Source organism: Clupea harengus, chromosome 1 (assembly GCF_900700415.2).
Source record: "Clupea harengus chromosome 1, Ch_v2.0.2, whole genome shotgun sequence".
NCBI classification, from domain to species: Eukaryota; Metazoa; Chordata; class Actinopteri; order Clupeiformes; family Clupeidae; genus Clupea; species Clupea harengus.
Genome location: NC_045152.1, coordinates 20169037 through 20241125, shown reverse-complemented (window position 1 = coordinate 20241125; position 72089 = coordinate 20169037). Strand labels below are relative to the sequence as shown.

Below are 72089 nucleotides of genomic sequence, written 5' to 3'. Positions count from 1 at the left end.
AGATTCTCTTACTAGTCTATGAATCACTCCATAGTCATGCACCTGAATATATAACAGACATGCTCTCAAGGTACACACCCAGCAGATCCCTGAGGTCCTCCGGCACTGAACTCCTAACAGTTCTGAAAGCCAGGACAAAGAGACATGGAGAAGCAGCTTTTAGTTTCTATGCCCCCAGCCTTTGGAACACTGCCGGAATACCTAAGAATGGCTGAAACGGTTGAAACCTTTAAACATGCACTTAAGACATACCTCTTTGATCTCGCTTATCACTCACTGTAAAATGTATTTATTTAACATTTATGGAACATTTATTTATTTACTTATCTCTGTCTCTATTCAAGTGTTTGTACCCCCCCCCCCCCCCCCCCTCAGCAGCAGCTGTATCTTAGTTTGACGATAACTGTGCTGAGCAGTCCTTCACGGTGCCAGTGCGGTTAGTACATAATTTCCTGTTTATTTATCTCTGGCAAAATCTGGGTCTCTTATAAGTGCTTTGTAACCCCGCCCCCCCTGAACCCAGCAGCTGTCTCTTAGTTTGACGATAACCGTGCTGAGCAGTCCTTTACGGTGCCAGTATGGTTAGTACGTCATTGCCTGGATCTATCTCTGGAAAATCTGTGTGTTTGTAAAGCCCCGCCCCCCCCTTTTCTTTCCTACTGTGAGGCGCATTGTGTTACCTCCTTGTATGAAATGCGCCGTACAAAAAAGTTTGATTTGATTTGATTTGATTTGATGTAGTGATTTGCCTTATTTGAGACAGCTTACACTTACAAGTACAACGTGCATAACCCTAACACCCCCCATACATGCAGAAAATAGAGTACAAAAGTGTGAATGATAGAACATGCACTTATATCTGTTTATATTCAAAGGTTGCCATCTTCTGGCAAACTGAAGTGACAACTACAAGATAGACAGCACAGCCTTACATACATTACTTTAAATCAGAAAGTCAACAAAGGAACAGTGGAATGAATTCAAAGGTTTTATTAATATAATGGGGAATGTGTGTGTGTGTGTGTGTGTTTGGGGGGGGGCAATTGCGAAAAGACTTTTGGGGGGGGGTTCGGAAAATCAGAAAAATCATGTTTTAAAGAAAATAATTGTTCAAGGTTCAGATGAGCCTTTGAGGCAGCAAGCGAACATCCTAATAAACCAGGAGCGTTTACGAGTCTTCTGGCCAGGAGCAGACATGGCAGGAACCGTCTCATCACACAGAGTATGAGGGGCAGGAGTCTCTGCATGCTGACCTGCTAAAGATGGGGGGGCAATGAGCACTAACTTGAACAATAACAACAACAAAAACAATAATAATAATAATAATAATTATAAAACCTACTTAAGTCAGAAATGGTAATGGAGGGAGACACCTTCTTGCTGCCTGTTTTTAGCATCTGATAAATAAAATAAAAAACATCATTCAAAAGATGAAGTCTGTTACCTATATACTTTCATGTGTGAACACGGTATATTATCGCCATTGTCGTCAAAACAGGTCATTTGTGGGAAAAGTAGTCAGTGTGTATTTACTGTACCTTTATCTTGAGCCCCATATAAGGCACCTTCCTGGTTGTCTGCATATCTGCTGCTCCAGGCCCAGGTTCACGGGAGGTAGAAGCCCTAGAGGCTGATGGGGCAGCAGGCACTTCTGTATCACACTGCTGCAGCAGTTCATTTCTCAACGCCGTCAGCAAGATGTTATCAAAGGAGACATCCTGTGTCTCCACAGCTCTCTGCAGGACGGTCTCAGGTCCAAATTCCTTGAGAAGGAACTTTTCCATGGTTCTGTAGATCGCCTGAATCTTTAAGTTGCTTGGATAAGTCTGGAAGTTTGGAGTTCCTGAGGCACCACTGAACTCGGAGAGGACTTTCTCAATCAACTCTCGGGAGGAGTCCATCATATCAGCAGAGGCAGTTGGTTGATCCTTCATTTTGGCTAACATCCTTAGCATCAGAACAGTGACCAAACAGCCATAGTCGTTGCTGTCTGAACCGAGCACAGAGGCTACAGGGAAGGGACTTCCTGTACTTATCTGCTGCTTTGCAATGGAGCCAACTTTAGTCTGAACTCTGTCCATTTCTACCATTGATTCCACATCGAGGATATCCAGTACCTGGTGTACCATCATCCCGGTGAACAGATTTAGTATGTCTTCAAGTTTCTGGGATGCGGCGTCCTTTGTCCTGTGTGACTCACTGCTTGCAGTGTCAGATTGGATGCTTTGGCTCCTGGTAGAGGATGCTGTGTCTCTGACGTCATCCACTTCATCAGGGAGAACAGAGTCAGAATATCTGAATTCTGCAAGGAACCTCTGGATCAATCCAGAATACAGACCGTCATAGTGACCAGCACTTATATGAGAGGAGGAACGTCCCATAGCTGTGTCTTCCCATACTCCCTCAGTGTCAGCTTTATCTGTATCAGCTGTCGACAACTTCCTGGATGTATCAGAAGATCCGGAAGTAGTTGTTTTTTGATTAGAATGTCTATCCAGCTCTGAATCAACCATATCCATAACCATTGAGGCCATCACAATGGTGAACAGATTGGTCACATCCCTACATTTGCGTAAAGGGGAAATTACGACTTGCTCACTGGTTGCAACGTCAGATCGGGAAGAATCCACTGGTTCCTGATAATTAATGTTAGCAGGCAATCTTTGAATCAATCTAGTCATCAGACAGCTGCATACAGCTTTATCCAATCCCAGCAGAGAGGGCACAGGGCTTGGGATCCTGGGAAGGGGAACTCTGGCCGAGGCAGCATCTTCACTGGCATTCCATGCCACTAGAGGAAGAAAATATGGCTGAAGCAAATTCTTGATTGCCTCCTCAGCATAGGAGTAAACTAGCTGAGAGGCACTTACTGTCCGCTGTGGAACTCTCTTCGGCAAAATCTCAGAATCCAAATCGCTTTTGCTGGCAGCCACAGGAATGGAAGTTGGGCTGCTGTCCTGGAGAACACCCTGAACCTGACTAACGAGGTTCTTGGCGATGTTGTGAACATTCCCACTGGATAAGAGACTTTCCAGGATTGTAGTGATGCAAGTCAGATCATGGGATGTATCTCCATGTTGTGCCTCCATAGTGGCTTCAGATACACTGGAATCAGGGTATTCACCAGTGTCAGCAGAGAGTCCGGACACAGAGCTCAGATCATCCGTCAGGGTCAGGTTAGAGTCCTCAGACTCCTCTGACTGATCTTCAGCACAAGGGTACCATGTAACAGTTTCCCGTAAGGATGCCAGGGCGGCTTTCATCCTGCGCATCATTTCGTTCACAGAACCACCGGTGATTTCAGGTGATGCAGTAGAGACACTTGAGATCGCACTGCTTTCCATTGACTCAGAGGAAGTGGTCAGTGAGCTATGGTATGACACAGACAATGGAGACCTTTAGTAAAGGTGAAGGAGGTGGACAAACATTCATAGCATTGAATCACTATACAAACTCTACAAAATGAGTTAACATAATACTCTGTCCCAAGCACATTGGAGCAATGTATGTAACATCAGTGTTAATACTCCAATTGTGCGGAGGAAACTACTTGCTGTCCTTGCAATGTTATAATGTCTTTGATATTTCTCACAAAGAATACATTATTTATCCACACCAAAGGATATATATACCTTTCAGTTGAAGAAATGAAAGAAAGGGTTGTAGATGTTTCAGCATCCTTCACCACACTGATGTACGCGGGCAGAATCACTGTAATGGAGCTAAGACTCACAACCTTCAAGATGGCCATGCACAGTTCAGAAAACTGCGTCCTTGTCATCTGTGGTCAACAAAAACAGATAATAGGATGATGACATCTTGATTCAAAAGTTAAATTGAAAAGTTCAATCAGCCAGTCTGAATGGAACCGCAGTACGTACAGGAGTGTTCAGTAGGCTGCTGAAAACTATCCAGTCCCTGCCGAAAACAGAAAAGAAGACATCTAAGTATGTACTGTACATAAGACAATATATCCATTTCATTTCAAGTTCACTCTTTTTGTGTTGATATTTAAGAAACATAACTCACTCTTCAGGGAGATTTAGTATATACGTCTGTAAAGGAGAAAGGTGTATCTTCTCCACAGAGCCAGTGGAGCAGATCCTGGGGCAGATGGGGCAGATCCTGGGGCAGCCTGGGGCAGATCCTGAGCTTGAGTCATTTGTGTGTTTTAATGAACAATAAGGATCTGCTGTACATGAAAATAAAGAAATACACTTAAAATACACTTAAAATCAAACGGTTCATTATGTCGGATGACCATAAAAAAAACACTGACCTGTGTTTGCTTCATTCGTGAATATCTCACGAAGAGTCTTTTTCATTTTTCTGAAAGAAAATGATCTAATAGCTATTTAAAGTAGACCTTTTGCTATTGCAGAGACGATAAATGATCATGATCAATGAAATGAGTGAACTTCAGAATACTCCATAGCCTATGTCATCGTTTACATCACAAAACTTAGTTGCGTCATAAAGCAGTTTGAACAATGGGGAAAAATCCCTGTTGGTAGACGTTTTGGAATGGAAAACGACCCGTACACGGAAGTAGTGTTATGGTTATAGTGAAGGTATTTAGCATTAATCAATTACTGGTTCTACGTACAATCCCCTTGAATGAGCATTCAAGTTTTTGAACAACAAATGCCATGGCCTAGGTGTTAAGTGCCCACACTGAGTGCCGTTTTAATTGAAGTCACAAGGAATTAGTAGCCTACTTGGTTTGCTGTAGTGGATATGTAAGAGAGATGTAGGAACTAAGACACCGTCCTATTATGTAGCTACACTTATCGCCCTTCTATCAGCCATGTTTAACGAGTAACAGAGCTATGACTGAATACCCCAGTAGATGGCAGTAGGTGGCAGTGGGGAAACAGAGTTGCTCTTAAATACACACACTTCTTATCAGTACATCCCACAGTGGGTTGTGAGAAATGGGTTCATATATTGGTAATCTGCGGTAAACCATAGACATGTAAACGGCATGTTGACCGGATTTTTTAGTTTAAGCATTTAATACTTCCCTTTTCCAAAGAAAAATTGAATGAAAAATAATTGGGTTATCCCCCCCAAAAAATGAATATAAGGTTGAGCGAAACAAGACCAGAAAAACCTAGTTAAAATGTTTGGTGAGTTGAAATCTAGATATTGCTCTGTCTTTTGTAACCAACTGTTGTCTCGAAAAAATAAAGATATTGTAAGAAAGACAGAGTGCATTGTTTAACGGGACAGCTAGTTATGGTTAGCTTCTGCTCAACCTGTGAAATTGTTGGCATATTAGCTAGGAGGTGACTTGCTTTGTAAATTAACGTTAGTCCGTTCATGACGACTGTCACTTGCACACTTTGTTTATGTTGTGCTTTGTTAGATTAGCGTTAACTGAATTACTCTAGTTAAATGGGCAGTTCGATTATGTTAGTCTGTTAATGCTAGGATGTGCTTCTGTTGGTTATTGGGCTAGCTAATAAGGTATAATAATCAGCTATTAACACCAGAAGATGCTTAACATTTAGAAAGAGCACGCACTGCAAAAACAAGAAATAGGGTCGTTCATCATTTTTCAGGTGATTTCATTTAATTTACATTAAACTGGCAACACACAGTTACATTTCCTATTTTTAAACTCTAACCTCAATTAAATGCATGCAGAATTTAGCTTTATAATGTTATACATTATCTGGAAATGTGCAATAGAGGTGCTCGTGTCATTACAGGTGCTATATGTACGAATTTCAGTTATTCAGTAATTTCAGCATTGATGTGTCATCAGATGTACTCTGCAAGGCAGGCAGGATAATAGAAATAATTTGGGAGCTTTGTTTGAACTACATTGTCTCCATGACAACTCCATTGTCTCCATGCCTTAACACCTGTGTGTTTGTTCTTTACTTTTAAGGTAATATAACTTTTCCTTGTGGGTTTTGAATTACTGCAAATAAGTGTGTATAATCTAAAAAACCCTAATTATTGGGGTGTTACACTGCTGAAGGATGTTTGTATGTGTATCTCCCTTGTACGTCGTTTTGGACAAAAGCGTCTGCTAAATGTAAATATAAATGCAAAATGTGTGTTGGGTAATGTTGTAAAGTTTGATTGAACATGGTTTTAAGTAACTGGTGTTGTCACATGGTCGATGGGCAGCTTAAATAATTATGGATTTGTCAGTTAACATGTTGAATGGTATTTTAGTATGAACATGAAATAATTGTTGTAGCCTGTCTCTTAGGTTTATTAATAGTGGTTGAAAGCTATGATGATGATGTTGGGTCTTGCTGTGTTGTAAACCGACCTGTTGAGAACAACACGTTCTTTCTTTTAAAAAGCACTATTTATCTCCACTCCTCAGGTATGCGTGTTGTAAATATCTTTATTTAGGCTGACATTTACGTCAGGGCAGTGGAAGGAGGTGTTTTGTGTTTGTATTGGCAGTTACTGTAATAGTTATTTTTAAATGTAGAAATACTGCTAGTCACTTTGGATATTCTCCTGCTAGCACGGAGGAAAGCGTGGTCCATCGCAATTGTTGCATTTGTAAGATAGAAGATCTTCGCACATAAACTTACAAGAAGTACATTTACAACCGTCAAACCACAAAGACTTCTATCTTACAAATGCAACAATAGCGATGGACCACACTTTCCTCCGTGCTGTAAATGGAAGAGCGGTTGATTTTAGCGGTTGCTAACAACCCTTTGCCTTATGCCCAGAGTTTATATTCCTACCGGGATACAAACCAGAGGAATCATGCCTCGAGAGAGGTGGCAGAGGCAGTTGGGGGAGCTGGAATAAACTTATCAGGCGGTGTTAGCATGGCATTTACATTTAGTCATTTAGCATAACATAATGCATACAATAATGTGGCCATGAATCGTGTTTTGTCATGTCATATTAATTCAGTAACTTACTACAGTAGTTGGTAGAAACCAGTTATGTGAGGTGACATTAAGGAATAATTTATTAAATACTTGTCATTTCAGAATTGTTTTCACTTCAGGTAAATTTTTTCATTTCAATAGGGGAACTATGCAAGACAAGGTGGAGGTCGTTGCGGGATGCATTTAAAAAAGGAGAGAAACAGGAAGAAAGAGGCCCAAAGAAGTGGGGCAGTAGCGTCAGGCTATCAGCCATGGCGGTGATGGGGTTTTTAACCCCATTCATTGCAGACAGAGAGACAGCCAGCAATATGCCCCGACACACTCCACCCCCTCCCCCCTGCACTTCTCTCCCTGAAACCCCCGGCCCTGTGTCGGAGGAGAATAAGGTGACCCAGGACAGCAGCCAGCAGGCCTCTGTGAGTTTAGGCAGACGCGAAACAGAGCAGGAGGAAAGAGGAGACCCTGACGAGGAGGAAGAGAAGAGGGAGTGAAAGGTCTGGCATGGCCTTGACGTAATTCGAGAGAGGGCTGCTGTCCGTTGTCTCACTGCGTCCACATCCACCTCCACCACCAACGGAGGACGAGGATGACATGTTCTTTCGGAGCCTTTTCAAAAAAAAACTTTTCTTCACATACTGACCTACACTAATTATGTTTTTACACTCAACACTGCACACACTTCACTTGCTACACTACATAATTCTAAGTAAAAGTTCTGTTTATATTTGAAGGTAGGTTAGTTAAGTTAAGTTGAGATTAAAGTAAATAAAGTTATTAACAGTACCTTATGGCTAACCTGTCTTCACTTGTTCATGTAGAACAATAGTATGATGGTGTTATACAGTGGTATGTCCACACATATAATCACATGAATGTTTACCTATGGATGAAGTCTGTGCTAGATGTCACTTTAGCTATACACACCTCATGTCTGTCAATATATAACAGGAATGTGCAGTCTTTGGTACCTTTGCTCCTGTGAAAACCTGCTGAAATGAATTTTTTGTATCAGTATAAACAGGGCTGAAAGGGAAAAGGCTGTGTAAGTTATATGTTATTGTGAAAGAAACACAAACACATACATTAGGAACATGACCTAATTTAAATGACATCACTGGAATGTATGCTTTTCAAAGAAAATATGGGTAACTCTTAAAAGAGCTTTTGATTTGTGTGGTTCTGAAAAGAGCCTTTTGGTGCACACTACACCACATTCCGCTGCCATGGTACTGCACCGTGCTCGTTGAAGTAGGAGCAGTAGGTGTCCCTCATTTGGATGGCTCTACGGCTGGCGTTATTGGAGCCCAACCTTGGTGCATCAACCAGGGCTTGAGGAGGTGAAGGATCATCAGAGGTGGACTCCACTTCATGGATGTCTGGCATCCTCCTTCCCAGAACTTTCATCTGGAGGAAGTTGTGCAAAACACATGTGGCCGCACACACCTCCGCTACCTCAGGCCTGGTCCCGATGACACGCCGGTACATCCGCCACCGAGAAGCGAGCATGCCAAAAGAGCACTCAACGACCAACCTAGCCCAGCTGAGCCGGTAATTGAACACCCTCCTCTCAGGTGGGGTATGGTGTCCAGGGAATGGCCGTTGCAGGTGAGTCATGAGCGGAAAACCTGCATCCCCCACAAACATAGGGGAGTGGCCCCCGCTGCTCTGCTCCTGGGATGGCAGTGTCAGGTGGTATATCCAGAGTGCCGTCTGAGGCCCTCTCCAAATGCGGAGTTTCGGAGGGTCCCACTGGTCCTTCCGTAGCCCCCAACATCCACTACCCTGAAGAGGTAGTTGGCACCCTCATTTTCAGATGTATTTCTCTTTAATGATGGGAATCTCAGGCTCCGTTACCCCATTATCAAAAGCGATTATTATTCGTTATTAGTGCCCAATCACTATTATTGCTGGGAGTCAGCAGACAGCAGACATACATCAGTGTAACCTTTATGAGTTACTGGTTGAGAAGTCATTAAAAAGAGCTTGAGTTTTCATGGCCATTTCCCTGCACAATTTCGATTTTGAGTTTTAAATAAAGCCATGGCGACCTTTCATCAGATTTGCCCCACAGCCAGGAGAACCAATGAGTAGGTGGACTTATAATTGAAAAAGAGGGACCCGGAATTCCGTGGCCTTTGAAAGACCACGTGCTTCCCATCAAATCGCACCGAGACAGTGTGGAAAGTTCCACCGCTCCTGGAACTGTGCAGCAATGGCCCTCCAGTCCTCCGCTTTGGGAACTGGCATGGCATCTAGCAACCTCCCTGACAATGCCAGACACGGTTGAAAGCCCAACCCGGTAGCTGAACGCTATGGTCCTATAAGAGACCAGAGGCCAGGTACCTGAGAGAAAAGCATGTCATTAAAAAAACATTTGTGTCAATATGATTCAAGGTGCAACTTCTGCTATGTACAATGGTCTATCATCTTAAGCCTAAATGTAGATATTATAGAAATTATACATAATTTAGTTATACATACATAATTCTTCTTATTCACGTCGCGGCCATATTGAAAACAAAAACGAGGCTTGGTTGGGTAACCCAACCGGAAGTCATTCTCTACGATACGAAGAGTAATGATGGACGGAGAATGGACCACAAATCTTCTGCCCTTGCCCCCTATAACCGCAGGCATTAATAGATTATTTTCTGCAACTCACCGTCAGCATCGCTTGCCATTCCTTTGACTGGCGGCCGGATGTTGCCCTCAGAGTATTTCCACTAAATGGTGTAGTACCTTTGCATCTGTGTCGGGTTTTGCATCCACAGCTGATTTTTTCTGATTTGACAGCACCAGCACAGTCTTTGTGCAGCCAACCGCTGCACCACTGGCACTGCACCCACTCCATGCAGTCGACATCAGGATGGAAGACTCTAACCAAATAAATTATATGTTATTTGGACAGGGTACTTTTTTTTAGTTTAACAAGGATAAAAGAGGCATATAATATACATATCTGCACCATCTACACTCAGAGAGGGTAAAATCTATGTTACTTTGAGCTGTAATCACACACCAATGGGGGAATACACTATTAGCTATACAATAATGGGTTGTACAGACACAGGGCAATGAGCTGAGTTCCAGAAATGTGTTTACAATGTGAAAAAAGCAGTGTGTGTGTGTGTGTGTGTTCTCCTATGAACACAGTCCTCGTGTCACTTTCTTGCAAACATCCAGTTTTTAAATCATCTTTTAAACCCACCTCCGTCCTTTGTGCTTCTGATATTGACAGAAGACCATTCCCTCTGCTAGGCATTGCCTTTCATCAGAGGCCCCCTCTACATTTTTCGCTTGGACAAGTACATTTGCAGCAATCATGCAGATACAGTGTGTTAAATTGTGTTTTCATGTCACTTAAATCACTTAAACCTGTTATGTGTATAACATCTTGATAACTAACCTTAGTGCCTTGCTTAAGGGTCTTGCTCACCCTGAACAAGACTTGTCCATGTCTAAAATGAAATTATGTTATTTAGTAGAGAATACTATAGGAAATAGAACTACGCGCAGATACAGGGGCCAGTCATGTCATATATGGCACGCTAATTTCAAGTAGTTTTCTTCAGACTAGACATCACAAAGTAACCTTCTGAAACCTTGACTTTAACCTCATGCATACCCTTCAATTGCAAATCTCTGCAACAGCTGTACACACCACCACCTCCTTATTTGTGGTATGTCATTCTAAAAATGTGATTCAAGACAAGAAATTGATTTAGTTCCCAGATATTTTACATGTGTCTTCGCTTTTCTATGTAAACACAAAAAAATAAAAAACTGAAAATGAAGATACCTCGGAGAAGTGATAGGGGGTGGAGGGTGCACAAGCAGAGGGCATACTGTGAAAAATAACAACAAGAACAACAACAAACATTAAGAAGGTAGTTGCAAACAACAATTAACGGTTGCCAAGAAGTTTCTAATTAATTCTTTTAGCCCACACACTAGTGAAACTTCAGTCAAATCAGCTGCTATTGTACATAGATGTCTGTTTGCGTTTCAGTATGGAGGACCAAACCTGCCATATTTATAAATGAATGAATGAATAAATAAATGTCCACTTCCATGCATTTAGACAGAAATAAATTAATAAATGTATTAATTAACGCACAATTGTCAATCAATAGTTACTTATAATTTACATTTATGTATGTATTTATTTCTGTATTCATTTATTTATTTATTCATTCATTCATTCATTTATTTATTCATTCATTCATTCGTGCATTTATTTATTTATTTATTCATTCATTCATTCATTCATTCATTCATTCATTGTTCCCAATATGATAATGAGAGGAGGCCAGTAGGCGTGGAAACTGACGTTCAGACATTTTGCAATCAATCCAGAGCCTTAGATTCAATCTAGCTAACTAGTGCAAGCACTTCCGCATTTTTCCGTAAGATCTGCATATAATATTTCAAGCTAGCTAATAACCTATAAAGATTCTTTATTATTGTTATTTATTCAGTCTAGGGCGAGAGACTGTGGAGAGGTATCTATCTAGCTAGCTAGGTTGGTGACAATCTAGAGAACAGTACAGTAACGTAGCAGTGTGGAGCAAGATAGCTGCTAGTGACGTTATTGTTCAAGGGATGTGTGTGCGTGTTGCTGAAAGTATTTCACAGTCACTATAGCGATAACTTGCTTGTAAAATGATGATCCTGATGTAATGCTATGGCTTTGTATCAGATCGCCAGGTTATTGCTCTCAGGTTGTGCCTTATGCATACCTTGGGATACCTTGGGATAGGTTGCCCATTCACAAAAATGCTACAAAGATTTAAATAAAAAAAGTTCATAATGGCCTTTTGGGACGTTTTGTTCAACATTGATACAGTATGTCAAGCTCCTGGCAACTAGCTGGCGTTTGCTATCGCTAGCTAGGATAGCTCAATGCGCAATTGTACAGGCTGTAACATTAGCATTTTGACGGTAACATTAACATTTTGATTTTAACATTAACACATTTGTTGGAGAGACTAGTTATGTACTTCTGATGGTAATAATACTAGTTGTCATGAACCATAACTGTTTGGGGATGTTCTCTCAACTAGATAGTTAGTCATCATACCTAGCGATAGCGCAGTTCGCCAGATAGATAGCTAGCTAACTGCAAGCAGCTTAATTTATTTTGGAGCAGACATATGTGTATTTTGCGATATATTGAGTTGGGAGTGGTGTCTCCCACACTGTTTAATCCACAGCTGGCACCTTTCCTCCTGTGTTTTGGGCTTTGGAAATGCGAGAAAAAAACGATGTGTCCCTCTAATCTCGCAGGGTACCTTGTGTCAGATCTACAAGTCCCGTGGGCACACTGTTTCACCATGCTGCTCAGACCTCAAAGTTGTCGGACCTTCTTCTCTCAGTAGCGGTTGCTAAGGTATTGGATATACATTTTCATTTTCAACGAGATCGGCCAGCCTGGCCAAGTCTCTGGCAATTGACCTATGGCTAAGCCCCGCCCCTCGAACGCAGACGAGCCAATGGCAGTTTAGTAACAACTGCACTCGGACATCTTGAGTTTACAACTCCATAGAGTAGCATTAGGAACCGTGATTCTTCACTTGTTTTATGGGGTTTGTTGTAATGTAAGTTGAACAAAAATGGTCAAACGATGTGCATGGGGTAGATACAACACTTATACCAGGTATCATGAGAGGATAGGCAATGGGGTATATTTTATCCCATTTCCCAAACTAAAACAAGGCAGGGCCAAATGTCTCCGGTGGATTAAGTTGTGTGGCAGACCACACAGTCAACTCTTACGTTCATTAGCTATTCTGCCATACTCTTGTTAGGTGGGAAATGTCCTCTGCTAAAGCAATCAACTAAGCCTACATGATCATAGGCATACTCATTATTCACATTATTGTCATTGACAGTACCGGCTTACTTTCACCACTGATGTTATGCTAGGCTTAGGCAAGTTATCTCTGGCTAAAACGGTTAAAACTAGCGTTAACGTTAGCTATTCACTAGCGTAGCTATGTCAGTTATCGGACAGTTTGTTAAAAATCAGCCATTCTATTAAACAATCGATATGCACAAGTATACATGAGTTTAATAATGAATTAACATGACAACGTGAACATTTGTCGATAACACACGCATGCCGGTTACGATAGCTAGCTAGACAGTTAGGACACTGTCCTGTTAGGAGCAGGTTAATGCTAGTTATAATAAACGTAGGTCTACATCTCAGTGCCTCTCCAGATTAGTTAAATTAACTGAAGGTAAATTAATTTAATCTTTCCCTGCGGTGTATTTATCTGCAATCGTGATGACCGTGAGAGGAGGCTTCTCCTTCTTGCATAGTGATCTGTACATTTACGCCTCAAATTTAAGCTTGTTATCCACCATATCTAGTTTCAAATTGTATACATATCCCTCCATTGCATAATGAAGTCCCTTTTGAAGGCTTCTAGACGAAATCAGGTTCTTTTGTCTCCTAAAGTTGTCTAGAGCCTCTTGGGACATCGTTTTGACACTGATAGCTGCCATTGTAAACTCTAGTAAGCTCCGATAACTTGTCCAAGTTAAGCCCGAATTATAGATCTGCGTCGGTGTCCGTCCGTTTTACGGATGGGCGGGGAAACAGATTCGGACGGATTCGGACGTACTGTTTTTGATTTATACTTCTTCGACGGCTGTGGGTGTTGAAAACAATTCAACGCCAAAACAGTAGGTGGAGCAGCGGTTTTTTGGTCACAGACGAGCTACTACGCGACCTCTTTGAGTGACAGAATTCGTCGATTGTTTATCAACCTCCTCCCAGCCGTCACATCATCAAGACCAACAAGTGTAGTCACATGGGTCTTTGAGACACACTACAATACAATGAATAGTCTGTCTAACGCTATATATTCACTTGAAAAGGCAAACTTATCTCCATCATGGTAGGTATTATTTGTGTGAAAAATAGTAGCAATCTATAACAAAATGATATGCTTATCTTACATACACTATAGAAACTATTAAAAACGATTCAATGAAATGAATACTATCTCATTTTCTTTGGTATTTTTTGTCATATTCAGATTTGTAATGATGATTGCTGGGTAATATGTATGCTGTTGTCCAATGTCAAGTCTCTATTTGATCATGTGACGAGACGATATTGCGGTGTAGTACTCCCACAATACACCGCGGCATATTCCGCTACAATATGATAGTTTAGGCGCAACATCTGAACGTCAAGACCAACAAGCTGACTGGGCAAATAAATATCTGTGACAACGTGATTACAGGAGGCAAACTGGTATCAGGGAAGAAGTAAAAAATAAACTGTCATCTGGAGAGTTTAAAAGAATACAAAACGAGGGGGAATCTACTGTATGGAGATTATTTCTGCTTAGTAGTCAACGCGGATTCTTAAACCCTGATGGTTGGGGGAGAGAGATGAACGTCAAAACGACCAAACTGGGCCAGAGGCAAAAGCACCTGCAGCTGAAAACAATGGCTTTCAACATAAGCGTGATAAGGCATTGAACATTCCATATTTAAATATCTTAAATAAGTAGTCAAGTCAACGTGTCTGCCTCACGTGATGGAGAAGTTCGTTTTTGAGACTAAAATAAATCACATTTAGGATAATAGCCTTCTTGTGTGCAGGGATTTTTTTTATGTCCTAGCTGTGACAACGCGATTACAGGAGGCAAACTAGGTATCAGGGAATAAGTTCAAAAATAAACTGTCATCTGGAGAGTTTAAAACAATACAAAACGAGGGGGAATCTACTGTATGGAGATATTTCTGCTTAGTAGTCAAGGCATTGAACATTCCATATTTAAATATCTTAATAAGTAGTCAAGTAACGTGTTTGCTTCACATGCTTCTCCCCTGTACAAAAGCGTCGGCTAAATGACTAAATGTAAATGGATTAAACCTCGATTGTTGGGACTATGTAGATCGTTTTATAACGAACTTTGTGCACTTAAAGTTTTTAAAAAAAAGAAACTGTCATCTGGAGAGTTTAAAACGATACTCGAGGGGAAATTTACTGTAGGCCTGTGGAGATATTTCTGTCGGATGGCATTCATATTCTATGCGGATTCTAATGAGGCTGTTTGATATGTCCAATGTAAGAAGTGTGAAGCTTTAATGAAATATGATTGATGCCATCCTCTTTCTCCACAACATGGATTAAACATCGATGGTTGGACTATGTAGATACTTTTATAAGGAATGTGTCCGTGTACTTACATTTTCAAAAGATAATCTTCAATGGTAAGACTTGTTTTATTCGCGCCTCTTCTGGTGTAGCATATAACGTGAAGTTTTATTTAGGGCATATCAGATGCAATAGCGTGTGTAATGTATAGGCCATTTCATTCCGTTCTTGCAATGTGAATAATTTCATTTCAATATGCTATCATATCCCTTTTGTGCGCGCTTGTGCGTTTAACGGGGCTTGTTTGTGTGAGCCAGTGCATTTATCATTCATCTGTTGATGCTCGAGTTTAATAAAGGCAGGCTATTCTTAAGAAACGTATGTTAAATGTGTCAGTAGTATGAACAGTTGAGACATTGACTCATTGGGGTTCGGACTAAATATTTTACTTGCTGTCGGGCTGGGACAAGTCAGCGCCGATAAGGCATTGAACATTCCATATTTAACTTGGCATAGTCGCCCCATAATGCCGTGCGGCGGGCACATACTTTTCTCGATGTGATGCAGCGCATAGACATATATACATGTTTAACAATGTTCCTTACTGTTCTAATTGCATGTCGTTGTTCTGTGTTGGACGGAGTTATAACAGGTGTTGTGACGGTTAGCACAGTCTGTTTCGTGGATAACTTGTAGCAGGGCATAAAGCCCGTGCCATTTTGACATTGTATTGTGTTTTAGTGTTTAATTAAAAGCCATAACAAATATTCCACACTTCCGTGATTTGTTACAATATCTTAATAAGTAGTGAAGTCAACGTGGATTCTATGGATTAAATTCATTTATTGACACATCTTTTTCAGGACGGCCACAGCGCTTTAAAACGACGTGTTTATAAGTTACATTATTCAAAGATGGGTAGATAAAAGGCGAGATAATCGCCAGGTGTAATAAGCCTACTTTCTCATTATGTGTGTGTGTTAGGGTTTGTAATGCAATGGTGTTGGCTGCAAGTTAACTCCACTTCACGTTAAGGTTAGCTTTTGTATATGAGCATTCATTTCAACTGTTCCATCATCTGAAATATCACCGGGTCGAAAAACGAACTTTGATCTAAACAGAATATTCAGTATGGAATGGGAATATTTCAGAGCAGGGCTATCTTTTATCGCGTTTGACAAATATGCTCCGATTGCTGTGATGTCTCCTGTGAGAATGGGATAGTATTCTCTCCTATTGGAATTCGCGGTCATTTGAGCGTCCTTATAAGTGTTTCAGAAATATCTTCAGACCTCTTCTGTTATGTTTGTTCATAATCAACTAGAAGAAGCTTGTGAGACGGTCTACAGGCTATTCATAAAAACATACGTAAAATGTGTCATTAGTATGAACAGTTGAGACATTGACTATGTCTGGTTGGATTCCGACAATATATTTGAATGGCTGTCTGGCTCGGGCACTACTCTGTCGGACGCCAGGCCGGGCTCGGACAGAAATATTCGGGCTGATCCACACTCCTATAACAGAATAGGAACAGACAGGGAATGAAACAGGAAATGTGAGATTCCGGAAATGATGTCGTTAGGAAATGATTTCGTTAGCGGACCAATCACAGCCAAGGGGGTATCCGTCGCTATCCGTTCGTATCCGAAAAAGTTACAAAAATCGAGAGGTGCACGTCGGTGTCCGTCCAGCTCTCCGAAGGGCTCGGATGGGCTCGGATGGGCGTTCCACCACGGGGAAGGGTGTTGCCAAGGCGTGGCTATGTGTCCGGACGGACACCGACGCAGATCTATAATTCGGGCTTTAGCAACAGTAACTAAGGGGGGCGGGGCTTAGCCATAGGTCAATTGCCCTTTTTCCATGACAGCAAGGCAAGGCTAACCTAATAGAATACAACGCGTTGAAAACGATTAGCCAATGGTGTGTCAAATACCGCCTACCTATTTTTGATTGACACATCTCATTAACATATTGAGATGAAGAAATACAGGAATGAATGAATGAATAAATAAATGAATGAATGAATGAATAAATGAATGAATGAATGAATGAATGAATAAATAAATACATACATAAATGTAAATTATAAGTAACTATTGATTGACAATTGTGCATTAATTAATACATGTATTCATTTATTTCTGTCTAAATGCATGGAAGTGGACATTTATTTATTCATTCATTCATTTGTAAATATGGCAGGTTTGGTCCTCCATATTTCAGTGGCTTCCACTTTCAAAATCAAGAAGAACTACAAGTACCATGTATGTTAATAATAAGCATATCTTACCATCAACATGAAAATTCCACAAGAATTCCCAGATGTTTGTGTGGGGAATCCCTGGAAAAATGAAAAGCCAAAAGAAATTACTTAAGGAGGCAACACCATTGTCCGTTTTTTCCAAAGTTAAAAAAGAATTGAGCCCCTGTGAAGTTTGTTGTAACCACCTCGAGATCCGCACCAGTCTTCTCCGTCCATTGTCCCCCCTCAATGGAGCATGCCACCTGTCTAATAAATACAGTAGCATACGCACAGTAAGAACACCGACCATATATCATTGTTTTGTAGCCTGGGAACAAGGCTACCGTGGAAAACAGCCACAGAACAGGGCTTGTTAACAGAATATGAACAAAATTTCTTAAGATTTTTTTCTATGTGTTCTTAACCCATTAATGACAAACTAAAATTGGAAACCAAATTAAGAATTGTTGTTGCTCATATCTACCATGCCATATTTTAAAGTTGAATTTGTGTGTGACTCGAAATATCACAAAGATATTTCTCTGGTCTCTGATCATTAATGGGTTATGTAAGTGGTAGAACAGGACCACCTCTGGAACTCAGAGGAATGTGTGAGGGCTAGGAACATGTTTGGCCATAGAACAAAGCCAAAAACTATTGCCATTATCACAACCTAAATACTTTTCTGTAGGACTCGTCTCCAAATCCTTTGGGATTCAGAGAGTCGAGGTACAACACCTGCCGCTGAGCTACCAATAAGACCTGCAATGGGTTAACGAAACACATTTTCCTTACATTTTATCACATTCAAAATGTAAAAATCGTATTCTTAAAGTGGTAGAAAAATGAAAAATTATACTCAACACAGAGGAGGTAGTGGTCTGCTGTAGGTGCAGGTCCCAGTCGTCCTGGTGGCCATTAACGTATAAATACGGTGACAATGTATAAGACATTACGGTATGCTTTTTGGCAAACTTATTTTTTACGGTGAATTTCTGGCAACCACAGCTGCCAGTATTTCACCGTAAATTTTACGTTTTTTTTTTTTTTTTTTACAGTGTACCGCCGGAGTGCAGCTTTCACCGTTTGGTTGGTGCGTTCATCCTGTGTAATATTTTGAACATATTTCACACATGCTGTAATGATTTTGGTGGCTGGCCCAAACATGTAAAACTTGCCACTAATGGCTTTTGCCACATCAACTCCTGATTTTGACGGTAGAGCAGCCACCACCACAAACTTGCTGTAGAGGTCTGTCAAGGTCATTATATAGAAATTGTGGTTCTCGGTCTCAGTGAGGGGGCCCTTCAGGTCCAACCCCAACACTGTCCAGCAGTCTTTCACCTGTGATTTCAGTAGTCCATAGGTCAATGAAGAGGCACTTGTGCATGTCCTTGTGTAGCATAATCACTTTGGCATCACACACAACAATGTTCTATGGAGGACATATTATTGGTGCATATTACTCTCAAGTAAATGGTAGCAAAATGTTACCTTTATTGGGTGGAGGACGGCTGCCAGTCTTGATGAGATCATTGACCTGACAGGCATGACAGCACCTGACCTATATCAGAAACCAGTTTACATAAAAGCGAATTGATAGAGGACAGGGTTGTATCCCAATGTCTGCACCTGTGAGCTTACAACTCTCAGTGTGATTGTGTGTGTGTGTGACACCAACTTCTCAGATGGGTCAAAAGCAGCGAAAACTTTGCATGGAATATCATATCCCAGAATAATTCTTACCCAGGCCTGTTTTATGGTTTGCGGACCACACGGTTGCGGATGCCCCTGACCCCGTTGTGGTTGCTCCTGTCATGGCACTCAGTGAGCACAGCTGTCCTCTCCTGCTCTGTCATGACCACCACCATACGCATATATTTTTACGACGGACCAGTGTAAAAGAGTCTCCCATCTACCAGGATACAGTGGGATATGAACAGGGCCATGTAGGACATTGTAAGTGCTCCTCACAATGAAATCAACGCTACAAAAGCCTATGCTGACATAAATATAATACTGTCCCATATTTCAACAACCAATGAAAAGACCTTCACCAAAGTAGATAGATAGATAGATACTTTATTGATCCCAAAGAAAATTATGGCATCCAGTAGCTTGTAGTAATTGTTTAATAATCTTTTACATCACAATACAGAAAATTTCAGGGCACCTCCCTTGTTTCACATGTATGGGCTATAACACATGTCTGAAAACTGATTAGGTGGTCTAAACTGTTATGTATTTACATAATTACAAAGAATACGCTTGTGAGACAGTTGACATGAAAGCCATCGGCTACGTTTTACTGCACGTGAAATCCAAGTAACAACAGGCATGAGCAATCACATAGCTAGGCATTACTAATCCTAAATCCTAACAGAACTCCAATACTATAGTGTCATCATGTGGCTGCTCGAAATACTACAATTCCTCCCACCTAGATTTCTGAATGACTGAATGTCAACAACAGCTTTTTTTGTTTTGTTTTGTTTTTTGTTTTAAATACAAGTAACTGTAAACTGTACTTAAGTAACTGTAATAAACATTGTTCAATATTAAAGATTAGAAATTAGCTTGGTAGCTGTAAAGTCATTCTTCTATCAGTCTTTGCGGAGGCCTATGGACACGGGTAGGGGTAACGTTCCTCTTCACCAGACGTGTCCGCCTGGTTACCCCCTGGGGCACTGGTGTCAGTGGTCGATTGCAGGAAATAAAGACTGATGGCAGTCCATTGCAGAAATCTCAGGTGCCGCTGTCTGCCTCCTTTTTCAGCACTGGTGGACACCACAGACAAATCTTCCTCTAAGGTCAGTCCAGAAGCTTCTCAACTGATCAACATGGCGCCGCCAAACAGTACCTGATGCAACTTCGACAGTGTAAGACAGAGGGCCGCGTCGTTCTTTCACTGTGGCCGGGACCCATTTATGATCTCCTCTGTAACTTCTAGCTAATACAGTCTGTCCAACGGCAAAGTGACGAAGTTTCCTGTCACAGGCCCTTTTAGCCTGTTTCATTTGTCTGTCTTGGACAGTGCGTTTGTTGTTCGGCTGAAGAAGATCCAATCGCGAACGAAGCCGTCGTCCCAGGAACAGCATAGCTGGTGTCTGGTTGGTGGTGGCATGTGTGGCATTTCTGTAAGCAAACAAGAGGTTACACAGCTTTTGGTGTAGGTTGATATGGTCATCATTCATTGCTTTGAGGCCTTGTTTCAAAGTCTGAACAAACCTTTCTGCCTGGCCATTGGTAGCTGGATGCCAGGGAGCTGAAGTAAATGTGCCGGATCCCATTGTTCCTCAGAAATGTTTGGAAGTCCTCACTCGTGAATTGGGGCCCGTTATCACTGACTAATTGCTCTGGAACTCCCGTTCTGGCAAAGAGCTCTCGAAGCACTGTTATTGTTTGGTTTGTTGTGGTGGAGTTCATGGTGAAAACCTCTGGCCATTTGGAACATGCATCCACTACTACTAGGAAGTTTGTGCCCATGAAAGGTCCTGCAAAATCCACATGAATGCGTTGCCATGGGGATGCAGGCCATTCCCACAGGTGAAGTGGGCTACGTGCTGGTTCATTTTGCACCTGCTGGCAGCCAGAACATTTCATGGCTACGCTTTCCACATCCTGGTCAATTCTGGGCCACCACACAAAGCTCCTGGCTAGCGCCTTCATTTTTACCACCCCCAGATGGCCGGAGTGCAGTTCCTCCAAAACCTTAGTTCTGAGGTTACTTGGTATGATAACTCTTGTTCCCCACATAACACAGCCGGTATTCAAGGTAAGTTCATTCCTACGCTGGTAGAACGGAGCTAGGGTGGTTTTGTGGGCTGTAGTCCAGCCAGCCTGTGTGGCCAGGTAAACTTGAGACAATATCTTGTCACGTTTAGTCTCAGCCTGTACCATCTCAGCGGTGATGGGTGGGCTTTCGATCTGGCTGAGGGTGAACATGTCCAGTGCACAGCAGTCGTCCTGCTTGTTGTTGATATCATTCAGAGGCAAACGTGACAATCCGTCTGCGTTAGCGTGGTCTCCAGTCCTCCGGAACTCTATCTTGTACTGATGTCCTCCAAGAAACAATGCCCAGCGCTGCATACGAGCAGCAGCTGTCACTGGAACCCCCTTTTGAGGACTGAAAATCGACATGAGGGGCTGATGGTCGGTTATGAGAGTAAATTCTCTTCCAAACAAATACTGGTTAAAACGCTTTACTCCTCACACCAAGCTCAGTGCCTCTTTGTCAATCTGGGCATAATTTTTCTCTGCCTTAGTAAGGGGCCGAGATGCAAAAGCTATTGGGCGTTCACTGCCATCATCCATTACGTGAGACATCACTGCCCCGATGCCATACGGTGAAGCGTCACAGGCCAGCTTTACTGGTAGAGAAGGGTTGTAGTGGGTTAGGACTGTGGGTGATGTCACAAGGGTCTTTGCTTCCTTGAATGCACGCTCGCAGTGCCTGGTCCACTCCCATTTACGTCCTGTCTGGAGGAGCTGATTGAGGGAATGGAGCGCAGTTGCCAGGTTAGGCAAGAATCTGTGGTAATAGTTCACAAACCCCAGAAAGGATCTCAGCTGTGACACATCTTCGGGTCGAGGAGCCTTTAACACTGCCTGGACCTTCTCCTGACATTTGTGTAGCCCGTTTGCATCAATGGTGTGTCCGCAATATGTGATGCTGGATTTGAAAAAACTCACATTTGTCTCTCCTCGCTCGGAGTCCATACTCTTGTAGCCTCTTCAGGACTTGTCTCAGGTTCTCTAAGTGCTCCCTATCAGTGCCTCCTGTCACGATGATGTCATCGAGGTAGCATTGTGTGCCTGGTACCCTTGTAACACCTGGTCCATGGCACGTTGCCATATTGCTGGAGCAGAGGCCACTCCAAACACCAGCCTGTTGTAGCGATATAGGCCCTTGATGGTATTTATGGTCATAAATGTCTTTTGAGTCCTCTTCCATTTCCATCTGGAGGTATGCGTCTGCTAAATCCACTTTTGAAAAAACGCTTTCCCCAGACAGGTTTGCAAAAATATCCTCAATCCTCGGTAGTGGGTATTGCTCCACTTGAAGTACTGGGTTAACCGTGACTTTAAAGTCACCACAAAGTCTCACTGTGCCATTTTTCTTAACGATAGGAACCACAGGGTCGCCCACGGGCTCAGTTGACTCTGGAAAGTATCCCCTGGGCTTCCAGAGCGGTCCAGCTCCTTCTCCACAAGAGGCCGGATGGCGTAGGGAACAGGGCGTGCCTTGTGGAATGTTGCTTGAACACCATCTTTGACTGTAATTTTTCCCTTGATGTGTTGCAGCGTGCCGATTCCGTCCATGAACACTGGTGCTGCTTCATCTAGTATCCTGTCCAGCTCAGCCTCAGTGGGCTGTGGTACCTTGGACAAAACATGGAGACTTTTTATGGCGCTCCAATCAAGTCTCAGCTTCCTCAGCCACTCACGTCCCCAGAATGGTGCGCCTCCTTTCTCTAGAACATACAGGTCTAACACATCTACCTGTTTGTTATGTTCCACTTGTACAGACAGTACCCCAATAGGGACAACTTTTTCCCCTGTATAGGTCTTGAGGAGGATGGAAGTCGGTTTCAATGTTAATTTTCTGAAAAAGGAGTCATAATCTTTTTTTGATATGACTGAAACAGCTGAGCCAGTGTCAAGTTCCATTTCCAATCTCTTGTCCGTTAATTTTTGGAGTGAGCCAGATCATCTGCTTATCTCTTCCATGCATACTGTGCAGTTCTAAACTGGCTAATGCATCCTCGCTCTCACTATCTGATATTTCTGTAACATTGTGCACACGTCTGTTTCCTCTGCGATTATCTTTAGTGGGTTCTTCCACTGCGACACACTCTCTGGATGTGACCCGTTTTCCCACACCGTCTACAGAGCTCATTTCTGAATCTACACTGTGATGATGAGTGGTAGCCACCGCACCTGTAGCATTTTTCTTGATCTAACTGCCTCTGCATTGTCCCTTGCGTGGCCAGCTGATCCACACTTTCGGTTTTCATTCCATCTTGTAATTCTAGCGCGTCTTTGGCAGCCGTTTCCATCGACACCGCAATTTCCAATGCCCTTTTGAACGTGAGAGCCGCCTCTGTCAAAAGTCTTTTCTGGATTCCTTCATGTCTAGTACCACAGACTAATCTATCCCGTAATGTATCGTCCAGGGCAGCCCCAAAGTTACAATGTTCGGAAAGTCTTCTAAGCTCAGCAACAAATGCCATTATTGTCTCTTCTTTTGTCTGGTTTCGTTTATGGAATCTAAAGCGCTCTGCAATTTCAAGCGGTCTGGGCGATAAATGTGCCTGCATTACCTTCACAATCTCGTCATAGCTCTTACCGGAGGGTTTGTCGGGAGCTGTTAGGCTTCGAAGAAGGCTGTATGCTTTTCCTCCCATTGCGCTCAGCAGGACAGGCACATACTTATCTTCCTCCACTTCGTTTGCGGCAAAGAATTGTTCAAGGCGTTCGATGTACGTGTTCCAATCCTCCGTGGAGCTATCGAATGCATCAAGTCTGCCTATGTAGTATGCCATGCTAGCTTGATTCACTCACGCCAGGCGTCGAATTCTCTTGTCTTCTTAACTCCACGTGTGTAAAATCCAACGTTGTAGAGTCCTGTATCGTGTGGTCTTATCTTCTTAAATTCACTATTTTTGTTTTATCCTCGTCGCCACTGTTATGTATGTACATAATTACAAAGAATACGCTTGTGAGACAGTTGACATGAAAGCCATCGGCTACGTTTTACTGCACGTGAAATCCAAGTAACAACAGGCATGAGCAATCACATAGCTAGGCATTACTAATCCTAAATCCTAACAGAACTCCAATACTATAGTGCCATCATGTGGCTGCTCGAAATACTACATAAACTATTTATTTTCTACAAGCCTCTGCCCTCTAAATGGGATTTAACATGCATCAATATATCTTCACCCTTATGGGCAGTGTCTAGTCTTATAATATACTGTATTGAGACTACTATAAGGCATCTGATATTTCTCAATATATACAAAGTGATGATTCAAATAATAGGAATATGTAACCAAGGTTAACAAAATTACCTTTAAGATTCTGTAAATATGTATAAATAGTAACTAATAAATAGTCTAATAATAAACATTAAACATTAATTAGTTATGTATTTATTAGTACCTTAGGAATTTAGCATAGGTTTTTAATGAATGAATTGTAATGAATGAAATGAAATGTAATGTTGGAGCGCCCTCTACAGGACGTAGTGCGTGCTGAAGAGCTCGCGCAACTTTTACTTTGAATTTAAAAGAGAGAAGACGTTGAGATAAGAAGAAGACGGTTGAAACATTTACGGGAACAACCTTTTAAAAATTCAACGTATTTACTGACCTAATTAATGAAACCAAATTGAATTATTGAATGATATTTTAAAGTTAAATTGTTTACACGAGTATGATAGAAAAGGTACCGTTGTACAGTTTGAAGATACGCGATTTATATTTTCATGATTTTGTGCTAGTTGAGTGCTAACTTGTAGCCTAGCCAGCTAGCTACACCGAGCGACAGCGGACCTGCTGGACGAAGATGTTGGTTTGAAACTGTTGTAGCGAATTAACAAATAAGAAGCAAATAGATTATAAAATAGAGATAAATAAGATTATAATAGAGTAAATAGGAATTCATGGATTTAAGGTTTTGATATCGAGATATTTTGATGCATGTTTTTATTTTACATTTTCTAAATGTTGAGCCTTGTATATATATGTAAATAATTATTTACCACTAAAATCTGAAATTTATCAAACCCTGTTTGTTGTGATTGACTGCGCACCTGAAAAGCATCTAGAATCTTCTGATGGCCCAGATCTTAGCAGAGGTGTAAAAAGTACTGAAATGTTGTACTCAAGTAAAAGTACAATTACTTTGATGAAATTTTACTTAAGTACAAGTAAAATTACCCATCTAAAAAATCTACTCAAGTAAAAAGTAAAAAAGTAGTTCATTTAAATGTACTTTAAGTAAAAGTTACTTAGTTACTTTCAACAACTTGAATGGGGGGCCGCTTCCTATATAGTGGCAAAAAAGGACAAGCGGGTCAATAATCCTAATACAAAAAACTAGTTATTTTTTATTATAGGAGATCTTTAAAATATAGTGCAATGACATTAAACATGTCAAACATTAAACATGTCAACACAACATTTAAGAACTTTTGGGAGGACATGTCAAGACATACAGCTAAAATAAAAAGTTAAAATACCGCTGCCCCACTTAACTTTTGGTTACTTTATAGGCCGTAAGGTGAACACTGTTTTCGTTTCAACCCGCTCCACAGTCGCGCATCTACACAATCTTTAGCTCATAAAAAAGAAACGAGTCGTGCTTAGCTACCAAAAAAAAGTTCGTCGCTGACTTTCCAGTCAATTTTTGGTGCGTCTATGTTTTATGCCGAACTAGTTTCTTCAGAGCGCACAAGGATCTTGGTCGCGAGTGCTGGCACTTTTCGACACGTGATCGTTCTACACCAATGAGGTAGCTGCTTTTTGTCAACAGAATGGCAAGATGGCGGCTCCCGTGGTTAGATTCAACGTTACCGATCAAGAGGAAAACACCCGAACATCCTCAAAAGTGGGCTAAATGGATTCCTAAATAGTGCTGTATACATAGCCGCGTCCAAGAAGAACAATGAGGCAAATATACGATAATGTTATGCTTATGTTAAGTAATTTAAGAATCAAGTTTGACATACCTGGGAATACTTACTGCGATCTAACATGGACTGTGAACACCCAGCACACACTGAAGAAATCAAGGCAAAGACTGTACTTCCTACGTCAGCTGAGAAGTTCAGAGCATCAGCACCCATCAGCTGTGTGTCCTGACAGCATCATCACTTGGTATGGGAACTGTACAGCCTGTGACAGCAGTAACCGCATCATCAGAGCACCTCTCCTACAGACCTACAAGAGAAGACTACGTACCAGGGCCCAAAGTATTGTAAAAGACTCCTAACATCCCTGACCATGGACTTTTCTAAACACTGAGGGTCAGGCAAACATCTCTGCTGCTACAAGACCAGAACAGAGAGACTGAGAAGGAGCTTCTTTCCTCAAGCATTCCCGTATCCTGAACACACACAATGACTATATAAACAGCAATTACACTTTTTTTCACACTTGCAACATGGACTGTACACACACTGCACTTTATACTCCCTCTTGCTATTTATGAAAATATTTCTTGATCTTTCTTTCTTCACACTCGCACAGAAAAAGCCTTAACACCAAAACGAAATTTCACTACATGCTTTACGTAAGTATTTCTATGTATGTGACAAAAAAACCTCCTTCCTTGTATCAATAAAAGGCAGTAATTGTACTTATACCAATGACCATTTGTTCGTTCGTTCATTCATTCACAAATGAAAACAACACTGATGAACCCTAAAAACAATCTTTATGAAAAATATGAAATATGATATATGAAACTGTACAAAACTAAATAAGAAATAACAGATTAAGGACACTCAGTCCTCACTGTCAGTGTCAGGACGGTTATCTTCCAGTTCCTCAGTTTCTTTTGTGTTGGCACAATTACAGCAACGACATAAGTCTGTGCAACACAATCCTGCAGAAAAACAGGAACATCTGCCTGTCTCACAGGCACCTTTGCAGCCGCAGTCAGGGGCCGGGTTTCTGGTCATCCAGGTGATGTGCAAGGTCCCATCCTCTATTTGCCAACCATATCCAGCAGGTGATGGAGCACTTATATTTAGTTTGAGACAGGACCTCATTATTGCAGCCTAGTAGTTTCCCCCTTTTGCAATGCTGATGGAGGGCATCAGCAGTAGGGGGAATGCATAATTCTGGCAAGGCTGATGATGCTATACAGAAAGCCTTGTACCTAGCTTCATTTACATTATCGGCAGCTGGCTGATCATATAAGTGGCATACATACTGGCAAAGAAGTGCAAATGTTGACTGCTCCAAGTTAAAGTTAGTACCTAAACTTGTAAAAGCCTTTAGGTACTCATCTTTCTCACATGCAACAGAAAATGTCTTTCTTTTTCCTTTGCCTCCACTTGTGGAGTCACACCCAGAGAATGTGTGAATTCCGATCAAAGGCTGAAAACACACTGGTTCCGAGAGCTGATGACACCTTGGTAATGTCAATGATACGTGTCCTGTTGCCAAGTCCCCTGTGAAAACATATAAACTGCATGGCAAATCTGTCTGCACACTTACAGCAATGACTGCCACATCAGTGTCAGAGTTCTTGATAATGACAGCTTTATGCTCCTGTGCAGCATGTTGTGCATGTAAAAACACCCTTGTGTCACATTCTTCATGATCACACTGCAGGTCTTCAACAACACAAACAGACTGTACACCCTCCTTAACAGTCACACAGTGACATTGATTTGTATGTGCAAGCAGAGGTTTTTGCCCACTATTGTAAGGTCTGCATTTTTCCATACAACATACAGGAATTCGGTATTTGTTCCTTCTGAGAGAAACTTTTTCCATTGGGTTGGGGTCCTCTGATCCGGGCCAAAGATTTGCATGCGTTGTGACCCTGCATCAGCTCTATACATGACCGTTCTAGGTTTTTGATACTGATGGGGGAAATCACGAGTCAGCCTCTTCTTCAACATATCCTGTCTGCAACACAACAAAACAGTGACAATTAAGAGTCACAGTAGTATCATGAAAAGCAGAGAGTGGTGGAGGTGGTACAAGACATTACAGGCTAGAACCTATCTGCCATACAGCACATTTAACACCAAAGATGCCCAAGAAAGGCACACAACGTCACAAACCTCACCACACACACACACACACACACACACACACACACACACACACACACCTTCTCTTTGTTGCCAAGTGTAACGGAGTTGAAAAATCCGTTTAACAATATAATGTATATATAATGAGTTTCGCCATAATTCAGTTGTAAATAATGTTGGTGTTTTGGAGCCACCTCTGGAGCTGTGGTGTACTGCAGGTCGGCAGTTTATATGTGTGTACTGTTGCCGTTACTAGACAGAAAAAGTTTGCCTGTCAACGATGCTGTGTACCAATTGTGATATTTGCATGAACAGGAATAAAAGAATCAGTTGCAGTTGCAGTATTCGTCAGTCCTAAGTTTGACCACCGTCACACTGGTGCCGTGACCTTGCGATTCAAGATCAGCTTGATGCAGATCGCCTGACCGAGGGTGCAGCGTGGTTTGGAGGAATTCCGTGTTGGAACGTCATTTGTGCTGGAGCTTGATTATGGTCAGGTACTCGGGACTGTCAAAGCATCACTGACAAGATAGGATTTTGGTTATTTTCACACTGTTTATATACACTGTATATGAAATCTGTTATTGAGTTTTATTTTATTTGTCTTTTATTTTCTATTTATATGTCCATTTATTTTCTATTGTCTTGCCTAGAGGTAAAATGGCTAGCAAGTTTCCATGTGATGAGTCTGAGCTTAGTCACTTCTCTTTCGGGAGGGGTAGAGGTGTAATGGGGATGAATGTACAGCCCAGTAGGTCTGTTGGGAGGGATGTGGGTGCTTCGCCTGTGTTGACTGCTAGAGATAGGGACTTAAGATCGAGTCAGGATCTAGGTGAGTCACCTATGGGGCAGGGGCCGCAGGATGGGCCACACCACTCAACACCTAGTGGTGAAAATACGACATTACACCAGTTCAGTGATATGATTTACCAGCTGGGCTCTCAGATAGGTGAATCAATTGTAGCCTCACTCCTGTCTAGTGGTGCTATTGGTGGCGCTAACCACAGTAGTGCTAATTTACACAACGCAGAGTACCAGAACACTCATACTGGCAATATGAATACATTGAATGACAATTCACACGTTAGAGTCGTTGTGAAATCTGATAAGGAACCTGTCATATTCAGGGGGGATAAGACTGACAAATACACGGTGACTGAATGGGTTGAGTTGATGAAATCGTACCTCAACAAACAAAACTATGGTGTCCAGTCACAGATAGAGGTGGTAATGGGGAGGCTGATGGGGAAAGCCAGGGATGTAGTTAAGATAGGCTTCAGGAGTGATCCCTTGCTTGAGACTTCTTGTACCCCAGATGTGATATATAACATACTGAAACAGTATTTCAGTGACACATCTTCATGCCTGCCCTTACAAGACTTTTACTCAACCCTGCCAAGTCAGAGAGAAAATCCAATTGATTACTGGATACGCCTCAATAAAGCTGCAGACTTAGCTGAGGAAGGCTTACAACGTCAGGGCAGACAAGCAGAGAACATGGGGGGTGAAATTGCGAAGATGTTTGTGAAGCACTGCCCAGATCCAGAGCTTGCGTCTGTGTTTAAGTACAAACAGATTCATGAGTGGACATCGAAGGAAATACAGCAGAGGATAGATGAATATCATCGAGAGCGTGTGTCTGCTGTGAAGGTGTGCACAACTCAGACCCGTGCGGCGGCACTGCTTTGTCAGGAAATGCATACAGAGCCTTACAGTGTAGGCAACATGGAGACATCCAGTGGCAACTATCTGTCTTACCCAGCTCTCTCTCTGGGGGTTATGCCATCTCTCTCTCCTTCACCTGTCTTGTCCCAGGCCCAGCAGCAGCCCTTCTCTCCAGGTCACCAGGGCCAACAGCCTTATTCCTCTCCTCTGTCGCAGAACCGTCAGCAGACTCTCTCTTCTCTGCCGCAGTACCAGAGACAGCCTCCATCTTCCGTGCCACAGGGCCAGTTGCCTCCAAGTCAACAGCAAGGCAGTGATGCTACTCTTGGAGAGATGATGTCAATGCTCAGGGAGCTTCTGACTAAAGTGCAGGTTGGAGAGGGAAGGCCCACCTGGCGGCGTGGTGGTCGACAAGTCCGCACCCGGACCCACTTCAACCGTGAAACCAACTGTCAGGTCTGTAACGGAAGAGACCACACTACAGAGGTCCACTGCCGCTCTGACCGTCTTTGTTTTACCTGCTTCAAGCCTGGCCATTCAAGGCATTCATGTCCCAGCGGTGCATCAGGCCGCGATGTTGGGCAGGGAAACTGAATGACCTGTACTTTAAGGGAGGCTGTACAGGTCCTGAAGAAAACTCCCACATACATGATGCTGCAGCGCTATATGATAATGTTAAGGATTTGGATAAGTCAGAGACTGTTATTATTCAAAACACACAGAAACTTAGGAGCAGTGACAGTTTATTTTACACTCCTGTTAAAATCGGAAAAGTGACTCTTGGCGCTATGTTAGATAGTGGTTCAATGGCTTGCTCTTTAAGTGCAGAAGCGCAGCGGAGGCTTAATGAAGCTGGTGTTGTCTCTCTTAGCAGTCAGGAGGTGACTAGTGTGGTTTTTGTTGGATGTGGTGGCATTCGTGTGAGGCCTAAATCAGTGGTGAATCTAGAGATGGAAGTCTATGGATGTAGTGTGTCAGTGCCTACCTTTGTTGTGGAGAATCAACGGGATGAATTAATCATTGGCTCCAATGTCATCAGATATATAGTCAGTAAGCTCAAGGGAGATCCAAGCTACTGGGAGGCTCTGTCGACATCAGGCTCCGGTAACCACGAACTTCAACAGTTCCTCTCTCTACTAGCTGGGCTGGAGCGCTGGTCTGATGATGTGGTCCCAGACAAAGTAGGCACAGTCAGATGCAACAGAGCTGTTACCCTGACAGCTGGCAGTGAGCACCTTGTGTGGGGGACCCTTCCTAAAAATGTGAAGATATCTCCTGGTAGTACCGTCATGACTGAACCGACCTCTTCTCACTCTGCACCAAGGGGCGTTATGGTTGCCAGAGTAGTGACGCCTCTCTGGGGTGACAGATGGGTTCCACTCAAGATCCTTAACCTCTCAGACAGCCCAGTCACATTGCGAAGGAACGCCAAGCTTGCAGATGTCTACACCTGTCTTGCGCTGGAGGATATGGAGGTTCCAGAGCTCAGGAGCTCTCTTCAGGCTACATCTGTTGAGCCTGCTAGCACATCAGCTCCATCAGATGTCGAGACCGTGCAGGAGAGACTGGTACGTGTCGGCCTAGGAGACCTGGACCTCGGATCTTGTGATGTGTCAGCAGACTGGCGGGGAAAGTTGACCGATCTTGTGCTTAAATATGAAGATGTCTTCTCTCGCCATAATCTGGACTGTGGTGAAGCCAAGGAGTTTGTGCATCGGATTCGTCTCACAGACGAGAGGCCATTCCGTCTGCCCTACCGACGTGTTCCACCTGCCGAATACCAGAAGCTCCGCCAGGTCCTCACTGAGATGGAAGAGAAAGAAATCATTAGGAAGTCAGCCAGTGAGTTTGCTTCACCTCTCGTCCTTGTATGGAAGAAAAATGGTGATTTGCGAGTGTGCACAGACTTCCGCTGGCTCAACAAACGGACACTGAAGGATGCCCATCCTTTGCCACACCAAAGCTGATTGCTTAGCTGCCTGGGTGGGAATGCGTTCTTCAGTACGATGGATCTGACATCTGGCTTCTATAATATGCCACTCCATGAAGATGACCGCAAGTATTCTGCATTCACAACACCCATGGGCTTGTATGAGTACAACCGGCTTCCCCAGGGCCTGTGCAACAGTCCAGGCAGCTTCATGAGGATGATGACCTCCATATTCGGTGACCAGAATTTTCTCAGCCTCTTATGTTATCTTGATGATTTGTTGGTCTTTGCTCCGACTGAGGAGTTAGCTTTGGAACGGCTGGAGCTGGTTTTCAGTCGCCTTCGCCTGCACAACCTGAAATTAGCTCAGAAGAAGTGTTGGCTGCTCAGGAGGTCCGTGAAGTTCCTTGGGCACATCATTGATGGATCTGGTGTGTCCACAGATGCCACCAAGGTTGAGGCTGTCAGCAAAATGACCACAGCAGATCTAATGGAGCCTGATGGACTCACGCCGTCTCAGAAGCGTGTCAGATCATTTCTGGGGATGGTGAACTACTATCAGCATTTTGTGCCTAATTACTCCGCCATGGCAAGGCCTCTCTTTGAACTCCTGGCTGGCCAGAAGCAGAAGCGCAAGGGAAGACCGCGCATTACACGCACTCCCCAGTCACGGAGGTTGACGCCTGCTGACTGGACAGCCGACCACCAACAGGCATTTGAGGGTCTGAAGGCAGCTTTGGTGACCTCAGTTTGTTTGGCTCACCCAGACTTCACTCGTCCATTTGTCCTGTGCACTGATGCCTCCTTGGATGGATTGGGAGCGGTTCTCTCACAGGTTCAGGAGGGTGACACTGTGGCGCGGCCTGTAGCTTTCGCCAGTAAATCCCTTTCACGGGCTCAGAAGAAGTACCCCGCTCATCGCCTTGAATTCCTTGCGTTGAAGTGGTCTGTTTGTGACAAGTTTAGTCACTGGCTTAAGGGTCATGTCTTCACTGTGTGGACCGATAATAATCCCCTCACACACATCATGACGAAACCACGGCTGGATGCCTGTGAACAGCGGTGGGTAGCGAAGTTGGCTTCCTATGTATTCGACATCAAGTACATCCCCGGCCCCAAGAACACTGTGGCGGATGCGCTTAGCCGGCGGCCGTTTGCGAAGCCAGTGGTTGGAAAGAGGTTGCTTCAAGACGCTTACAGTGAACTCCTCGTAAAGGCGGTTCCCGTCTCTTCTGACTCTGTCCAGGAAGCTTTCCGACACTCGAACACCATTCGGGATGACCATAGCAGCAAGGGGGAGGAAGAGCTTTATGTGTCTCAATGTGTGAAGACCCAGTCCTTCTCCAAAGACGAAGTCTCTGCCATCCTGGAAACACACAGCCTGTGGGAGTCCGGTGCCAGGATGCGAGCTGTGAACGCTCTCCAGCATCTCCCGCAGCTAATTCCCCCTGATGACAATCCCTTATCCGTGTTCTCGGAGAATGAGTTACGTGAAGGGCAGTTGAGTGATCCCATTCTTTCCAGGGTGTTGTACTTTGTGGAACGTGGCCGACGTCCGTCCAGAAGAGAGAAACCCAAGGAGCCTGTGATGGTCATCAGATACCTCAAACATTGGGAGAAATTGACAACTTCCAATGGTATCCTTTACAGAGTGTCCAAAGATCAGGTCTCTAAGAAGAAAAGATACCAGTTTGTGGTTCCTGACTCTCTCAAATCTGAGGTCCTTAAAGGCGTTCACGACAGCACCGGCCATCAGGGACAATTTAGGAGCCTGAGCCTGGCCCGCCAGAGATTCTTCTGGCCTCACATTGACCGAGATGTCAAAGATTACGTCCGCAAATGTCCGAGGTGTGTCATAAGCAAGACCCCAGATCCTGAAGGAAGGGCACCTCTGGAGAGTATAAAGACTTCTGCACCTTTGGAGATTGTATGTATCGATTTCTGGACTGCAGAGGACTCTAACAACAAGTCTGTTGACGTGCTCGTAGTGACTGATCATTTCACCAGGCTTGCACAGGCCTTCCCCTGTCGAGATCAGTCTGCTAAACAGGTGGCAAAGCAACTTTGGGACAAGTATTTCTGTGTTTATGGATTTCCTGAGAGGATTCACTCAGACCAGGGTGCTTCGTTTGAGAGTCATCTAATAAGTGAATTGTTGAAGGTCGCGGGTGTGAGGAAGTCCAGGACGACACCATACCATCCAATGGGCAATGGCAGCGTAGAACGTTTCAACAGAACGCTGGGTAACATGATTCGAGCCCTCCCGCCTGATGCAAAGCACAATTGGCCTCGTCACCTCCAGACCCTGACATTCATGTATAACTGCACCGTGCATGAGACTACAGGCTACCCCCCTTTCTATCTCATGTATGGTAGAGTTCCACGTCTTCCAGTTGATGTCCTCTTCAAGAACATCTTGAAAGATCCAGAGATCAGTAGTTATGATAGCTATGTGGTATCTCTCACAAAAGACCTTCAAGAGGCCATGGCTATTGCTCAGGGACATGTTGATAAAGAGCAGGGTCGTCAAGCTGAACTCTATAACCGCCGTGTAAAAGGGAAATCAATCTCTGCAGGTGACCGGGTCCTGGTCTCGAACAAACGTGAGAGAGGGAAGCGTAAGACAGCGGACCGATGGGAGTCCACAGTGTACATTGTTGTGAGCATGAATGCCTCCTCTCATACATATCGGATTAGGAACCCAGTGACTGGACAAGAGAGAGTTGTGCACCGTAACTTGCTGATGCTTGTTAACTTCTTGCCTGTGGATGTGGACAGTCTCTCAGATCAGACCTTTGTATCCTCCTGCGAGAACGAGTCAAGCGATGTCAGTGACATGGATGGAATGTTGCCTGTTGTGGATGTGGACAGTCTCTCAGATCAGACCTCCGTGTCCTCCTGCGAGAAGGAGTCAAATGATGTCAGTGACATGGATGGAACGATGCCTGTTGTGGATGAGGAAGATGCCAGGACCAGAACTCACGAGTGGGTCAGCAATATGACAACTGTGGGTGTGGACAGTCTGGTGGGGGATGGTTTACTTAGGGATGTCTTGAGTACGAACAAAGAGTCTGAGCATGTGGGCAGTTTGCAAACCCAGTCACAGACAGAGAGTTCTGAACACAGTCACACAAATGGCCCAACGGCTGACACTCAGGGTACGCCCACACAGTCTTTGCATTCCAGCCACTCAGATGAGGTACACATTACAATACCACCTTCCATTCAGTCTGATTCAAGCAGTATTCACGAAGCCAGATCTCGTGCTGGACGTATACTTAGACCGGTTAAGCGTCTGTTGTATCAGATGTCTCAATGGGGTATTGTCAGGGATACCAGTCAGCTTGTTGACAAAGCCAATAATTCAATGTTTCAACTAGTCCAGTGAAATAGGTATTCTTTTGTATATATATGTATATATAGTTGGGTTTTAGTAAATTTCAGTGTATTCTTTGGGTGATTTAGATATTTTTAATTACTTCACCATGGATGTGTCTGAGTGTACCTGTAGGGACCTTTTTCTATGTATGGGATATGGTCTGTGTGGGGTGTAGACTGCATCCTACTTCCAGAAGCTGGTAGTGAGCAAGGTGCCGCTCTCTTTCCACTTCATCCTTTTGGGGATACTTTTCAAGTTGGAGTATTTGTGTAACCATGTCATGTTAAGTGCTTTATTGACCACTATTGTGAATGTAATGCCTTGTTCATCTAACGATTATGGGCGAAATTCAGAAGGGGTGGGTGTAACGGAGTTGAAAAATCCGTTTAACAATATAATGTATATATAATGAGTTTCGCCATAATTCAGTTGTAAATAATGTTGGTGTTTTGGAGCCACCTCTGGAGCTGTGGTGTACTGCAGGTCGGCAGTTTATATGTGTGTACTGTTGCCGTTACTAGACAGAAAAAGTTTGCCTGTCAACGATGCTGTGTACCAATTGTGATATTTGCATGAACAGGAATAAAAGAATCAGTTGCAGTTGCAGTATTCGTCAGTCCTAAGTTTGACCACCGTCACACAAGTGGTACATGTCTGTGCAAACAGCAAGACTTAAAAACAGTTTCTCAGGCCTGTCACACACATGTTGTGTAAAGCTAGACTTGCACATGACAAATAATAAGACTTGAGAGAAAAATGCATTGCAGTTACCTGTAGTTTGAAGCTTCAAGACCTTCATTTGCTTTCACCAGTTCAATGAAGGCCTTCCTCAGCTGGCCCATTCTCTGCACCTCTTGGTTGACAAGCAGCCTTTGGCGAATGATCCTCTCACAGAATAACTTATAGCTGACATCAAACGTGGGCTCATTCCTAGAACACATATAAATGAGAAGGAAAGACATGAATAAGGGTTGTGATTGTGTGCACATACAACAGAATGCAGATTGAATGTTTACTTATATAATGTTAAGTTATTAGCTCCTTGAAATGCAATTTAATAAATAACTTACTGTTCTTTCTCTGGTTTTTCAGGCCTCGTCAAAAACCTGGTCTACTGATTATAACAGCCTTTGTGGTACTGCACCTCCAGAGCCGAGCCACGTTTGTAGGCTTGTCCTGTATGTATTCCATCGTGTAGTGGTGAAATAATGTACCTCTTCGTGCTTGACTGAAGTAATATGCATAAAACAATGTTTGTTTTTTGATTTATTAAGACATTCCGGTGTATTTTCTTCGTCTTCCGTACTGCTCGATGAAGGCATGGTGGACGCCATCTTGCCATTCTGTTGACAAAAAGCAGCTACCTTATTGGTGTAGCATGATCACGTGTCGAAAAGTGCCAGCACTCGCGACCAAGATCCTTGTGCGCTCTGAAGAAACTAGTTCGGCATAAAACATAGACGCACCAAAAATTGACTGGAAAGTCAGCGACGAACTTTTTGTTTGTAGCTAAGCACGACTCTTTCTTTTTTATGAACTAAATATTGTGTAGATGCACGCCTGTGGAGCGGGATTCGATTTCTAAAGGACTTTTCGTGGTTCACCTTGCGGCCTATTACTTGTGTCCACCTTTAGAGCATTAGTCTACAAACTTCTTGTTGAGTTTGAGCAGCAGCTGATTTTCAAGATGAGTGGAGTTCATCCGGGCTAGCTTTGCATTGAACAGCAATCCAGCACAGCTGAAGAGTCGCTCGCAGGCGGCCGAGGCAGGTAGGCCAGTATTGAGTTTCAGGGACAGTTTTTTGATATTCTGAAAGACGTTCAGCAGATCCATATTGACTGAGACACAGGCTAGGTACCCTTCTAACTCCCCTGTACCTTCTGACCTTCTGGACTTCATTGAGGAAAATAAATCATCTTCATCTGATGAATGTTGTCCAACTTGCTCCAGCCTCCAACATCCGGTCAAGGTGTTGTCTGACATAGACTAGACCTGTAGAATGACAAACAACATTTCTGACAATTAAGTATTGAGCTGCCATCAAGATTCAAGAGTGCATCATAACACAGAAATAGCTATAAATAGCTACTTGAGATGACAGACCTACAGTATACAGAATTATAGCATTATTTTCTATTTCTACATGCATCACAATTCATAATCCTCAATTCTTGCTAACCGGGACCCCTTAGCATGAACATGAAAGACGTGCACGTTGCAAAGCCACCACTTATCGTTATCAATATCTGACTAAACATCGTGATAAATTGCAGATAACGACATACACATTGACTTGTCCAACTGTCTGAAAACGCTGGTGTGCGCATTCACATTGTTCTGTTTCAAGGCATGGGAGGCAGCCAAATGATTAGCCTAATATCAGTTTATGTGGTGTATTTCATTGCTGATGACTGATCTGCAGTTTTTAACACAATATGAGAGACTGAACATAATAATTCTATGACCTGAAACGAATGGAAGACAGGAATGGTATTATTAGTCTATTGGATGACCGCTGTCGACGTTAGCATACTCAGGTCGGTTGCAAGTGCTAGCCAAAATTAGGCTACTACCTACTAGTGCCATGAAACGCATATTTTGCTTAATGGAGCAAAGCTAACTAAATGACAAAAACGCTGTCTGAACTACTAATGGAAAGGGACAAATACTGTACTTACCAACACATGCTTGCGCAGATTTGAAGATGAATTTGTATAAGCAGAAAGTTCTGACTGACGGATTAGGCACAGTTTACACAGCATATAGCTGTTGCCTCTTTTACGTTGGAAGGCAAACTGCTTGCTGAGATGTGGCCACGGGTTTTCTTCATCTTCTTTAATTTCAACTGGCGGAAAGTTCGGTGCTTCAGCTTGTTGGTGGTCCGCAGCTTGTTGGTAGTCCGCACTATCATCTTCCTCCATATCTATCTCTCGTGACTCGGCACCGTACTGGCGCCTTGCATCGACTCCATCATCCACTCTATGCAGCATCCACCACTGCAGTGAGCATTGTGGTGCGCGATTCCTGCCTTGAACTATGTTTTTTTTTTTTTTACTCAGTAACGGATGTAATTTCCAATGTAGCGAAGTACAATACTTCAGTCAAAATCTACTTAAGTAAAAGTAAAATTACCGATTTAAAAAACTACTTAAAAATTACAAAGTACACAAAAAAACTACTCAATTACAGTAACGTGAGTAAAAGTAATTTGTTACTTTACACCTCTGGTTAACAGGGCCGGCCCTAGCACATTTGGCGCCCTAGGCAAGCTCCCCCCCCTGAAAAAGAAAAGAAAAACTTTTATTTTTTCCAAACGATTTTTCGCGAAAACGGAATTGCAACTTTCAGACGGTATTTTGCCCTGTAAGGCTGCATTTCTTTCAAATAAACACAACAACGATCGCAACGATGAACAAACTTTAATTAAAGAAAAAAATCACTGAGAAAATGTCACATCTGTGCTGAACTCCGCTCCGGCCACGTCCCCCTGTTCAACGGTTGATGCACACATAGCCTGTCACATTCACTCGCTCATCTTCCCAATCGCCTGCAAATAATGTTTTTTTAGTCTTCTGTTCTGTTGATGGCTGGCAAACAACAATCTTAGAAGGTCTGGGTCAGTTGTGGCACATATTATTCACTCATTTTAAGCCATCAATCTACCTCAGGGTGAACAAAAAACGGAACAAAACGTAATTCACCAAAATGTGAAACGGAAAATTCATTTTTTTGAAACGGAAAATCATTGACCCTATCTTAACAGTTCTACAGTAAAGTACTGCACCTGTATTCATTGCAAGAACAAGAGTGCAAGTGAATCTAAAATGATATAACAAAAGTATGTATTATCATTATTTGTTAAATGTAGCTATTATGTAGTTATTAAGCATTTTGGTGTATTTGGACAGCCTGACACTTTTTTCATTCCAAGATGCATAGCTCTTGATTAGTTGAATCATGTCTAATCAAACTGGCTAGCTCACTACACCAAAACGAACGTTGTTATAATTACTCAAATTTCAATTTCATGACACAATGAAAATGACACAAATTGCGGTACAGCTGAACTTGCACTATGTTTTGCTAAAGATAGCCTGATGTTTCGACTGAATGGCAATAACAAGGAACGTCACACGTCACTGGCTAGCTAGCGTTAGCTAACTAGCAAGATTACATACAATCCATTCGCTAAAGTTGACAATACAACACTTGGATTTTCACCAGTATTCTCACTTGTTGACAATTTGCCGTGTTTGTCTTCCTTAATGGGTGTGCTATGCAACGAGTAAGATATTTGTAGTGTCGTTGCACTAGCTATTGGCTTTAGCTGTGCGCCCCTGTAATTTATGACTGGCTGACCCTCAATATTTTAATCATGTCTTTTTTGTATAATGTATAATAAATGGACATATCCTTTTTGATCTACCCGCCTCTGTAAAATCCTTAAAGAACTATGTGACAGGGAGTAGGAAGGCTTTCAATGATAAGGTACATCTTTTCTTCTTAACTCCACTAAAGTGCCCGGGGCAATTCTGGCATTCATGAAAGTTTTCTTATCTGGGATTCATTCTTGGCTAAGAATAGGATTTAAGGATTTACCTTTCTCCTTGGCACGTTTCTCTTCTTCTTCCTTTATTTTCTTCTTGAATTGCGCCCCGGATGGCTTTTGCCTCTTCATTATTTCTTTTGTCGAAGTTACTTGGACACGCACACTCTAACTCAATGTGCTAGCATGTTCTGACAACACCAAGGAGGTACACACCCCTTCCTCTTTCTATTTTTGGCTCATTTTACCCTTATGTTAGATTTATTTTTTAATGTCAAAATATTGGTTGGAGATATAGAAGGGGGCGCAAAAAACTCTACCCAGCAAAAAAAAACAATTATAATTTTATTTAATTTTTTTGCTGGGCGCAGTTTTGTAGGATACCCCAGGAAATCCTAAAAGATCAGGGAACAGCATTTTTGTCCAAAAAGCTAAAACAGGTCTATAACTTACTTGGTATTAAGGGGATACGGACCACACCCTATCACCCCTAAACTGACGGTCTGGCTGAACATTACAGCCAAACCCTCAAGAATATGCTGCGAAAGTACGTGTCAGCCAACGGTAAAGATTGGGACCGCTGGCTGCCATACTTGCTGTTCGCATACCGTGAGGTGCCCAGGCTTTTCACCATTTGAACTGCTGTAAGGGAGACCAGTGCGAGGGCCCCTGGATCTGCTAAAAAAAGTCTGGGAGGGGCCAAAGGCACCGGAGACCAACTGCATTCTTTCGCATGTCCTGCAAATGCGGGAAAAGATGGAGGAGATGGCAGAGCTGGTCCTGAGCAACCTGGAGTAAGTACAACACCACCAGAAGGTCTGGTACGACAAGAACGCCAGACAAAGAACTCTTCAGGCGGGGCAGAAAGTTATCCTGCTCCTCCCCACGTCTGAGAACAAGCTGCTCGCTCAGTGGCAGGGGCCATTCACCGCTACACGCAAGGTGGGGCCTGCCACCTATGTGTCACGTTCCTGCTGAGCTCCGCTCTGCCACGCCCCCTTCAGCACTCACTCACACTCAGACTCTCAGCTGCAAGTCATCAGCATCACTCAACGCTCACCTGCACCGCGTTCACACTCACCTGTTTACTAATCACCCACACCTGTTTACTAATCACCCACACCTGTCACTGTCCCTACTTATACCTCGCACTCCCTTCACTCTGTGTATGGTATTGCACTACACAGATTACTTTCGAGTTCCTGCTTTCCTGACGTTTGGATGAGTATTATCATAGTTCGCATTCGTGTTTACCTCTGTTCTGTTCATAGCCTTAGTTACAGTTTTGTTTATTGCCTTGCCGAGTGTGACTCGTGTTTTGTTTTCCGCTACGGCGTTGAAGTTGATAGTTTAGTTTTGTTAAAGAGTTCGACTCTGGTTTCTTTCTTTCTGCGCCTCAAGTGCCAGTCTCCTGAGTTTCGTACAGTGCTTTGAGCCTGCGCCCCTCCGTGGGTTTTGCCTCCGTGCAAGAGAATCTGTTTCCTCGTCATCTGTGTTTCTTACAACCTGTGGTCTGTCTCGTGTGTCCCTGGATGTTCCATTTGCAATAAACTCATACCTAGATGATCTAGATTATCTATAGCGCCACCTGTAAGGATCATGTGTGTCATCCAGCTGACGTTCTGCAACGCATCCAGAAGGCGGGACTCACAGTGCATCCTAAAAAGTGAGACTTTGTCAAACCCGAGGTCCGGTGCCTTGGCAATGTGCTGGGCAGGGGTCTGATTAGGCCCCAGAAAGACAAGGTGCAAGCCATCCAGGATTGTCCCCAGCCGCAAACCAAAAAGGGCGTGTAGTCTTTCCTGGGTCTGGTAGGCTGGTACCGAAGGTTCCTGTCAGACTTCTCCACTCAAGCTGCACCTCTTTCAGACCTGACCCGGAAGTCTGGGTCTAGTCGAGTGCAATGGGGTGCAGAACAGGAGCGGGGCCCTGTGTCGAGATCCAGTGTTGCAGAGCCCAGACTTTGACCAACCCTTCACAGTGCAGACTGATGCGTCAGGCATTGGTCTGGGCGCTGTGCTGCTCCAAGGGGAAGGGACTGACCACAGACCTGTGGCTTTTATTACCCGCAAGTTATTCCCCCGAGAGACAAGGTATGCAGCTGTTGAGCTCGAATGTTTAGCCATTAAGTGGGCGTTGGACACTTTTAAGTACTATCTGCTCGGCAGAGACTTTAAGCTGGAAACTGACCACTGAGCGCTTCAGTGGCTCGGCCGTATGAAGGACTCCAATGCCCGGATAACCAGGTGGTTCCTGGCCCTGCAGCCCTACCGGTTCCAGGTCCAGTATCGGGCTGGAAAGCAGAAAGTAGTTGCTGACTTTCTGTCTCGCCCCCCCGGTGGTGAGACTTCTGAGGGTGAAGGAAGTGTGAGAAGGTGAACATTTCCCTTCTAACTGTTATGAACTTAATGAACTGTTTACTTGCTTTACCGTGAATGCGGGAGTAAGAGATGACAGACTCCATTCATTCTCACACACACGCACGCAGCCACACATACACAGCGTCTCCCCTGTGATCGCGATATATGAGTTCATTGAGCTTATTGAAAGTGTTGTTTGGGGTTTGTGGGTTTGTTGTGCTTGTTTTGCTACACGGTGTGAGGGTATGTTTGTGTCGGGTGTTTGCCACCGGTTTGGCGTTTATGCGTAGACAGACGCATTGTTTGCTCTGCCGCGATAAATATAGTTAATACATTGTAATATTTTCATACACCTCTGCTGTTGTTAAATTATACTGGGTATCCACTTTCTCATCATCTATTTGCATTTCGATAACATCCATAAACTTGTTAACATACATTTACTCACACTTCCTGGTGCTCTCACTTCCTCATACAGGTCCCAATGCAAAAGTGCGCTTCGAGCTGGGATAGTACTTTTACATCATACCACTTGGGGAGGGAGCGGGGCATTCTCTTAAAGGGGTGTTTGATTTGTCTACTACATCATGCCTTACATACAAAGCTCTAAATGGACAAGGACCTAGCTACATTGTTAACTCTCTTACTAACTACACGTCAGCTAGAACACTACGATCATCAGATGCAGGTCTATTACAGGTCACCAGAAGCAGTCATAAGAAGATTGGTGATGCGGCCTTTGTCAACTACGCCCCAAAATTATGGAACACATTACCCATAAATATTAGGGAAGGAAACACGCTAGACACTTTCAAAAGGCAGCTTAAAGCCTATCTTTTTATCAAAGCATTTAATACATTTTATTTGGCACTATTTATTTCTCTGTAACTTGAATTTCATCTTGCACTATTTTTACTATTTCTCTGTAAAACTGTTTTAAGGGTACCATAGCACTGTCAGAAACCATATTGTGGCTTCAATATATCTCCTGTTTTTCTCACAGATATTTCACTAACAAATGTTCTAGTCCTCTGGGCACGGCAAATATAGCGGGCGCTATACAAGGTATAGTCAAGTCTCAGGAGAGACGAATTAGGAGAGCTATCCCCGGTCCCCTGTAGGCCTCTGGGCACGGATAACATAGCTAGGTAAAATATTTAACTGGGAAAGGCAGCACTATGGTTCCGACTGAGCTAAAGACCAGGCAGAAGGGATTTATTACTTTTATTATTTTTATCATGATTATAGTAATCCAAGAAGCCTATCGGAACATCAGGTTCTGATACGATGTTGATCTATTTTTTTTTTTACTCCATGCATTGCTCTTGCTGCTTGTTTTTATTGATTGTATGTAAAGCACTTTGAACTGCAACTCTTGTACAAAATGTGCTATATAAATAAAGTCTTACTTACTTTACATCTTCATTCTGTAGTTTTTATGCATTTTGGGAATATTTGCTATTGTATTATATATATATCTTGCTCACCAGCACATCCGACAGACATTATGGAAACGAACACAGTATAGTATTGGACTTTTACTTTGTCATTATTCAAATGTTCATCTCGTGGGAAAGGCAACAGCTGTGACAGTTAGTACAGCTGTTAGGCCGTTATCTAGATTCATAGTTACACTCATGGTAAGCCTTGTGTTATGCTTTCCCTCACACCCTTGAAAACAAGGACTTTTCACTCATAAATTTCACCTGACAATCATTGAAGGAGCAAGGCGCTCGCTAAATATGAATATGTACTGTGCTTCCCTATTTCATAGGTCAGCCCTATAAGGCCAATTTGGGTTAACAGGTAGGCCTTTTTAAGAGGGTGGCTCACTGCCCTTTGTGTTGTTGAGAGAGAAGGACAGCTCTCCTGCTGTGAGGTAGAGTTGTTGCTATAGTAATATTGTTACGCTACATTTTGAGATTTAATCTTGTTTTGGTTTAAAGTATTTTTTTGTTTTGTTATAATGTTTGCCAAATGCCTGCAACCTGGACAGCAAATAAATATTTGTGCATTGTTTAAAACGGAAACCACTGCTCAGGCAAATTATTTATTTTATTTTATAAATGTGTAAAATACTCATCTTACCAGTTGAATTAAATCGCCAAAGAAGCTCAAATGGAGAAACAGGGAAACATTTAGGGGGGGAAGAAAAGTATATTTGAAGTGCATTTAACCCAAAATGTATTAACAAGTTTTCTTTTTATTATTATTAAGCTATGTGAACTGAAATAATGCGCGGGACCACACATTCGGGAATTGTGCACCAAAGTGCTTTGGAACTATATGTGTGGGAAAGCGCATCTGCCACAACGTTTTCACACCCATGAATGTGTTGGATGTTGAGGTTGAAAGCTTGCAATACGAGGCTCCAGCGCATTAAGCGTTGGTTGTGGTTACGCATCCGCATGAGCAGTGCACAGGCCCCTAGATCGCAGGCGTCTGCAGCGAGAGAACAGGGAATAGAAAAGTTAGAGGCAGCCAGCACAGGAGCAGTTGTGAGAAACGCTTTGACAGACTCAAATGCCAACTGGCTTACCTGTCTACCCAAATGACCGTTTGGGGATGAGGAGGTGCGGGGCGGCTACCACAGAGAAATTCTTACAGAATGACCTGAAATAACCGACCATACCAAGGAAGCGTCTGAGCTAATTGAAAACAATCTTGGACTGTTGCTAGGAACAGAACTTGGGTGGAGTGGGCTGGGATGGGATCTGTAAGCGGTGAGGAGCAGTGGGTTTAGTATTGTTGGTGCAGCTCTTGTTTGACTGATTATAGGCACCTGTGCTATTGCTTGACTAATTAACTGAGGATTCATACATACCTTCCTCAGCTCAGGACTATGCCCTGAAGAAGGCACTAGCCACTACGAGTGGGCATTTTTTAACAGTCCAGTTAGGACATGTCAATATAATAGACATTTTAACCTAAGGAGTGCCTTGGTCTGGAGAGGTTTTTTTGTCTTTTTCTTTATTGATTCTTTCTCTGTTGACACCATAGAGCAGCCAACTCAAACCACATTTAAAATGAAGCCTTTTCATTATAGAGCACGGCTACAACTTTCTTTCATTAAAGAGCATGCCTTCAACTGTCTTTCATTATAGAGCACGCCTTCAACTGTCTGAAATGGCAGTTAACAGCTTTGGGCTAAAACTAGCAGGCTAACTACATAAAGGGAATGGTAATACCAGTAACAGCAAAGTTGGCACTGATAAAACCTTGCTCTTATGCTAACTGGTGCATTTTATATATAATAATATAATAAAATTGTATTAAATAATGAAATTTAAAACATTTGGTTATATTACTCCTTTACATCAGTGAATATTGATTCTGTGTAATGAATGCATAAGATGTATTAATATCTTTGATTGGGAAATGTAGGGTAACAACATTTTTAAGAAAAATTATGGCCTAAGCTTCAGATGTGCCAAAAGTGCAGCATGCGAAAATCCTGAGGAAAAAGGATTGTTTGCGTGTCTTCTGTCCAGATGTAGACATGGCAGGAACCGTCTCATCAGATGGAGTGCGAGGGGCAGGTGTCTCTGAATGCTGATCAGCTGAAGAAGGAAATCCACATCATTAATGTGAAATGAATTAACTTAATACTTCTGATACTACTACTACTACTATACATGGTACTGGAAGAGAATCATATATTGATGATCAAATTGCACATTCAATGTCTCCTAAAACTCACTTATGCCGGGAAAGGAATTGGCAGGAGACACTTTCCTGTTGACTCTTTTTGGCATCTGATAGTTTAGAAGAAAAACAGAAATTTTACTCAGTTGATGAAATGAGTTACCTGCATACATCCACACGGGAAAAGAACAATAGTACAACTTGGACAACTGTGAGAAACATCATAATAACATAACCATAAGCATGGTTGGTTATATATTGTACCTTTATGTTGAACCTCTTTTTGGGCATCTTCAGTTTAGTCCTGCTGGTTCGCCCCTCATCTGCAACAGGCACTGGCTGAGGGGAGGGTGGAGCAGCTTGGGCTGATGGGGCAGCAGTAGCTTCTGTATCACACTGCTGCAGCAGTTCCTTTCTCAAGGCCGTCAGCAAGGTTCTATCAAAAGAGACATCCTGTGTCTCCACAGCTCTCTGCAGGACAGTTTCGGGTCCAAATTCCTTCAGAAGGAACTTGTCCATGGTTCTGGATGTTGCCTGAATCTTTAAGGTGCTTGGATAAGTCTGGAAGTTTGGAGTTCCTGAGGCACTACTGAACTCGGACAGGACTTTCTCAATCAACTCTCGGGAGGAATACATCATATCAGCAGAGGCATTTGGTTGATCCTTGATTTTGGCTAACAGCCTTAGCATCAGAACAGTGACAAAACAGCCATAGTCGCTGCTGTCTGTACCGAGCACAGAGCCTACAGAGGAGGGACTTCGTGTTCTTATCATATCTCTGTCCAGTTCGACTCCTGATTCAATGCGGAGGACATCCATTACTTGGCTAATCATCACCCTGGTGAACAGACCTAACATGTTTTCAAGTTTTTGTGAGGCAGTGCCAGATCGGGTGCTTTGGCTCCTGGTAGAAAATGCTGTGTCGCTGACGTCATCCACTTCATCCGAGAAAATAGAGTCAGAATAACTGAATTCTGCAATGAACCTCTGGATCAATCCAGAGAACAGATCATCGTAGTGACCAGCACTAATATTATCTTCAGCTGTCGACAACATCCTGGATACATCAGAAGATCTTTGATGTCTATCCAGCTCTGAATCAACCATATCCATAACCTGGAAGGTCATCACTCGGGTGAACAGATTGGCCACATCACTAAATTTGCGTGATGGGGATATTACGTCTTGCTCACTAGTTGCAGAAGAATCCACTGGTTCCCGAAAATGAATGTAAGCAGGCAATCTTTGAATCAATCTAGTTATCAGACAGGTGCCTTCAGCTTTATCCAATCCCAGCAGAGAGGGCACAGGGCTTGGGATCCTGGGAAGGGGAACTCTGGCCGAGGCAGCATCTTCCCTGGCATTCCATGCCACAAGAGGAAGAAAATATGGCTGAAGCAAATTCTTGATTGCCTCCTCAGCATAGGAGTAAACCAGCTGAGAGGCACTTACTGTCCGCTGTGGAACTCTCTTCTGCAAAATCTCAGAATCCGAAACGCTTTTGCTGGCAGCCACAGGAATGGAAGTTGGGCTGCTGTCCTGGAGAACACCCTGAACCTGACTAACGAGGTTTTTGGCGATGTTGTGAACATTCCCACTGGATAAGATGCTTTCCAGGATTGTAGTGATTGTAGTGAATGTATCTCCATCAGTCACCAGTGACTCGGGAGATGGCACTGACGATGGAGCCCTTTAGTAAAGATACAGATATGGAGAAATGTTCAAAGTGTTTCATTACCGTGTGAAATGTACATGAGCTGACTTAGACTCTCGCCCCTAGCAGACTACTGGAATGATGCTGACTCCATTTGTGAACTGGGTCATTGCTTGCTAGGTACACACTTTTTGCCTTTTAGCTAAGTGTTTGTGTTTCACAAACCATTCATGTAATTTAGCAAACATTACTTCTGATGTATTATCTCTTTCTCTCTAATGATATATCTCACATGGCATTTGGTTAAGTCACAAAAGGTATGTTTCTGCTTCACTATACCTTTCAGTTGAGGCAATGACTGAGAAGGTAGTGGGTGTTGAGGATCTGCTGGCAGAAGATTCAGCATCCTTCACCACACAGATGTACGCAGGCAGAATCACTGTAATGGAGCTAAGACTCACAACCTTCAAGATGGCCATGCACAGTTCAGCAAACTGCATCCTTGTCATCTGTGGTCAACAACAAATATGTCATTTACTTGTAACAAAAACAGATAATGGAATGACATCTTGATTAAATAGGTCATTTGTAAAGTTTGAAAGGTTCAACTAATCTGCCACACTGTATTGTTGGAACAGCAGTACTTACAGGAGTATGCAATATGCTGTTGAAAACCATCCACTCCCTTGGGAACAAATTTAAGAGGACATTTTAACAGAAGACCTCTGTGTGTATAAACTTACAAATGTTTACCTCTATTATTTCAAGACATTTAAATCATTGTTTGGTTAACACAAAAGAAGCACAACTCACTCCTCAGTGAGATTAAGAATATATTCCTGTAAAGGTGAAACGAGAATCTTCTCCTGAGGTGAGCTTGGTGCAGATTCTGAGCTTGAGCCATCAGAGTATCTTGATGAACTAGGCTCATCCTGAGGAGGATTTTCTGTGTATGAAGATATAACAGAACATTTCAGGTTAGCTAACCAGTTTATCCTCAAAACCAAAACTTTATTTATGGATGTCAAAAGAAAGACCACAGTTATATTAAAAATGGCACTGACCTTCCATGGTTCCAATCTTGACTCTCACTTAATGTGACTGTCATACATAACAACTTAGACATCTACTACCACTACTACTACTAACTTCAGAACACTACATATGTAATCGCCTGCATCACAAAGGTAAACTATGTCATAAAGCATAGCAACCCATAGCAACCAACCATGAGGTTCTTTTCAATATCAATAATGAGAAAAATGTCCACTTTGACTGATGATAGGGTATGCTTTTTAAATGCTTTTTCAACAAATGCTAATACTGAGCTATGGAGTGTGCTGATAGATGTTTTACGTGCATTCGACTACAAATATGTCACAGCAACACTAGAGGATAGGGCTGGTGGCATGTTTTTTAATTAGTGGTAATTTCCCATTGAAAGGCTCCCCCTTGCTATGATAGTACCTCCTTTGCAGGGGTGTTTTGTCCTTAAGGGCGAATTGGGCGACGCACTGCCAAACGGGAAAGGGAGATATTTGTTTCTGTCCGATTCTACCACTAGACACGTCTGATCTGCCTCTGAATGTCATTGTCCAATCAGGCTAAAGTCGTTCTTCCAAGTGCCCCGCCCCTTTTGGGCGATTTTGGGCGAAGTGAGGCTGAAGCCCCCTTAAAATGTTCTTCAGCCCCCCCAAATCATTTGGCATTATTGGCTTTAAAAAAATAATAAAATTAAAAAAAATTAAACTATTCTGACACGGACAAGTTATTTATAACTCTAACATGCTACTTATGTGCGTGCGTTCTGGTTTGTATGTTTACTCCCCCTTCAAATTATAATCCAATAGCCTTTCATCATACTTTACGATATAAACCCCGGGCACTAGTACCGTCTCTCGTCAACGACAGCCAGTATTATAGACAAGGAGTTCAAAGTAAATGATGCACGGAGTGAAATTGTAAGTACAAGAAGTGACAGAATGTGGCTATCTGTAGTTGTTAACGAGTGTTACCTGCTTTAGGTTTACTTGATATGAGGCAAATGAAAGCGAATATTGTAGTGGGCTATGTTAAAACTAAGCTAGCTTGCTACTTTGTTAGAAACTGTCACCAGTTAGCAAGAGTGTGAACGAGCGAATTCGAAATACAAGAAATAACTATCGACATCTCTCTATTCTTTGCATTGATATATCTCTCTAGTATTTCAAAACAAAATTATCAGTCCCTATATAATGTTGTTATTTATAATCAGTTAATGCTAGTGAAAACTAAATGTCATAGTGTACCTCATAACGCTATTGTACCGGTATATCATCCAATTCATTGACCAGATGGATATAAGAACATTCTTTAGGAGAGGTGGCAGCTCCGCCCAGTCAGATGAGAGAGAGAAGCAGGAGATTGACAGGGCTGAAGGAGCCGGTGTGATGGAGGTTAGTGGTCTACAGGTCTAGAAGGAAATGAGTGGAGTTTTTTTTTATTTTCTTCTACTGTGGTAGAAATGTATAGGCATTTGTTGTCAGGCCTAGGCTACTCCAAGGGTTAGCCTAAACTAGATTATTACATGATATTTTTATGCCAAGTCATAAAATTGGCTTCTGGATTTCGATCAGTTAATGTTTCAATGTTTGAACTTATCTTAAAGGGTCATGCAGAAGGAGAGGCTGAGGCAGAGAGTCAGAGAGAGGAAGAGACAGACCAAGCAGCTGCAGCAACTAATGATTTAGGTGAAAAAGACACAGGGCCCAGACAGGTTAAGCTGAAGAGCTACCCACAGGACAGCTTTGGTGCTCAGAACAGGTTATTTCACCACAGCTGGTATATTTGTGTTGTCAAATTTCACTATGACCCTGTCATTCTGTCTCTTGTGTTATCATATACTGAATTCCAGCAAAACTACAGAGCAAAATCACACTCTTTCTGATTAAACCAATCTATGAACTGTCTGAAACAATGGATATCCACGGCCCCAAATGGGCCTTAAAAAAAAAATTGCCGCGCGCAAACATGCCACTCCCCTTGGGGCTAAGCCCCCCCTTTCTTTGAATCCTAGAAACGCCCCTGGAATCGCCCCAGACCTCTCTCATAGACTCTCATGTTAAATCCATTTTTATTCACAAAACATGGCTCTCAATGCAATCTCTATGGCTTCCGGGAGGGCTCGCTCCACCATCCTTTCGTCATACCTAACTGTGTATTTAAGGACATCATACGGCTTTGATCAAGTCACATTCAGTCAAGATGGCTAACGTTCAGTGCAAAAACTAAATTCGCTCCTTAAAAGAAACTCCTTTTAGTCGGCATTCCAATGAAGATACATTGACAACAAAAGAATTAGGACCTATTAGGGCAATCCTACACCCGAGGATTTTCCAAGAATTGGTACGAAAGAAAATCGTGGCTAGCAGTCTGTGAACGCGGTCTGTATTTCTATACTACTGTCACTTTTCACAGGTTTCACAGTGTGGATGTTAGCTACTAGCACTAACACTGAGTTATTTTCTATGTGATTACTTATTTTGCTTTTGTAAGCCAATACTTTAAAGATAAAAGTATTGATCAATAAATATTATTGGTTGGACTTATATGTTGCCCCTTCTTTATGTTGTTATTGGACATATCATGTGTCCTGTTAAGCTATTTTACATCATACAACATTTGAGTAATGTGAATAATGAATAAGTGGGATCATTTATTGTGGAGCCATATCATTTTTGCTTATGAAGGCTCCTGAATGCAACTTTCTTCCATAGCTTTCCAACTGTAACTATAGCTACTCTATGTAGCTAGAGGGGACATCTTTATTTTGTGTGCTGCCCTCTAGTGGACAAAAAGGTATTGCTGTATGAGTTAATCAGCTAACACCAAATTGATACAATTGTCTTGCTTAATGAACCTACTGAATGGGTCGCCTTAATCATTATCAAAAAAATTGCCTCCCCTGAGAATTTTTTTCGGAGCCGCCACTGCTCCTTTGTATAACCTCCTTTCAGTCCAAGATCTAAAGACAGGTATCTAATGCACTGTTGATGTTCTGTTTTCTGAATTGACATTGACAGTCTCTCACTAAAGTCAAAGTCAAAGAGTTTATTGTCGCATACACCAAATTGCTTCAGTGCAGCGAAATTCTTAGGACTTGGCCAGCAACATCTACGCAGTAGACAGTAGATACAGATAACAAAGTAACAGAGTAACAAATACCAAAAATAACATATAACACTATAACATATAACATATAGCACTATAACATATAACATTAACGAGTAACAACAACACAAGAAGAGCTAGCAGCAGTTTAAAGTGTGAGGAATATTAAAATAAGTTAAAAATAAAAAATTGTGCAAATATATGTAGGAAGTGTGGTTGTGTGAATGGGGGAGCAGAAAGTGAATGGTGATGGCGACTGTTCAGTGGATCAAAGTTGCTGATTCAGAAGCCTTACAGCCTGGGGGAAAAAGCTGTTTGTAAGTCTGGTTAGGGCTGGGCGGTATGACGGTATATACCGTGCAACGGTAGAAATGTGTCTACCGGGAGAGATTTGGCCATACCGTTTCAACCGCGGTATACTCTTATTTTGAAATCCAATCGATCTATTTTTAGATAATGACCTCCGAACTATACTTCATCCCTCTTATTATACAGTAACTCACCAAAACAATAGACATTCCTCCAAAAATACCTCTTTAACGATTTTGTAGCCGTTTTGTGATTTCTGCTGAGAAATAAAATAGAACTCTAAAGTTTCAGGTGTTGCGTAGCAACCCATTACTTCCCGTTACGTTAAATGACCGGACTACTTGCGGAATGATATGAAAGATGGTCAGCGGTCATTACATTTTCGCAGCAGCAAATTACAGACCTGCAAACGTTGGGGTGGCCCATTCAAATCAACTGAACTTTTTTGAACATTCTGAAGAGCCGTATAATACGATACCCAGTAACATTTTTGACTGTCATGCCTACTTGTTGAGTAATCCTCGACTGTTGGGCAAGATTCAATATACTGAAAAATATGGACTGAAAAGTGTCTAGTGTAGGCATTTATTTTTCAGTATTTCAAAGTGAATGAGCTGTGAGAGCACAAGAACAGTGAGCGTCTAGCAGCTATTATCATATACATGTATGTATGTCAACGGCGATTACGGCCAAACCAACGAGATTCTAAGTAATATGGAGACAAAATTTTTTTTGGTACTCCACGTAGATCATAAACCCTTGAATATAAAAACGACTCAGTGAAATCGGTTGAGAAATATAAACGTTATCTGTAGGTGCCATATGCACATCTAATGATTTTGGGATACAGGCCTCACTATACAATTGTTTATGAAAGGTATTTAGTATTAAGTTCATGATTTGATTATCGTTATTTACATTATTGTATAGTATATGTACTATTTAGTATTCATTCATTTCATGATTTACCTCCATTGAGATATTGATTGATAATAGGTGCCTGTAGCTTTAAGGGCATTGTTTTGGTTTAACTGCGCTGCCGTAGCTAGGCAGTATATGACCTGTGGATGGCACGAGAGGTTAAGGAGTCTCACGGTTTTTCTGACCGTGTCGTGTCGCACCACGTGTCGTGTCGTGTCGCACCACGTGTCGTGTCGTGTCGTGTGAACTTGTTAAGATAGTTAGTCAAGGATACATTATAAGTTTTACATTACATTTAGGTGGATTATTTAATGTTTGTTAATGTCTTTGCTACAAATAAATATTTAAAATTCATCTACATTGGAAGACACACCTTTTTGGAAAAGAACACGCGTCAGCCATAGGCTCCACTACGAAAATAAGAAGAGTTTTATTGGAAAACCCTACATTCAAGTCAGAAAAACCTTCATCTCCGGGAGGAAAGTGGACTTTGGAAAGGACAAGGCTCGTGGAAACTGGACTGCTTCAACGGACAACGTTTTCAAGGTATCTCGTTGAAATTAGCCCCCGCATTGTGGATTGTGGAAGCTAAAGGAAGCACGGTAAGCAGTGGAAATTTGCCTTGCTAAGTTTGGAAACTGATCAGAGTTCATGGTATGAGCCAAAATGAATACACGTTCGTGGATTTATGCAGCCAGTGGAAATGTGGATAAAGGCAGCTGAAGAGCGCGCGAAACAAGCTAAAGAATGTGACGCAGCCATTCAGCCAGCAGACAGTGTGTCGATGGTGTCCTCTGCTCAAAGCAGTTATAGCAGAAAGCGTGGGTCAGCTGTCGGAAGTAAAGTGTCCAGCACATCCTCAGTGCGCCTCAAAGCTGAAGTAGAGAGAGCCACATTACTTGCACAGGCTGCAGCTCTGAAACAAAAGCAACAACTTGAACGTCAGGAGGCTGAATTAAAAGCAAAAAGAGAAGCTTTAGAACTGCAAACGGCTATTGCCGCCTGTGATGCTAAACTCAAAGTTTTGGAAAATTATGAAATTGAGCGTGTAACATGCACACATGTAAGCCCTGTAGGTGGAATGACTATTGAGTCTGGATATTTACCATTAGGCCTACCCGTGGGTCAAAATCCAGTTATCAACCTGGAAAATGGACAAGGTGAATTCAGGCCACTTCAACCCCAGTCTACTGCCGTGCAACAGAGTAGTGGTAACTTTGTAACAGATGACTACACCGTTGAAACGCTCTGCAGCGTAATGACGCGCCAGAACAACATCACAGAGTTAATGGTGAAGCAACAGAGAATGATGACACTGCCCCCATTAGACATCCCTACTTTCAGTGGCAATCCATTAGACTACAATGTGTTCATAAGAGCCTTTGAACACGGCGTAGAATCCCGCACTGAAAGCCTCAAAGACCGTCTCTACTTTTTAGAGCAGTTCACTAGCGGGCAGCCCAAAGAGCTGATAAAGAGTTGCCTTCACATGAAATCAGATGCAGGATACCACAGGGCCAAACAGCTACTCAAAGAGCATTTTGGAAATGATTATAAAATCGCCATAGCCTACATGAACAAAGTGTTAAACTGGACACCTATCAGGCCAGAAGATACTGAGTCTTTGAATGCCTTTTCACTCTTCCTAACAGCCTGCTGCAACACCATGGATGAAGTGAGTTACATGGAGGAGTTGGATAATGTTGCAAACTTGAAGGCTATCGTAGCAAAGCTTCCATTCAAGTTACGTGAAAGGTGGAGAAGTGTTGTGTGTGGCATACAAGAGCGATGTGACAGAAGAGTCAAATTTAAAGATTTAGTTGAGTTCATTAACAAGCAGGCCAAAATTGCACTTCACCCAGTATTTGGTGACATAAAAGATAGCACTCCAGCTAAAACGCCCCCAATTCAACCAAATTATTACAAAGAACAGAAAAAAGGCATAATCAAGAAGTCATTCACCACAAGTGCCATACAGCTGGACACATCAAAGAAAAACACAGGCTCAGTTGAGCACACAGATCCTGCCTCACCAACGACACCACCGTGTCTCTTCTGTAAAGGTGAGCACGCCATAGAGACATGTAGTAAGCTTAAAGGCAAGCCACACAAAGAAAAAATAGAATTCTTGAGAAGCAAAGGACTTTGTTTTAGCTGCCTTAAGCATGGCCACATGAGTAAATTCTGCAAAGGAAAAGTGAGCTGTGAGGTGTGTTCCTTGACTCATCCTACACTGCTGCACATTAAGAAAAAGGACATTGTCACTTATGCAGAAAAGAAGACGGACAATTGTGACGGTCAGACAGTCTTGAGTGCATTTGTCTGCACTCAGTCTGAGGGTTGTGAGCTGACTGGGGCCGGGGAAGATGACTGCATACTTGCAATAGTTCCCGTCCAAGTCAAGGCCAAGATGGGAAATGTGGTGCTGCAGACGTATGCCTTCATGGACCCGGGTAGCTCAGCCACGTTTTGTACCGAGACACTGATGAACAAATTGAAGCTCAGTGGACGGAAGACAGACATACTGCTTAGAACCATGAACGAAGAGAAACCTGTCAGTACTTACGTGGTGTCCGGGCTGGAGGTCAGCAGTCTGTCAGGTGACGAGTTCATTGATCTTCCAGATGCTTTCACGCAAAAGACGATACCTGTAGGTAAAGAAAACATACCACAACAAAAGGATCTTGAAAGGTGGCCTCACCTCAAAGAAATAAAGCTGCCTCAGATTGAAGCTGACATCGGATTGCTCATTGGAGCAAATATGCCTAAAGCTATGGAACCATGGGAGGTGGTGAGCAGTGTTGGTAATGGACCGTACGCTGTAAGAACCAAACTCGGCTGGACCGTGAATGGACCTTTAAGAGAAAGCTGCAGTCACACAGGTAAAAGAACACCAACCAAGACCATGGCAAACCGCATCTCAGTGGCCAGTCTGGAGAACTTGTGGCTTCAACAGTTTCAGATGGATTTCCCAGAGGGAGGGAAACATGATGAAGTGAAGATGTCCCGAGAAGACCATCAGTTCATGGACATTGTAATGGATTCAGCAAAACGGGTCGACGGCCACTACAATATATGTTTGCCTCTCAAGAACAAGATGGTCAACATGCCAAACAATCGGATAATGGCCGAGCAGCGAACTCAGAGCTTAAGGCGAAAATTCATCAGGAATGACTGCTTTCACAAGGAATACACAGACTTCATGGACGGCATTCTTCAGAAGGGCTATGCAGTACAGCTGTCTGATGAAGAGATGACGCACAAGGAAGGGAAGGTATGGTATATACCGCACCATGCTGTATATCACCCTGTGAAGCAGAAACTAAGAGTCGTGTTCGACTGTGCCGCGTCCTATCAGGGAACATCACTGAACGAACAACTTTTGCAAGGTCCAGATCTGACCAGCAGTCTAATTGGCGTTGTCATTCGATTCAGACAAGAAACCAGTTGCGATCATGGCGGACGTGGAAGCGATGTTCCACCAGGTAAAAGTGCCCTGACGACGACTCCAACTTACTGAGGTTCCTCTGGTGGCCAGGCGGGGACTACAATCAAGCTTTGACTGAACACAAGATGACTGTGCATCTGTTCGGAGCCACATCCTCCCCCAGCTGCGCTAGTTTTGCGTTGAGGAAGTGTGCCGAAGATCAGAGCGGACAGTTCAAAGCCGAAGTTGTACAGACAGTCTTACAGAATTTTACATGGATGACTGCCTCAAATCCGTTGCTACAGATGAGGCAGCCATATCAATGTGTCAAGATCTCATGAGAATCTGCGCCTATGGAGGCTTCGTCTCACAAAATGGGTGAGCAACCGTCGGAAAGTGCTCGACTCCATCCCAAAGTCTGAACTGGCTGGAGAGATGAAAACCTTGGATCTTGACCATGATGAACTTCCTCTGGAAAGAGCCCTTGGACTCAATTGGTGTGTCGAGTCTGACACATTTAAGTTTAAAATCACCATCAGAGACCGCCCATTCACAAGACGGGGACTTCTTTCAGTTGTCGGTTCAGTGTATGACCCATTAGGCATCCTGTCGCCTGTGGTTTTGCCAGCAAAGACCATCCTGCAAGACCTGTGCAGACTGAAGCTGGGATGGGATGACGACTTACCTGAACACATCAAGAAGCGGTGGTCCGACTGGTTAGCCAGTCTTCCTGCTTTGGAGAACTTCTCATTTCCGAGATGTCTGAAGCCTGAAGGATTTGGAGATTATGGATTTGCGCAGCTACATCACTTTGCTGATGCGAGTGAGTATGCTTATGGTTCAGTCAGTTACCTTCTCATGCGGAGCGCAAGTAACAAACTGCATTGTGCGTTCATGATGGGCAAGTCCAGAGTGGCACCTCTCAGGCCTCCTACCATTCCACGTATGGAGTTGACCGCTGCCACAGTAGCCGTGAAAATGGATGATGTCCTGAGAAGAGAGCTCCAATTAGATCTTGACCAATTAATGTTCTGGACTGACAGTACGGTGGTGCTGAGATATCTTCAAAATGAGACGACACGTTACCGCACGTTCATGGCAAACAGAGTTTCAGATATTCTGAAAGGCTCTGATGTGGAACAATGGAGACACGTTGGCACTGACAAGAACCCGGCTGACTACGCCTCTAGAGGCCAAAGAGTGGATGAATTCTTGAAGAACACAAGTTGGGTGTCAGGCCCAGAATTCCTCTGCAGTCCAGTTGAGTGCTGGCCAAAGACTCCATTGAACAATGCAGAGATCACTTCAGATGATCCTAAGATCAAAAGAATTAAAGTAAATTCCATAAATGTGAGAGAAGACGTAAGTCCATTCAAGAAACTGATCAACTACTTCTCATCGTGGATAAAGTTGAAACGAACTGTGGCATGGTTCTTGAAGATTAAAGTCATGCTTTGGAGCCTCTGTCAAAAGCGTGAAGAGCTGCGTGCAGCCTGTGAGGAAGCCAGCATTGACAGTGGTCAACAGCTGATCCAAAGTCAGATGGACAGTCTCAAGGAAAGCTTCAAGAACACACGCATTTCAGTGGAAGACCTTGATGAGGCAGAGCTTCGCATAGTCAAATTCTGTCAGAAGGAGAAATTCTCTGAAGAAATGTCAGCTCTGTTCAAAGGACAGAATGTGAAACGCAGCAGCCACTTGTACAAGTTGAATCCCATACTTCAAGACGGCCTGTTGCGCGTTGGTGGAAGACTGAGTCGGACAGCTATGCCAGAGAAACAGCAAGCAGCCTGTCATCTTGTCAAGGGACTTTCACATAACCAACCTGATTCTCCAACAGATCCATGAAGACACTGGGCATGGAGGGCGCAATCACATGCTCTCTGAATTGCGTCAGAAGTTTTGGATCCCGAGTGCCAACACGGCTATCCGAAAGGTCCTTGGAAAGTGTGTGACCTGTCGTCGCTTACATGGAAAAGCTGGAAAACAACTAATGGCTGATCTTCCAGAAGAGCGTGTACTGCCGGATGACCCACCCTTCACAAGAGTCGGTGTGGATTATTTTGGACCACTTGAGGTGAAACGTGGACGAAGCCTTATAAAGAGATATGGAGTCATATTCACCTGTTTAGCCGTGCGTGCAGTGCATATTGAGCTTGCCTCATCATTAGACACAGATTCGTGCATAAATGCACTCCGGCGCTTCATAGCACGACGAGGACAAGTGAAAGAGATTCGTTCGGATAATGGGACAAATTTTGTTGGAGCCAATCGTGAGCTGAATGCGGCCGCTGCCAACTGGAACTCCTCACAGTTTCAGCATCTGTTCCACCAACATGGGATCAAGTGGTCATTCAACCCTCCTGCCGCTTCACATCATGGCGGAGTGTGGTAACGGCTGATAAGATCCATAAGGAAGGTGTTGAATTCCACTGTGAGAGAGCAAGTCCTTGATGAAGAAAGCCTTCACACAGTCTTGTGCGAGGCAGAGTCGATCATCAACAGCCGACCTATCACAAAGGCGTCTAGTGATCTGAATGACTTGGAGGCGTTGACGCCAAATCATCTCCTGTTGCTGAAAACAAAGCCATCCTTACCTCCAGGATTGTTCGACCAGGATGACCTCTACACGCGGCGTAGATGGAGGCAGGTGCAATATATGTCCAATCTATTCTGGAAGAGATGGATTAAAGAGTACTTACCTCAACTCCAGGAGCGCCAGCGGTGGGCCACAGCTTCCAGAAATTTCGCAGAAGGAGACGTTGTTCTTCTTGTGGATGACTGTGCTCCAAGAAATTCATGGATTATGGGAAAGATCGTTGAGACAGTTCCAGACAAGAAGGGTCTTGTTCGCAGAGTACGGATAAAGACAAAGACCAATGTTTTAGACAGACCCATCACAAAGATCTGTCTACTTTTGGAGTCTGACCACGCCAGTGGTAAAGACTGAGCCCCCACAATGAGCCATGTGCTAGCAACCTCTGGCTCTCTCTCTCTCTCTCTCTCTCTTTCCTCTTTTTCTATCTTTCTCTTTCTCTCCCCAGGCTTCGTTTGAAGATGGACTGCCAGTGGACTTTATATCCCTTTTTTAAGTTGATTGAAGGGCATTGGACATTTAGTATGCCTATTAAAGGCACTCTTTTTCATGTGCTTGAACATTGAATGTTTAGTAATGTGAATTTCTGTTCATTATATTCATTGAAAGTTTACAGAAAAGTGGTAATTGTTCTAAGTTACTGCATTAATAGAACAATTAGGGGCCGGTAATGTAGGTGCCATATGCACATCTAATGATTTTGGGATACAGGCCTCACTATATAATTGTTTATGAAAGGTATTTAGTATTAAGTTCATGATTTGATTATCGTTATTTACATTATTGTATAGTATATGTACTATTTAGTATTCATTCATTTCATGATTTACCTCCATTGATATATTGATTGATAATAGGTGCCTGTAGCTTTAAGGGCATTGTTTTGGTTTAACTGCGCTGCCGTAGCTAGGCAGTATATGACCTGTGGATGGCACGAGAGGTTAAGGAGTCTCACGGTTTTTCTGACCGTGTCGTGTCGCACCACGTGTCGTGTCGTGTCGTGTGAACTTGTTAAGATAGTTAGTCAAGGATACATTATAAGTTTTACATTACATTTAGGTGGATTATTTAATGTTTGTTAATGTCTTTGCTACAAATAAATATTTAAAATTCATCTACATTGGAAGACACACCTTTTTGGAAAAGAACACGCGTCAGCCATAGGCTCCACTACGAAAATAAGAAGAGTTTTATTGGAAAACCCTACACTATCTATAGTGCTTTTTATCCAGAAAAACTGCAGCTCCATCATTTACTTGCGTTTGTTTACAGACCAGTCATCACCTCGTCATCACGTTAGCACGTCGCAGCAACGGGCTGAGGCGGTCAATGGAGCGTCTATGTATATATGTCTATGTGTAATGGCCAACTTCTTAATTTTTTTATTTTAATATGTGGCCATATAAAGAAAATATCTCATCATTATTGCGTTAACATATGGACACACATTGAAAAGAAAGTTTTACAGTTTTTCTCGATTGATTACTTTCAAAAACTGGAACTTATGGCACAATGACCACAACCTGTAACTCATGTGCCAACTCCCTAAACCAATTCTGCTAAACTATAAGCACAATTATGTGCTTTAGACACAAATTTCAATTGTTAACCGCACTTTCTTCAAAACACAACACACAATTATGTGCTTTAGACACAAATTTCAATTGTTAACCACACTTTCTTCAAAACACTAAACACCATCCTCTCTACTTTGCACACTTCATCAATGCCAAAACCTCCTTGTGTTCAGACAGAACACACTGCTATTCAATTGGCAAAACTTCCATTTCAAAGGCTGTTGTGCAATTTGAAATCAAAGCTTTAGCAATATGATGGCCACAGGTTAGCTCCTGGTTTGGAGAACAATTGATGGCAACATTGAAGTGAGAGGTGATCAGAAAGGCAGAGGAGTGAGAGTAAGAGGAGGAGGAGGAGGAGGAAGAGGATGAAGAGAAAGAGCAAGAAGGAGAGCCATTATCTCTGATGAGATTCGGGCCACTGTGGTCAACCATATGGTCAACCATGGTTTGACCATGCAGGAGGCTGGCCAGAGGGTTCAACCAAATATAAGCCGCTTTTCAGTTGCATCCATTCTCTGGACATTCAGAAGAGGGAATAGGTAAGAAACACTACTATGACAGGAAAACACTAATTTGAATGCCTTATCAGGAGCATAGTATTCTTGTATTTTCCATTGTACTGTATCTGTAAAATTACGTAAACAAATACAAAGTGCAACCATTGACCAAGACATATTCCTAAACATCAATACAGTGAGCCTAGCCACAGTGGACTGTGTTCTAAGGCGGAACACCTTGAGAATAAAGCAGGTGTACAGGGTGCCTTTTGTCAGAAACTCCGACAGTCAAACAGTTATGCTATGACTATGTGCAAGTAAGTCATATACATTTTCACAACTGATTGCGTCCTATCAGCACTGACACATTACTGTACTGTATTGTAATCCAATCCAATGTTACAGTTTTTCTCGATTGCTTACACACATGAAGCATGCCTCGTTTTCTCAAAACTCTAAACACAAATCCCTAAACCACTCACACAAAATGCAACAACATTCACAACACTGTGTAGGTCTATTTCTGATAGCACATTGTCAATATTGTCTTGAGCTAGAACAGGATGCAGTAGTTTTTTGTCCTTTTTTATTTTACATTTTTCTTTCTTTTTTGTTGTTGACTGTACTGGCCTATATCCTATTGTTTGTTCTGTGCAAATCATTTGCACATTCATTTGTGTTTGCTGTGATGTATAGTCTACAGCACTTTTGGAAAAAATTAAGAAATATTTTAGTTGTTACTGTATATTTGTGTGTTGTTTTATATTTGCGTAAAAACATTATACAGTTATATTTTACTACAGGAGTAAGCGTATAGTAACATAATGTTCCTGATAAGGCCTTCATACTGGTGTTTTCCCATTTCATAGTAGTGTTTTCCATTGAGCACATCAGTGTTCAATCGATGCTTAGAATGTCTACTCATATAATGGGCTGTGTTTGTCATTAGAAAACAAAGTACCCTTTTGAGGTGACATAACACTGTTTTGAAAGCAAAGTTGCCTTTTGCAGGATGTATAAAGGGTTTTGCATTTTGTGTGAGTGGTTTTGGGATTTGTGTTTAGAGTTTTGAGGAAACGAGGCATGCTTTCAAAAAATGTGTGTTAGCAATTGAGAAAAACTGTACTATTTAAAGATTCAATGGATACTGGCCACTATTGCTTAGGCCAATAGCCTATTGAGTCAGTATTGTTTCTGCACCTTAGTGTTCTTAAGGGTCAATAAATAAATGTCTGTGGACACATTTCGCCACCGCTGAAGTGTCCTCTTTTTCAAAAACCCAAATCTGGTCACCCTACGTATAATAAACCGTGATATATACCGTAACCGTGATATAAAATTACAAATACCGTGATAGAAGATTTTGGTCATATCGCCCACCCCTAAGTCTGGTAGTCCATGTTCGGATGCTCCGGTAGCGTCTACCAGACGGCAGCAATGTGAATATTCCATAGCCTGGGTGGCTGTGGTCCTTTACAATGTTCCATGCTTTTCTCAGGCATCTAGTGTTATAGATGCCTTGCACAGAGGGGAGATGGCTGCCGGTGATACGCTCCGCTGTCTTCACCACCCTCTGCAGGGCCTTGCGATCGGCAGCGGAGCAGCTACCATACCAGGCAGTGATGCAGCCTGAGAGGATGCTCTCGATGGTGCATCTATAGAAGTTTATTATAGTTTTAGCAGACATGCCAAACTTCTTGAGTCTCCTCAAGAAGTATAGCCGCTTTTGGGCAGTTTTGACTGCCGAGCCTGCTTGCATGGACCAGGTAAGGTCATCCTTGATGTACACACCGAGGAATTTGAAGTTGGAGACTCTCTCCACTGCAGCTCCCTCGATGTGTATGGGGTCGTGACCCCCCCTCTGCAGCTTCCTGAAATCCACGATCATCTCCTTGGTTTTGCAGACGTTGAGACAAGTTGTTGTCTTGGCACCATAATACCAAGCCCCTTACCTCATCTCTGTAGGCGGTCTCATCGTTGTTAGAGATGAGTCCCAGGATGGTAGTGTTGTCTGCAAACTTCAGGATGATGTTAGAACTGTGTGTTGCCACACAGTCCTGTGTGTACAGGGAGTACAGGAGGGGACTGAGTACGCAGCCCTTGGGGGCCCCGGTACTCAGGGTCAGTGAGGAGGAGGTGTGATTGCCCATTCTCACCACCTGGGGTCTGCTCGTCAGGAAGTCCAGGATCCAGTTGCACACTAACTCTCTGGGAAGTCACTAGAAAAAAAGAAAAGGCTCCTGTCCAACTTGCTCAGGCTGATACTGTATATCATATCTAAAGACATGACCTTGACTGGCGACATTATATAATAATATGACATATTATGAAAATTTCACTTTTTTAGTGCTTCTACACTCATTACATCAGCATGTAGTGGTTGGGGGAACTACTTTAATCTGTAATTTGTCAAACAGGCACTTCTTGCGGTGTGTAGGTATATGCGTAGGTTGATAGACCTGGCCTCTGAGCCAAATGGTGTATAGTTGCAGCAATACAATCACTAATTATGTGGTCAGTGTTGAGTATTGTTTCTCGTTTTGCTGTGTGTGAACCCTTAGGCTTGCCTATTTGATGTATGCTTACCTGTACAGTAATGCCTTTGGATGTCTATGGATTGTAATTTGGGTAGTAATTTACGAATTTACGTAGTAAATAGTAGTTTAAAGTGGCTACAGCAAATAGGATGAAGATTTCTGTGAAACAGTTATCTAATCCAAAAGACATTCCCTTGTAAAAAAAAAAAGGGTTTGTGTTAGTTTGGTGAAAGGTGTTAACGACCCTCTGCATATACAGTTATGTGCAAAATAATAGCAGTGTGTTTAAAACAACAGAGAAAAAGTTCCATGTTCCTAATAGCATTTATTTCAATACATACAAAGGCACTAGGAGCAGCACACATTCAATTCCACATGAAAAAATGACCTTTTTTTTTTTTTAAACTGAAAATAAAGGAAAAGATTATTCGGCTGTTCAAAAAAATAGCAGTATCTGCATTTTCATTTACGAACTGGAATATTTACAGTATAAACTGTAAAATTAAATGAAGATTTAGCCCCTACTTTAAGCACTGAACTAATATTTAGTTGTGTAACCATTATTTTTTACCACTGCTTTACATCTGTTTGGCATAGAGTCAACTAACATTTGACACCTGCTAACAGAAATTGCAGCCCAAGCTGACTGGACTACACTCCACAGATCTTCTGCATTCTTGGGTTTTGCATCAAAAACTGCATTCTTCAGGTCACTCCACAAATTCTCAATCGGATTGAGGTCCGGGGATTGGGCTGGCCTCTTCATCACATCAATTTTGTTGGTCTGGAACCAGGATGTTGCCCGCTTGCTGGTGTGTTTGGGGTCGTTGTCCTGCTGAAACACCCATTTTAAGGGCATTTCTTCCTCAGCATAAGGCAACATGACCTCTTCCAGTATTTGAACGTACTGAAACTGGTCCATGGTGCCTGTTATGCGATAAATGGGCCCCACTCCAAAGTATGAGAAACATCCCCAAACCATTATGCTCGCACCTCCATGTTTTACAGTCTTCACAGTGTACTGTGGCTTGTATTCAGTGTATGGGGGTCGTCTCACAAACTGTCTGCGGCCTTTAGACCCAATAAGAACAATCTTGCTCTCATCTGTCCATAGAACATTGCGCCACTTCTCTTTCGGCCAGTCAATGTGTTCTTTGGCAAACTGTAACCTTTTCAATACATGTCTTTTTTTCAGCAGTGGTACTTTACGAGGGTTTCTTGCAAATAGTTTGGCTTCACATAGGCGTCTTCTGATCGTTGAAGTACTCACAGGCAAATGAAGATCTTCTTTGATCTCTCTGGAGCTGATCATTGGTTGTTTCTTTGCCATTCTTGTTATTTTACGATCTACGCGGATGGTGGTATTCCTTTTTCTCCCACGTTTTTCTGGTTTTCTTTGCCATTTTAAAGCATTGGAGATCATTTTAGCTGAGCAGCCAATTATTTTCTCCACTTCTTTATAAGTTTTCCCCTCTCCAATCAACTTTTTTATAAGAGTTCTCTTCTCTTCAGTGCAATGTCTAGACCGACCCATTTTACCACTGGACAAGGGCTAAAAGCAGCAGGTACAACCCCTGCTGCCTTCCTTCCTTAAATAAGGGCCATTATTGACACCATTTCTTCACCGACTGATTGACCTCCCTAATTGAACTCCACACTGCTATTAATTTGAAGACACCCATTTGAACACCTTTCATTAAATTAGTCAATTACCCCGAATCAGCAGCATGCATGTCATGTCTGTTACAGTTTTTCTCGATTGCTAACACACATTTTTTGAAAGCGTGCCTCGTTTCCTCAAAACTCTAAACACAAATCCCAAAACCACTCACACAAAATGCAAAACCCTTTATACATCCTGCAAAAGGCAACTTTGCTTTCAAAACAGTGTTATGTCACCTCAAAATGGTACTTTGTTTTCTAATGACAAACACAGCCCATTATATGAGTAGACATTCTAAGCATCGATTGAACACTGATGTGCTTAATGGAAAACACTACTATGAAATGGGAAAACACCAGTATGAAGGCCTTATCAGGAACATTATGTTACTATACGCTTACTCCTTTAGTAAAATATAACTGTATAATGTTTTTACGCAAATATAAAACAACACACAAATATACAGTAACAACTAAAATATTTCTTTATTTCTATACATCACAGCAAACACAAATGAATGTGTAAATGATTTGCACAGAACAAACAATAGGATATAGGCCAGTACAGTCAACAACAAAAAAGAAAGAAAAATGTAAAATAAAAAAGGACAAAAAACTACTGCATCCTGTTCTAGCTCAAGACAATATTGACAATGTGCTATCAGAAATAGACCTACACAGTGTTGTGAATGTTGTTGCATTTTGTGTGAGTGGTTTAGGGATTTGTGTTTAGAGTTTTGAGAAAACGAGGCATGCTTCATGTGTGTAAGCAATCGAGAAAAACTGTAACATTGGATTGGATTGCAATACAGTACAGTAATGTGTCAGTGCTGATAGGACGCAATCAGTTGTGGAAATGTATATGACTTACTTGCACATAGTCATAGCATAACTGTTTGACTGTCGGAGTTTCTGACAAAAGGCACCCTGTACACCTGCTTTATTCTCAAGGTGTTCCGCCTTAGAACACAGTCCACTGTGGCTAGGCTCACTGTATTGATGTTTAGGAATTAGTCTTGGTCATCAATGGTTGCACTTTGTATTTGTTTACGTAATTTTACAGATACAGTACAATGGAAAATACAAGAATACTATGCTCCTGATAAGGCATTCAAACTAGTGTTTTCCTGTCATAGTAGTGTTTCTTACCTATTCCCTCTTCTGAATGTCCAGAGAATGGATGCAGCTGAGAAGCGGCTTATATTTGGTTGAACCCTCTGGCCAGCCTCCTGCATGGTCAAACCATGGTTGACCACAGGGTTGACCACAGTGGCCCGAATCTCATCAGAGATAATGGCTCTCCTTCTTGCTCTTTCTCTTCATCCTCTTCCTCCTTCTCCTCCTCCTCCTCTTACTCTCACTCCTCTGCCTTTCTGATCACCTCTCACTTCAATGTTGCCATCAATTGTTCTCCAAACCAGGAGCTAACCTGTGGCCATCATATTGCTAAAGCTTTGATTTCAAATTGCACAACAGCCTTGGAAATGGAAGTTTTGCCAATTGAATAGCAGTGTGTTCTGTCTGAACACAAGGAGGTTTTGGCATTGATGAAGTGTGCAAAGTAGAGAGGATGGTGTTTAGTGTTTTGAAGAAAGTGTGGTTAACAATTGAAATTTGTGTCTAAAGCAGATAATTGTGTGTTGTGAGTTGAAGAAAGTGCGGTTAACAATTGAAATCTGTGTCTAAAGCACATAATTGTGCTTATAGTTTAGCAGAATTGGTTTAGGGAGTTGGCACATGAGTTACAGGTTGTGGTCATTGTGCCATAAGTTCCAGTTTTTGAATGTAATCAATCGAGAAAAACTGTAAGTCTGTTGTTTGGCCATTGCTCTGTTGCACCTAGTCATGAATTAGTTCCCATGTTGTATCATAATTTCTGCCAAAATCAGTACTTAAACACATTAGTGATGTGAGACTGCTATTCTTTTGCACATAACTGTATGGTTCAAGGCCATTAGCTCTCCCACTGATAGCTTTAAACACTACAATGACATGGTAATACATGTGAGATGGGGCACTTACTAGTTCATGAATGGCGTGATTAAGAGCTTTTATGAGTAAAGCATACTCGAGAAGTTAGACACTACATGAAGTTACCAAAACAATTTGTCACTGTGGGTCAGTTTAAGGTTTTGCACATATTCCAGCACAAGTAAAAAAAAAAAATTTCACTGTATGATTATTTGATAGGGATTTTTGAGAAAAATGCAAGTAGGGCATGCTTAGTATGTCAGTGTTATTGTACTTAAACTTGTGCAGAATTCAAATAAATGTGACTGACTTTGTGAAACAATATGATAGTAGATGTAACAGAATACATTTCTAGGGTTAGATTGATTCGCTTTTACTCCATGTTGTATGCATGGGAGTGCAGATATGCACACATACACACAAGCTCTATAACATATATCAAAGTATTCTTTTTCCTCCAAAGACTGCCTGGTAGCCCTGCACTTCACTGAAATGATGGGCATCCCCAAGCAAGAACATCAGCCGGTGAGCCGCTATTTAGAGTGAACTTCCCAAAGTACAAGGGAGAATGCACGTCAACACCAACAAAAGCAGATCCAAACTTCCGTGAGTGTCATAAGCTTTTATTGATAAATTCCTCAAAGTCAAACAATGTACAGACAGCCATTATACAACAAGCGACAATTAGCACAAATACCCCTGTATCGGGAAAGAGATTCAAAAAGTGACAAAATTGCATGTGTAGTTTATTTGAATGTTGTGTTACTACAACCATAACTGCTATAGTTATATGTAACTGTTGTGTAACTATGCAGACATAATTCACCTAATGCAACGACTTCATGAGAGCACAATGTTTAAACGCTGTCATAAATGGAGGTAAAGATACATTACAAAGTGTTATGTTATACACCCCCTGCTTGGCCCATTACTGTGACACACATCCAGCAAGACCGTATGAGCTTAGCCAATGTACAAAAATAATTGTGAGAGTGACAAAAAGTTGACTGTTGCAAAGAAAATAGCAACTTTCTTGCAATTCCACAATCAAGAGTCCAGAGTCGGAGACCTTTGGTGTGTCTCTAAGCCACAATAGAAGATGTTCCATGGATGATCTATCCGTATGAACAGCTGCGCAGTCTCTTTGAAAGGAACTTAGTTTCTCCCACATTCTTTTGTGTGGCTGCTTCTGTGGCCAACCAGAATAAGCTCTGTCTTTTAACTTTACTCAATCAGAACTTGTTGTGTGTTTGGTACCCCTCCCCACTCCCGGGATAAAATGCAAAGTCAATTAATCTTGTTTACATCATGGTGGCCTGCTTCTCAGCAGTCTGTTACGACTGGTGGGTGTTGTGCAGGACTCAATAGCACGACTCAGCACAGGGGTAGATTTAAAGGGTGAAACGTTTTACTAGCCGGGTTCGGTACACAGGTAGGCAGTCCAACAATTGCAAACAAAACCAAACAGGGAATAGGCAGGAGAATAGTTGTAGGGCAGGCAGAGGTCAGAAGCACGAGTAATCACTTTAACAAGGAGGAAGCGCTAAACGCTAGAAACACGAGGAAAAAACAAGGAACATACCATATAACAATAATTTACGAAGACTCAACGAGAAACGAGAAAACAAGGACTATATATACACACACACACACACACAGGCAACAGATAACGAGGGACAGGTGAGAACAATCAAGGCAGGGCAGACAAAGACACAGGTGGACTAAACAAGGGGAATTAACAGGACACAGGTGAAACCAATGATAAACAAACCGGGAGATTGGGAACAGGTGAGGGGTGGAGACACGGACAACAACAAGAGGGCACATGGCATAGACAAACAAACATAGGGAAAGCACATGGCGGGAACAAGGAAGCACGAGGACTAGACATGGGAACAAACATGTGACCACACAAGGGAGACAAACACAGAAATTAAACACGGACAGAACACAGACCTTACAGTACCCCCCCTCTAAGGGCCGGATTCCAGACGGCCCAAAAACACAAACAGATCAAATCCACCTAGGGTGGGTGGAGGGGGTCCAGAGCAAGGCAGGCGGGCAGACCGGACAGCCCAAAAACACACAAACAAACAGATCAAATCCACCTAGGGTGGGTGGAGGGGGTCCAGAGCAAGGCAGGCGGGCAGACCGGACCAGACAGCCCAAAAACACACAAACAAACAGATCAAATCCACCTAGGGTGGGTGGAGGGGGTCCAGAGCAAGGCAGGCGGGCAGGCCGGGCCAGACAGAAGGCTGGAACGAACCCAAGGGTCTGGTGGCTGACCGGGTGGACGGCCAAGCAAGGGCAGAATGTCTGGTGGCTGGCCGTGTGGGTGGCCAAACAGGGGGCAGAGTCTTTGGCAGCCGACCGGGTGGATGGCCTAACAGGGGCAGAGTCTTTGCCGACCGGCCGGGTGGGTGGCCAAACAGGGGCAGAGTCTTTGGCGACCGGCCGGGTGGGTGGCCAAACAGGGGCAGAGTCTTTGGCGACCGGCCGGGTGGGTGGCCAAACAGGGGCAGAGTCTTTGGCAGCCGACCGGGTGGATGGCCAAACAGCCCAACAATAAACACAACAACAACCACCCTAACAAATAGTTGCCAGCGATATCGATTGGAGTTCGGGGTTGCAGGACCAGTGGCTGGGGTAGTCGTGGCACCTGGACTCTCTGGTTCATTAGGGCTGGCGGCACCGGACCCTGGGTCTGCTGCAGCTGGGACAGGGAACCCAGGAACACTGGAGACAGGGACCGGAGCGCCTGGGGCCAGCGCATGGACGCCTGGGACCGGCGCAGGGACACCTTGGATGCTTTGGACAGGAACGCCTGAGACGCTCGGGACAGGGGAGCCTGAGACGCTCGGGACAGGGGAGCCCGAGACGCTCGGGACAGGGGCGCCCGAGACGCTCGGGACAGGGGCGCCCGAGACGCTCGGGACCGGGGTGCCCGAGACGCTCGGGACGCTCGGGACAGGGGCGCTCGGGACAGGGACAGCAGAGCCCTCAGCAGCGACGCCATCAGGAGGTGCTGCTGGACCGGTGTCGGCAGAGGGTGCTGCTGGGCCTGCATCGAAAACGGATGCTGGAGGATCTTGGTCGGCAGCTGTGGCAGCAGGGTCCGGGTCAGCTGCGGGGTGTGGGTCGGCAGCGGTGGCTGCGGGGTCCGGGTCGGTAGTGCTGGCTGCGGGGTCCGGGTCGGCAGTGCTGGCTGCGGGGTCCGGGTCGGCAGCGCTGGCTGTGGGGTACGCACTGGCTGGGTGAGCGTCGGCTGGGTCTGCTGGGTCATCGACGGCTGGGTCTGCAGGGTCAGCGACGGCCGGGTCTGCAGGGTGAGCGATGGCTCGGTCTGCAGTGTGAGCGACGGCTTGATCTGCGGCGGCTGGTTCTGCTGTGGAGTAGGCCTCAGTGGCGTCACCATCAGCAATTTCGTCAGAGCCCGCTTCAGGGACAGCAGCGACAGAGGCTGCTTCGGGGTTGGTAGCAACAGAGGCTACGTCGGGGGCAGCAGTGGGTGCTTCGGGAGCGGTAGCGACGGAGGCTACGTCAGTGGCATCAGAGGCTGCTTCTGGGGTGGTAGCGACAGAGGCTACGTCGGGGGCGGCAGCGTCAGAGGCTGCTTCTGGGGTGGTAGCGACAGCGGCTACGTCGGGGGCGGCAGCGTCAGAGGCTGCTTCTGGGGCGGCAGCGTCAGAGGCTGCTTCTGGGGTGGTAGCGACAGAGGCTGCTTCTGGGGTGGTAGTGACAGAGGCTACGTCGGGGGCGGCAGCGTCAGAGGCTTCTTTGGGTGCGACAGAAAATCTTTCCAATGCTGCAAAGGCAGCTTCGAGGGCGGTGGAGATTGCTTCAAGGGTGGAAGCTCCAAAGGCTGCGTTGACGGCGTCAGAGACCGCTTTGATGGTGGCATTGGTAGAGGCTGCTTCGAGGTTGACAGAGTCAGAAGCTCTTCCTAGGGCGGCTGAGGCTGTCCTGAAGGCGGAAGGCAGGAAACGTGGAGTCGGAGCTGAAGCCAGCACAGTATTGGTGAGTGAAGCTGAAACCCTGGAGCCGGAATCCAGGCGGCATGGAACCGGAGCTGGAGAGGGAGGTGCAGCGAGGGAATCCCACGATCCAGGAGCTGCTCGAATTGTCCCAACAGCAGGTTCAGGAACTTCAGGGAACTTCTCCCTTGCTCCTCTATCCCCCTTGTCACGAGGCAGAGAGAGGAGGCTTGTTTGCTCAAACTGAGTCTGAGCACTGAGTCTGAGTCGGCTGAGTCCATCTTTGGCGTCTTCGTACTGTTACGACTGGTGGGTGTTGTGCAGGACTCAATAGCACGACTCAGCACAGGGGTAGATTTAAAGGGTGAAACGTTTTACTAGCCGGGTTCGGTACACAGGTAGGCAGTCCAACAATTGCAAACAAAACCAAACAGGGAATAGGCAGGAGAATAGTTGTAGGGCAGGCAGAGGTCAGAAGCACGAGTAATCACTTTAACAAGGAGGAAGCGCTAAACGCTAGCAACACGAGGAAAAAAACAAGGACCATACCATATAACAATAATTTACGAAGACGCAACAAGAAACAAGAAAACAAGGACTATATATACACACAGGCAACAGATAACGAGGGACAGGTGAGAACAATCAAGGCGGGGCAGACAAAGACACAGGTGGACTAAACAAGGGGAATTAACAGGACACAGGTGAAACCAATGATACAAACAAACCGGGAGATTGGGAACAGGTGAGGGGTGGAGACACGGACAACAACAAGAGGGCACATGGCATAGACAAACAAACATAGGGAAAGCACATGGCGGGAACAAGGAAGCACGAGGACTAGACATGGGAACAAACATGTGACCACACAAGGGAGACAAACACAGAAATTAAACACGGACAGAACACAGACCTTACACAGTCAGCCTTTTTGGTATTACTTATCAGCCATTTTGAGTGAGGCTATTCATACTTTAATGAGTTGATCCATGTTCACCAACTCTAAAAATGACCACATTAACTACGTAAGCATTCAGAGACTGTTGAAGTCTAAATTCTCAAGCTTGTTCGGGAGCCTCTTCTTGTTCAGGGCCTGAGGCTGGTTCAAATCAATATGAGCGCACCTCTGTGTCAAAGTCTCCAGCAGCCATTTTTCTTCCAAATGACGTGCCCAAAGGTAGCGCCAGGGCCCGTCTCTGGCATCCCAAAACCTTACTAGGTTGAACATCCCGCTGTGTCTCACCGCTGGGAGAGATGAGTCATTAGC

The 72089-nt window shown here is 43.2% G+C and overlaps 1 protein-coding gene across 1 annotated transcript; it reads right to left on the bottom strand.

Annotated features, from left to right (window-relative positions):
- Positions 1–45684: 45684 nt before the first annotated feature.
- Positions 45685–47875, bottom strand: LOC116220538. The gene is made up of 4 exons (XM_031568074.1): positions 47845–47875; positions 47536–47705; positions 45807–47232; positions 45685–45705 (listed from the first exon to the last, which is right to left on the bottom strand). The coding sequence occupies exons 1-4, from the start codon at positions 47872–47874 to the stop codon at positions 45685–45687; spliced, it is 1647 nt and encodes a 548-aa protein (XP_031423934.1). The 5' UTR covers position 47875.
- Positions 47876–72089: the final 24214 nt, after the last annotated feature.

What these genes read in the sequence shown, in the direction of transcription:
- LOC116220538 (XM_031568074.1), bottom strand. Translation starts at nt 47,874, where the DNA reads ATGGTTTTCAACAGCATATTGCATACTCCT. An exon ending in ACAGCATATTGCATACTCCT is followed by an intron (nt 47,706 to 47,844) that starts GTAAGTACTGCT and finishes TGTTGACCACAG; the next exon opens with ATGACAAGGATGCAGTTTGC. An exon ending in AAAAGAGGTTCAACATAAAG is followed by an intron (nt 45,706 to 45,806) that starts GTACAATATATA and finishes GGATGTATGCAG; the next exon opens with GTAACTCATTTCATCAACTG.